Below are 72,089 nucleotides of genomic sequence, written 5' to 3' on the forward strand. Positions count from 1 at the left end.
CACTTAGCTCGAAGTGTCTTCTGCATCCTCTCAGTTGAGTAGCACCATCGATTTTGAACGGGCCCCCCATTCTTGCCTCGGTCGGGAGATGCAAAATCAAATGTTGCATTGGATTAAAGAAGCCCGGTGGAAAGATCTTTTCTAATTTGCAGATCAACTCCGGTGCCAACTCTTCCATTTCATCTAGCACGCCAGGCGATAGTTCTTTCGCACAAAGAGAACGGAAGAAATAGCTCAGCTCTGCCAGTACTAGCCATTCATCCTCAGGGATAAAGCCACACAACATCACCGACATTACCCGCTCAATCCATACGTGACAATCATGATTCTGGAGCCCAAATATTTTCAATTTCTCAAGACTCGCTCCCCTCTTTAGATTCGCAGCATACCCATCGGGGAACATCAACCGCATTTTCACCCACAATAGTATTTCCCTCATAGCTGGCCTTTCAAGATTGAACCATGCCTTTGGCTTCGCTATGCTTTGCTTTCCTTTCCGTTGTCGCAAGTTTTGCAATTGTCTATCACATAGAGCCTCCAGGTCGATTCTAGCCTTAGGATTATCTTTTGACTTCCCCTCTATGCCGAACAATGTACCAAAAATGGCCTCCGCAATATTCTTTTCAGTGTGCATCATGTCAATGTTGTGTGGGCAAAGGAGGTCTCTGAAGTAAGGCAGATCCCATAAGCATGACTTGTGAGTCCAGGCGTGTTCCGTATTATACCATTTGAAGTATACTGGACGCAAAGGATCAGGCTCGAGAGCGTTTAACTAATCAAGGGTCTGTTGGCCTGTCAACGCAGCTGGTGCAGTGTTTTTGACAACTCTACCTTTGATGAAATTCTTCTTGTCTTTTCTGAACTTATGGTCAGGATCCAGGAATTGTCTATGCATGTCGAAGCAAGAATACTTGCGACCAGCCTGCAGCCAACGGAACTGAAGAGCTGCCTTGCATGTGGTGCACGGGAACCTTCCATGCACACACCAGCCAGGGAATAGCGCAAACGCCGGATAATCATGCGTCGAGTAGATGCGCGTCGTAGGTCTTGATCCCATTATCCCAGGCTTCTTGCTACTCATCCTTAAGCGGCTGCATGTACACATTCATATTCTTCCCCGGATAGTTCGGCCCTGGAATTATCAACGTCAGGAAAATGTTCTTTCTTTTCATAGTCTCTCCGGGTGGCAAATTTAGTGGAATGACAAATACAGGCCAACAACTGTATTGTGATGCCGTCATACCATACACATTGAACCCATCCGTGCTGATGGCAACTCTAGGTTGCCTTGGATCTTCCGATTTATCCTTATGTAATGCATCAAAGTGCCTCCACGTAAAACCATCTGAAGTGTGTACCAGCATCTTGTTCCCATCCGCATCTAGTTCGGTTCTTTTGCCCAATTTGTGCCATGTCATCTGTCTGGCCGTCTCTTCGACCACGAAAAGACGTTGAAGTCTTGGTACGATTGGCAGATACCGAAGAACACTAATGGGGATTTTGGTCTGATTCTTCTCACCCATGCCGTTGTCTACCACAATATACCTGGAAGAATTGCAAATGGGGCAATAGTTCAAGGACGCATACTCAAGCCTAAATAAGGCACATCCATTCTCACAGGCATGTATCTTCTCATAGGGCATCTTAAGTACACGGAGGATTTTCTCTGACTGGTACAGGTTTGCAGGCAGTACATGGCCTTTGGATAGAAAGCGTCCAAATATCGTCATCATCGCGTTGTAGCATTCTCTGTCTAGGTTGAATTGAGCCTTCAGAGCCATTACTTGCGCGATGGCATCTAGCTGACAAAGCTCAGTCTGCTCGTGGAGAGGACGTTTTGAAGACTCCAACATTTCATAGAAGGCCTTTGCAGATTCCTCCATCTCATCGTCCGAATCCCGAGCATCATCAAAGTCTTGCACCATGTCTTCAATCCCGGTACCATGCTCGTCGGTGCGACGAAGAATCACCTCAGCTCTGGCACGTTGGTCAGACTCACCATGAAAATTCCACACCGTATAATTAGGGATAAAACCCCACTTCTGCAGGTGTTTACCCATTTCAAACTCCGTCTGCTTTTTCCAGTTGTCGCAGTTGGGACAGGGGCACCATGTTTTTTGCTGGCCATTTGCAAATGCGGCTCTCACAAACCCCCTGGTTTTTGTTAACCATTCATGGGTCATGTCTTTCTGACTAGGGTGACCAGTGTACATCCAAGCACGATCAGTCATGTTGCCTAGCTACCTATGGGGGCACAAGAAATAAATATATAATTCATCATCTATATTCATACGCTAATCAAGTTTGTCAGTTCTATTACGTCCGTGCAACCTACACGCTAATAGGTAAAGATAGTCCTAATCCCACCCAAGTATGTGTAGATTGGGTTCGATTTCCCATGCTCTGCTCCAGATGCGACGCAGAATTTCGGCAGCACCTCCCCGCTGTTCTCCTGATACACGTCTCGGCAATAAGCAGAGAGGATGTGTACCCGGAGAACAACAGGGGAGGCATTGACGAAATTCCGCATCGGATCCGGAGCACAGCATACGGGAAAACAAACCCAATCTACACATACTCGGGCTATCCATGGATAATGTTGGACAATTAGAAAGGATGGCGGTTATAAATATGCAAAGAAATGCATATTTATATATGTCGCCCTTTCGAACGGGAGACGCATACTGGTCACGCATACTCATGATTGAAGAAACCTATAGCTAGCAAGTTTCATCGGCACGAAGACCGGAACATAGCAAATTAAGGGGTAGGAGGAGAAGTCATTTGTGCTCACCAACAAACGCAGGGGCGGAGCTCGTCCAACGCACGTGGAGGTCGTCGAACAACTACACATTGAAATTCACACGATCAACACAAATATGATGTTTTTATAATTAACATAATCAGAAAATATGTGGCCTAACTCATAATTTACAAGGTCGGTGGTGTCGGGTGTCGGTGGCGTCGGGGGTCGGGGTTAGTTGCGTCGATGGTCGGGGGTCAATGTCGTCGGGGGTGGAGGGTCACTGGCGTCGGGGGTTGGGGTCTTTTCAGTCAACAAGAAGCCGAACAGGTGTCGGGGGTCGAGGGTCGAGGGTCAGTGGCGTCGGGCGTCGGGGGTCGAGGGTCGGGGGTCGATGGTCAGTGGCATTTTGGGGGTCAAGGGACGAGGGTGAGTGGCGTCGGGCGTCAGGGGTCGGGGGTCGAGGGTGAGTGCCGGGGTGCCGGGGTTCCTTCTTCCTCTTCTTTCTTCTTCTCCTCTCTCTTCTTTTTCTTCTTCTTCTTCTTATTATTATTATTATTATTATTATTATTTTATTTTATTTTCTCCTCCTCCTCCTCTTCTTCTTCTATTTCTTCTTTCTTTTCTCTTTCTCCTCCTCTCCTCTTTCTTCTTCTTCTTCTTCTTCTTCTTCTTTCTTCTAAGTTTTTTCTTTTCTATCTATTTTTTTCTATTATTTATTTTCTATCTACTTTATACTAACTAATAAACTAACTATATAATTTAACATAAAAAAAGAAAAATCTAACTATCTAATTTAACAGGAAAAAACTAACTTTCTTCTATTATTTTCTTCTAAGTTTTTTCTTTTCTATCTATTTTTTCTATCTACTTTATTCTACCTAATAAACTAACTATATAATTTAACAGAAAAAATAAAAAAAACGTGCCAACGGGGCAGGGGGCGGGGCGGCGCAGGGAGGAGGGGCGGCGCAGGGAGGAGGGGCGGGTGATGCAGGGTGGTGGCGGAGCAGGGAGGGGCGGCGCAGGGTGGTGGCGGCGCCGGGTGGGGGCGCCGGGTGGGGACGGCGGGTGGGGGCGGCGCAGGGTGGTGGCGGCGGCGGGTGGGGGCGGCGCCGGGTGGTGGCGGCGCTGGGTGGGGGAGGGGCGGGCGTGCGGGAGCCGGGAGGAGGGCGAAGCCGTGCGGGAGGTAGTGGGGCCGGCAGCCGTTAGTGGGGTGGGGCCGCCGTCCCCTTTGCCGTCCGCCGTGCTCCCAGGCAAACGGCAAAGGAGTCCCAGGTAGACGGCAAAGGGGCGGGGTGGGTGGGGGTGGGTTTCGGCCGTTTGGGTGGGGGGCTTTTCCGTCTACCCAACATTTGTCGTCCGCATAGGGCTCCTTTGCCGTCCGCCAGCGGACGGCAAAGAGGTGGCCGACAGCAAATTAAAACTTTGCCATCACCCACCTCTTTGTCGTCAGCACTATGACAGCTGACGGCAAAGAGTACCTTTGCCATGCGTCAGCAGACGGCAAAGGCAAGGCAGACGGCAAAATTCTGAATTCCAGTAGTGGGGCAGTCCTGGATTGGAACCCAAAACCTCCTTTGTTGTCTAGCGTGTGTCACTAGTGGGCTAGCGGTGTCCTTGTGTTAGAGAGGTGCATTCGGCTTTTATCCATAACATTCATTGATGATGAATGACAACGCAAATTCGCTCGACCGGAAGAAGAAAGAAAACCTATGGGCCGAAAGCAAAGCTCTGGCAAGCCCAACACCAATCTGGGCCAAAATGTGCTAAGCGTGCGTATGCGCAAAAAAAACATGGCACAGAGCAAATTATTGGGGCAGCCCTGGATTGGAACCCAAGACCTCCTTGGTGTGTCTAGCGTGTGTCACCAGTGGGCTAGCGGTGTCCTTGTGTTACAGAGGTGCATTCGGCTTTTATCCATAACATTCAGTGTTGATGAATGACAACACAAATTCACTGAAAAATATATATTAGAGCCAATGGCACTCGATCCCTGGTCTACTGGGTGGATATACAACGCCGTGACCAGCTGGACTAAGATGGGTTCGTGGAAAGAAGGGCTTCCTATGCTACATGAACATATACACACTGAATCTGAACCTAAGCTAATCTGAATCTGCAACCGGGTTGTACTGAACCTGACTGGAATGGTTTGCCGTGGTTGTGCTCGGGGTGGCGCTAGGTGGCCGGGGATGGCGCGGGTAGAGGGAGTCAAGGTCCGGCAGGGCGATGGAGGCGCTGGGTCACGAATCCATCCGAGGGGAGCCAATTCCCGGCAATGGCGAGATGGACTCTGGCTCACACAGGCTTCCATGGCTATTGTTACTCGTGCAGAAAGAGAGGGAGATGAGTCAGAGAGAGAGCAGGGGAGAGAAAACGGGAGGAAGGAGAAGAGAGGGGCGCTAGCATGACCTGATCGCTGCTCCTGGCGACGTAGTAGCAAGGCCGCCCGACGCATGGTCGTAGCAAAGGACCTCGGGCGTCCATGGCGGTCCCTGTTCAGAGAGAAAACGAGAAAAGGATGAGGCACAGAGAGGAGGAAACAAAGGGAGCAGGAGGGCGTTGGTCAATGGGGACGCATCTTCACGGTGCTCCAGCAACGGCAGGTGCAACGAGGTCCGGCAAGCAGGCGAGCGCTCGTTCCCTCGATCCAGATCGGGGTCGAGGAGGTTGCGGGAGGATGCGGGAGGTTCTGTGGGATGTCTGATCTGGGATACAGCGGTGTGGAACGAATGGGCTTTGGTTGTGGTGGTTGGCTGGTTTGGCACAACGAGGAGATGGGTGGCGGTGCTGCTCGGGAATTGAGGCAGTTTGTCTCCCTGGACTAGGGTTGGGCTGATCTAGCTAGGGTTCATTTTCCATTTATAGCACGTAGCTAATAGGAGGGGGTTTGCATCATTGTTGGGCCGTCGGATCTCGATCAGACGGTCCAAAACGGAGAGGTAGGTTAAGTGGGTGGTCTTGGGTTGTGTAGAATAGGTTAGGCTGAAAAGAGAGGGAGATTTGCGGTCGACAACAAGATTTTTTTAAACACCAAAAAACGTCCGACGATAAACCGATGACGGTGCCGCTACGGTCGACCGTTTGGGTATCAAACGGACTCTGATTGCGACGAAATTTGGCAGGCGGCCTACCTATACTATATTAAGACTACACGTGACGTTTCAACCCAATCCGAGAAAGTTTTTTACACATTTTAAAAACAATATTTAAACGATGTCGCGGGCGCGTGTGTGTGTGGTTGGTCTCAAAACGGTCAACGACGAACATGGAGAGAACCAGCAACTAATAACGAATGCACGTTTTGAAAACCAGAGGCAACGAAGTGCCGATGCAATGCTGATGATGCGAATGATGCGATGATGAGTGCGACACACAAATAAGTCACACGACGAAAACGGAATAAAAGGGGAATCTTCTGGAGCGTCGGTCTCGGTCAGTCACATAGTCGCAGGAGGGACCGGTGTTGGACGGCCCGACACAGCCGTCGGCTGGGGAAACCGGGTCGGCTGTCGGCCACTTCGCATCGGCGCCGCCTGCAGCAAGGCTTGCGCGCGACGCTCGAAGGCGCGGGCATAGTACATGACCATCTGGAGGTCCTGGGGCCCCCGAAGCTCCACGTCCACGTAGATGTGATCCGGCAGACCACTGACGAAGAGCTCGGCCCACTGTTGAGCCTTCACGCCTGGAGCGTGGCACGCCAGGGCATGGAACCGGTCGGTGAAGTCCTATACCGTGGAGGTGAAGGGCAGTCGGCCGAGCTCCGCCAGCCGACTCCCTTGTATTGGAGGTCTAAAGCGAAGGAGGCATAGCTTGCGGAAGCGTTCCCATGAGGGCATGCCGCCCTCGTCCTGCTCGAGGGCGTAATACCACGTCTCTGCGGCGCCTCGGAGGTGATATGAGGCGAGCCAAATGCGGTCCGACGCGAGTGTGCATTGCCCCCGGAAGAACTGCTCACACTGATTGAGCCAGTTGAGGGGGTCTTCCGTACCGTCATAGGCGGCGAAGTCAATCTTGGCGAAGCGCAGCGATGTCTGAGTAAGACCGCCGTGTCCGTACGGCTCGGCGATGCGGAGCAAGGGTGACGGTGCCGGGTCGGTGGCCACCGGGGGTCCCCCGTTTAAAGACGGCCCGTCACGGCTGGCGTAGGGGCCCGCGGAGCTAGAGGGATCCCCGTACTACACAGCGGTCACTAGCTGCTCCGACGCCATCGTGTAGACCGGCGGCGGAACGGACCCGGCCAACCAGGCCGAAGTGGGGATGGTGAGGGCGGGAACTGGACCTGCTGGATCGGGACGCCTGCTGGTGTTGTGGTCGGCGGCCCAGAGCTGAACTGCGGTGGCCCCGACAGCTGCAGCGGCAAGGGGGCGGCCGGCAGAGTGGTGGTTGGTGAGGGCGACAGCTGCAGGGACTCGGTGATCGCGGGGCCCGACGGTGGTGGCTGCTGCCACGGAAGCAGCTACAACCCGGCGGCGGGAGCCGACAGCGCCGCCAGTGGCGGACCGTAGGGGCCGGCCAGATAAAGGCGGATCCCTTGGACCGTGGTGGCGAGGTCGCACAAGGCCCCCGTGACCTCCTCTGGGGTGTAGATGACATGGACCGGCGCGGCGGTGTCGGCCGCCGTACCCGGCGGCGCGGTGGAGGTGGCCTGCAGCGGGGTGGTGGTGGCGGGCAGGAGGGTGGTGGCGGCCGGTGAGAATGACATGATCGGCTTGGAGTCTCTAGATACCAAATTGGTAGGAACCGCTAGGGTTCTACCAAGTCTAGTGTAACACCCAATATTTTTAAATTTTGATTTCCTTGGATTTTAAAAATTTTGCCTTGACAAAAACTTTGAAGCTCTCTTGCTAACCTTCTTGAGAAAACCTTTTGGGGCTTCTTTTTCCACCAAACAAGTTTTAGAGATATTCTTTTGGCCCTTTCTCAAAATGAATTTGTTTGAAAGAATATTCTTTCTTTTGCAACTTTGGAAATTTTGTCATAAACCTTCTATTCTTTCTTTCAAAAATATTTACTCATCACCTTTCTGTTTTAAATCTTTTTTTCACATTCCCTAGCCTTAAGGTTTTACTTTGAATGCTTTCAAAAAAATTAGAAGGGATGGATCACCCTTAATTATTTTATTTGAATAAAAGGGATTTTCTGTAATCAGTTTGAACCCGTGCCATTTTACAAAGGAACTCCTCTATTCCTTTGGAGTCTTGACTCAAAACTCTTGCAGTTTGAAGCCCTTAGTGTCTTCTATCATTTCCACCAGAAACCTTGAGCTGCCAAGTTGAAAAAATTCAAATTCTATTTGAGTGAAGTTTGACCTTAGAAACTTATTTTCTCTGCAAACCTGTCCTAAACTTCTCCAAAAATTCTGTAATTTTTTGCAGTGCCTTTTATTCCAATCAGAGTGCTCCCCAAAAAATTTCAGCTCCAAATTCATCTAGCAGCCATCTTTTTCAAATCGTCGAGCACCTCACGTGCACTCTGAACTGTGCTTGTATGAATTTAATTCTTCAGAACAACTTTAGTCACAGCCACATCCCTCTCCCCCTCGTCAATCTCGCTAGTACCGTCGCCTTAGCCATCGATCCTATGCGTAGAGCTTATCCCCTGCGCCACGCATCGCCTTGGACTCTTCTCCTCATCGGTGGCTAGTTCACAGAGCCGGCCAAGCTGAGGCAGCGGCTCTGCAACAGCCGCAGCATCTCCCTGCTGCAACCCCACGCCGCCCGGCACCGTCCATCGCCTCTGCAGCCTCCGCGTGTCCCCCATCGCCAGTGCATGCTGCGAAAGCCGTCGCCACGCACCGAGCTGCTCAGAGCGCCGTTTCTGCTGCCACACAGCTCCGCAATGGTCGGGTCGTCGCCGCGTTGTCTCAATCGATGACCAGCTCCCCTTTGGTCAAAAATGAGACCCTCGTGGTGGTTATGTTCGAACCACGCCACCTAATCGCCTGCCCGAGCCTATGCTTCACCGGAATTGCTCGCCGGAATTAATGTTGAATCTCCTCCCGTGGCACCTATATGTAGAGCCCCTCACCCGAGCTTCGGAACCCATCTCGCACCTCTCCACACTCTACCTTCACTCCTCAGCACCAGTCGATCCAGGAGGAGGCCCTCGAGGGACCTTCTTTCCTAGCTCCGGTCGCCCCGATCCACTTCGGGATCCGGCCATTCTCGAGTCGTGTAAGCATTGGTAGGACCTCCACAGGCTTCCATTCGCGTCTAGGAGATCCTCCCCTTCTTACCCATCGCTCAATTTGATCGCACAAGCTCTCTGTCGTCGATCCCCGCAGCTCACCGGAGTTGTTATCCGCCGGAGACTTGCTGCCGTCGAAGTGGAGCTTCCCCCTTAGCCAAATCCTCTTCCATCAGATGGGCGGGTCATCGGTGAGTGCAGCCGCCCATTCAGCCATCTCTCTCCTCCCTCCTATCACCATCGGCGATCACCTTGTGCTTCTCGCACCGGTGAGGCCTTCGAACCTGACAGGGGGACCCCCTTTGTTAGTGTCTCCCTCTCCTCCGACGCGTTTCGCAGGAAGCGTATTCGGCTAAAAGATGTTTTCCTTGCGGGGAAACGCCTTTCCCCTCAGGGCGTTTTGACGTATCTCCAACTAGCCCGTGTTTTTAATAATTTTTATTACAGATTAGTCCTTGAAACTATTTTATTACAGATCCGTAACTTATTTTCCAGTGATTCATTTTGCAAAATGATCCTGGTAATGCCTAGTTTAGTTTAAGATTTCTCTAAAAATATTTTGGAACCAGTAGCTAGGCAGTACGACTTATGCCATTGTTTGCTTTATACCGTAGATCATGACACTGAGAACACCGACGTTAACTGCATCGAGCTTGATCCCGACTACGTGGAACCAGGCAAGCATGTTTGAACTCTTGATGTGTTATTGCTAACCTAACTCATATTTAATATTCATCACCTTGCATATTTCATACATGCTACATATATTTCAACAATGGTAAAATATGATGATGGCAAGTGGTAGTTATGAAAGGTCGTGGAATAGCCTAGTCACGTGGAACGTGATAGGTTATGGCCTGGTCATGAGATGTACACGATGGTGCTGGTAAAAACTTGGTTAAACTCCAGTATCGACCTAGATCGAGTCTTTTCCATGTCACATTTCTATATCCTGCTACCACAGTTTCCTCGATAATGGATTCGGTATAGTCAGTTGTAGACCTATTATCAGTCACACACCATTAGAGGGGGCGGCATGAAGGTATCCATGGCCCTGGACTAAAGCCGGGCTCCGCGGAGGCAAAATGGGTGCGTGCTGGTTCTGAGTGTCCATTTCTAAATTGTCGTACGCGGGATTAGTCATGATGACTATTGAAAACCGTGGGCTATGGGTAAAGAGTACACCCTCTGCACAGTCAAAACTATTCGAGTAGCCGTGTCCGTGGTCAAGGACGTTGTTTGATGAGTCAAGTGTCGGTCCTAGAGTCGGTCTTTGGAGTATAAGTAATGGTAAAAATAATGGTTGTGGAGTATCGTATTAAACTGTGGAACGTGATGAAATATTTTATTGGTTCAAGAATTATCCTCAAGGTTGGTTGTACCACCTGGATACTTCTTGGTATTTATTTATTATGGCCTTTCTGTGGTGTCGTTGAGACGCTCGACTGCGGCTTGTTATTTAATTATTATGCCCTTTCTGTGGTGTCGCTGAGACGCCCGACTACGGCTTGTTATTTAATTATTATGCCCTTTCTGTGGTGTCGCTGAGACGCCCGACTGTGGCTTGTTATTTATTTATTATGCCCTTTCTGTGGTGTCGCTGAGACGCCCGACTGCGGCTTGTTATTTACTTATTATGCCCTTTCTGTGGTGTCGATGAGACGCCCGACTGTGGCCCGTTATTTATTTTTGCCCTTACTGTGGTGTCGCAAAGATGCCCGTTTGTGGATTGTTATTTATTTCATTTATGTCATGCCCTGTATGTGGTGTCGCTCAGATGCCCGACGGTGGTTTTGCTAACCCCTGTTGTTTTGAGGCGTCGCTCTAGACACCCGATCGGTGTATTTTACTTTTCTCTTAAGGATATCTCGAGAGGACTACCGCCTGATTTATCCACTAACTTAAATTACCTTCAACACTTATATTTTGGATATAACCTGATTCTAATGATGCATATTAAAATCAACTGCATGCATCTCATCTTTTGTGCAAACTATTTGCGAGTACTTTTCGAAGTACTCACTCGCTTGTTGTTGTGGCCAGATATGGATGAAGGAGATCTCATGGATGAAGGGTTCGATAGCAAGGTCGATGCCTAGAGGAGTCCCAGTCAGTCTTGCGATCCTGGAGTCTGCAGCTGTTTTATTCCATCGCTTCCGCCCCCTCAAATAAATCATTGCGCTTCACTCTGATGCTTAACGCGTAGTAGTACTTGTGATGTCACATTACTCTGATGTGACGTGCCCCTTTTATTTTCATGAGCAATAGAGTCACCCTAAGACCACTATAACATTCCATTTTCCTAAGACTTGGATATGTTGTAATAACTGTAGAGCAAGCCTTGCTCTACTTGTATGATATTAAGTACTACTGGTTTTCTGTATCAAGATGAGTTTGTGAGTGACAAATATTTTTTTCACTGAGGACGCACATGGATGATTTCCAATTAATTCATTTATTTGGAAACTGGTCGTGACATCTAGGGCGGAGGTTGTAGGGGATGGAGTGGACTTGGCGAGGGCTGGCCCGCGACGCCCGGCGTCGGGACGCCGTTGCGCGCGAGAGGGAGGCGGTGGCGCAGCTAAGGTTCCGGCTCCTCTGGGAGCCGGGAAATAGAGTATTGACTATATTGCTTAATTTCAAAAGAGTTGTTTACATCGGTTTATATAATCTCGATAACTTGGACTCTAAGATAACTAAGACAACATGGACTCTAAGATAAGTAAGACACTAAGATAACTTGAACTAAGCCAGTAACTAATCCTGCCCATTGGGCCTCCTCCGTTGGTACGTGGTACCGGTCATAACAAAACTAGTATGGATGATCACTATTCATTGAGGGATGGGCTAATCCGTTACAAAAGACGCTTGTGGATTCCACTAAGTGCTGAACTCATAACCAAATTGTTGGATGCATTTCATGCTAGTCCTATTGGGGGCCACTCAGGTATACCAGTAACTTTGTGCAAATTATTCTATTGGAAAGTCATGTGAGTACAAGTACGATAATACGTGCACGAGTGTGTTGTCTGTCGGCAAAATCGACAAATTTTCCCTTGGGTGCAAAAAAAATACAAACTAGACTACGCTCGAAAAAAAAATCGCCCGACTAACCCTTTTATGTGGCGTCCGACGCTTAGGCGCCACACTACATTGTGTGACGCCTTAACCGTAGACGCCACACCCCCTACCACGCTGGTGCTGCATGACCCACCCCCAGCAGTGTGACGCCTTGATTACCCACAAGTATAGGGGATCGCAACAGTTTTCGAGGGTAGAGTATTCAACCCAAATTTGTTGATTCGACACAAGGGGAAGCAAAAGAATATTATCGAGTATTAGCAGTTGAGTTGTCAATTCAACCACGCCTGAAAGACTTAGTATCTGCAGCAAAGTATCAGTAGCAAAGTAGTGTGATAGCAACTGTAGCAATGGTAACAGTAGCAGTAGTGACAGCAGTAGCAGCAAAGTAACATAGCAAGGACCAGTAGGAAAAGACTCGTAGGCATTTGATCGGTGATGGATAATTATGCCGGATGACATTCATCATGCAACAGTTATAACATGGGGAGATATGTAACTAGCTCCAGTTCGCCAATGTAATGTAGGCATGTATTCCGTATATAGTCATACGTGCTTAAGGAAAAGAACTTGCATGACATCTATTGTCCATCCCTCCCGTGGCAGCGGGGTCCTAATGGAAACTATGGGATATTAAGGTTCTCCTTTTAATAGAGAACCGGAACAAAGCATTAGCACTTAGTGAATACATGAAATCCTCATACTATGGTCATCTACGGGAGTGGTTCTAGCTATTGTCACTCCGGGGTTGCCGGGTCATAACACATAGTAGGTGACTACAACTTGCAAGATAGGATCAAGAACACACATATATTGACGAGAACATAATAGGTTCAGATCTGAAATCATGGCACTCGGGCCCTATTGACAAGCAGTAAGCATGGCAAAGTAGTAGCAACATCAATCTCAGAACATAGTGGATACTAGGGATCAATCCCCATCAAAACTAACTCGATTACATGATAGATCACATCCAACCCATCACCGTCCAGCAAGCCTACGATGAGATTACTCACGAACGATGAAGAGCATCATGGAATTGGCGATGAAGGAAGGTTGGTGACAACAATGACGATGATCTCCCCTCTCCGGAGCCCAGAACGGACTCCAGATCCGCCCTCAAGAGGAAGAATAGGTGGTGGCGGCGCCTCCGTATCGTAAAACGCGATGAACTCTCCTCCTTGATTTTTTTTCCGGACGAAATGGACTAAATAGAGCTGGAGTTGGAGGCGGCGGAGCCCCGAGGGCCCCACAAGCCTGCTAGGCGCGGCCAGGGGGCCCGCGCCTCCTAGGCTTGTGGGCTCCTCGCTCCACATCTCCGGTTGATTCTTCCGCCAGTATTTTTTATAGATTCCACAAAAAATCTTCGGAAATTTCCAGGTCATTTCGAGAACTTTTATTTCTGCGTAAAAAAAACACCATGGCAATTCTGCTGAAAACAGCAGTAGTCCGGGTTAGCTCCATGCAATTCACGCAAATTAGAGTCCAAAACAAGGGCAAAAGAGTTTGGAAAAGTAGATACGTTGGAGACGTATCAACTCCCCCGAGCTTAAATCCTTGCTTGTCCTCAAGCAATTCAGTTGACAAACTGAAATAGACAAAGAAAAACTTTTACGAACTCTGTTTGATCTTGTTGTTGCAATTATGTCTAACTCATATTCATATTTTCAGCAAGATCATAAGCTAACCACATAAGCAATGACATTTAGGTCTCAAGAGGAACTCATATCAATGGCATAATGAACTAGCGAGCAATAATAATGAGTTTCAAACGTCAACACTTCTATCAAAACAATCATGAAGCAATATGAACAGATGATATCTCGCTAGTTCTTTCTGAGACCGCAAAACATAAATGCACAGCACCTTCAAAGACCAAGGGCTGACTGAACAGTGTAATTCATGGTAAAGAAGATCCAGTCAAAGTGATACTCAATATCAATTAAAAAGCAACGCATAAAAATGACGGAGGTGCTCTCTAATTGGTGCTTTTTGAAAGAAGAGGATGACTCAACAGAAACATAAATAGATAGGCCCTTCGCAGAGGGAAGCATTGATTTGCAGAGGTGCCAGAGCTCAAGCTTTGAAGACAGAGATAAATAATTTTGGGTGGCATGCTTTCATTGTCAACGAAATGACCAAGAGTTTTCACCATCTTCCATGCTACACATACTATAGGCGGTTCCCAAACAGAAAAGTAAAGTTTTGACTCCCCCACCACCGATCAATCACACTCCACGACTAGCCGAATACGCGGGTGCCGTCCATACCAACATCAATCCAGGGGGAGTTTGTTTGCAATTATCTTTTTTATTTGAGCATGGAACTGGGCATTCCAATTATCGGCCCCTTTCTCGTGAATGATAGTGAATAACCACATATCGAGGATAACACGCCTAGCATGGAAGATACTGACAGCCCCTTGTCACCACATGAGCGGTTCGGGCATGCAAAACAGATTATTACTTGAAGGTTTAGAGAGTGTCACATGCAAATTTACTTGGAATGGCAGGTAGATACCGCATATAGGTAGGTATGGTGGACTCATATGGAACAACTTTGGGTTTATGGAAGTGGATGCACAAGCAGTATTCCCGCTTAGTACAAGTGAAGGCTAGCAAAAGACTAGGAAGCGACCAACTAGAGAGCGACAAGAGTCATCAAAATGCATTGAAATTAACTAACATTGAGTGCAAGCATGAGTAGGACATAAATCACCATGAACATGAATATCATAGAGGCTATGTTGATTTTGTTTCAACTACATGTGTGAACATGTGCCAAGTCAAGCCACTTGAATCATTAAAAGGAGGATACTACATCATAATCATCATGAAATTCATGTTGGCATCCAAGACAAACCATTATAAGCTCCTAGCTAATTAAGCATGGCATCAGAAACTATGATCTCTAAGTTGTCATTGCAAACACGTTTCTCTCATAACAAAGCTGAATCAGGAACGATGAGCTAGTCATATTTACAAAAACAAAATAGATCGAGTTCATACCAGCTTTTCCAAGCTCAGTCACTTCATCATATATCGTCATTATTGCCTTTCACTTGCACGACCGAATGATGTGAACAATAATAAGAGTGTTCGTGCATTGGACTAAGCTGGAATCTGCAAGCAAACACAAAGGAGAAGACAAAGTAATATGGCTCTTTGACAGATAAACAGATATGCATGCGAGAGCCACTAAACATTGTAACCATGGTCTTCTACCTTGATCCAAAGAAAAAGAAAAGTATTTACACGGTAAAGCTCCCAACAAGCAAAAGAAGAACACGAAATCTTTTTGGGTTTTCTCAAACTAGACAAACACACGAGAAGAAAGCGAGAAAAATAAACAAACTAGCATGGATGATACAGTGGCAAAGTGTGAACACCAACTAACAAAGTGAAAGCATGAGCAAGAATATAAAGTTAGTGAGAAACTCGTACTCCCCCAAGCTTAGGCTTTTGGCCTAAGTTGGTATACTCAAATGGTTGGTCCGGGCGATATCCAAAATCATAATGGGGTTGTACGGGAGCGCTGCAGCTACCGCCTGAATAGCTGCCTCATGGAGGCGAGCAGCCTTTGCCTCCCTCTCATACTCCTCTGCCTCTTCTCTAGTTATGTAATATCCCCGTTTTACCTGAAAGTCAAAGAAGGCACGAGCAGGAAGGGTAATATGGAAAACACGCTGACGGTTAAATATTAACCGGTATAGGAGGGATTCATTATCCCTCTCAAGGAATTGATAACGTGTCATCGCGGCGCGATCAAGGAAAGCTGTATGGAGCGGGGGATCTCCTTCGCGGATGGGTACTCCAAGAAAATTTGCTATGCGAGTGGCATAGATCCCACCAAAGAAATCCCCTTCATTAGCATTATTATTTAGCCTCCTCACAATTATAGCTCCCATGTTGAAACTTCTATCACTTGTTACTGCGCTATTAAGAATACTAAGGTCGGGTGCGCAGAGGTGACAATGCTCAATCTTGTCGTTAATGCATCTACCTATGAAGAGGGCAAAGTAATGCAAGGCAGGAAAATGAATGCTCCCCATGGTAGCGTGCGTAATATCTCTTGTTTCTCCGACAGTTATACTAGAGATAAAATCTCTAACCAAAGACTTAGGAGGATCATTGAGACTACCCCAATCAGGTATCTTGCAAATTCTATTGAAATCCTCTAAATCCATGGTATACAATTTGTCATACAGATCAAACACTATGGATGTGTCACGGCCAGCTGAAAATTTGAATCTATGAACAAAAGAGGCAGCGAGAGTAGCATATTGTTTGCATTTATCGGAGATGAATTCTTCGAGCCCGGCGTTGTGAACAAATGTATCAAACTCGTCTTTGAAGCCTGCATCAATCATGAATTCATCAGAAGGCCATTCACATGGTTGTACATGTACGTTCCTCTGTTGGTAAGGATCGGGCTCCCGAATCGCGAGACGGGGACCCTTCTTGCTTGAGGAACCACCATGATAGTTTCTCCTGAACATCTTCCTTTTCTGAATTTTTTAGTGACTCGAAGCAAAAGTGAACAAGGCTCAATGAAACTCATAGCAACTACTCCTACAAGTGCCTAGAGGCCATATCATGCATCAAAACTACTTGGGACCAGCTAAAATTAGCATGCAAAGCTCAAGAACAGGGTCACAAAGGCAGAAAAAATACGCAATGAATAAGGAACTAAAGCAAAAACTAATTGGATCAATGGAGGAGTCACATACCAAGGAGCAATTTCCCCAAAACAGTTTGGTGAATAGGGCTTTGCACAAGGAGATCGAAAATCGCAGCAAGAAGAGCAAGAACACAGGTTTGAGGTGTAGAATGATTTTTTCTAGAGGTAGGAGAAGGAGATAGGAGCTGGAATAAGTGGAGGGGGGACACATGGGCCCCACAAGCCTGGTAGGCGCGGCCAGGGGGTGCCCGTGCCTCCTAGGCTTGTGGCCCACTGGTGCATCCCCCTGACTAGCTCTCTGTCTCAGAATTTTTCAAAAATTCCAGAAAAAATCATACTTGATTTTCAGGGCATTTGAAGAACTTCTATTTTTGGGACACTTTTCTACGGGACGCAAAAAGCAGAAAACAGGAAAAACTAAAGCTAAAGCTATCATTTTTCTTCTAAGCAACGGAAAATAAAAGTTTGGAACAAAGGGTTGTGACTCTCAGATTCATCCATCTCATGGTCATCAAGAGAAATCCGTCAATGAGGTTGATCAAGTCTCCTTGACAAACTTTTTCGGATCGCGTAAAACGGGAATTTTCGAATAGTCACTAGGTTACCTCAATGGAGATGTGCATATCCCCAACAAGCAAATCATACTTCATCTTAACAGTAGGTATAGGGCATTCAAAGCTCCCAATAAGAATCGATAAAGTTTTTCCAATAGCATTGATGCAATGTACTCGATATTGTTTCTTCAGAAAGTGCACCGTATACTCATTACCATTAACATGGAAAGTGACATTGCCTTTGTTGCAATCTATAACAGCCCCTGTAGTGTTTAAAAAGGGTCTTCCAAGGATGACCGCCATGGCATCATCCTCGGGAATATCCAGAATAACAAAGTGTGTTAAGATAGTAATGTTAGCAACCACAACAGGCACATCCTTGCAAATACCGATAGGGAAAGCAGTTGATTTGTCGGCCATTTGCAAGGAGATTTCAGTGGGTGTCAACTTATCCAATTCAAGTCTACGATAAAGAGAGATAGGCATAACACTAACACCGGCTCCAAGATCGCATAAAGCAGTTCTAACATAGTTGCCTTTAATGGAGCAAGGTATAGTGGGCACTCCGGGATCACCTAGTTTCTTAGGAGTTCCACCCTTGAAGGTGTAATTGGCAAGCATGATGGAAATCTCAACCTCAGGTATCCTCTTCTTATTAGTCACAATATCCTTCATGTACTTAGCATACAGAGACATTTTGAGCATATCTGTCAAACGCATTTGCAGAAAGACAGGTCTAATCATTTCAACAAATCGTTCAAAATCCTAATCACCTTTTTCTTGGATGGTTTGGGAGGAAAGGGCATGGGTTTCTGAACCCATGGTTCCCTTTCTTTACCATGCTTCCTAGCAATGAAGTCATTCTTATCGTATCTCCTATTCTTAGGGTGTGGGTTATCAAGATCAACTGGTTCAATCTCCACATCCTTATCATTACTAGGTTGAGCATTATCATGAACACCACTATCGATATTATCATTAGGCTCGTGTTCATCACCAGGTAGTGTTTCAGCATCAGAAACAGAGATATCGTTTGGATTCTCGGGTGTAACAGCAACAGGGTTGCTAGCATGCAAGTTCCTATCATCTTTATTTTTCTTCCTAGGATGATTAGGTGCATCAGTGCTAACTCCTTGAGAATCTTGTTCAATTCTCTTAGGATGACCCTCAGGATACAAAGGTTCCTGGGTCATTCTACCGCCTCTAGTGACGACTCTAACAGAATTGTCATTCAACTCATTGAGCAAGTCATTTTGAGCTTTAAGTACTTGTTCTACCTGAGTGGTGACCATAGATGCATGTTTACTCAAAACCTTAAGGTCATTACCATTTCTATCCACACAAGCACTTAAATGACTAAGCATACGAGCATTTTGTTCCAATTGGCTGCTAACATAATCATTGAAACTTTGTTGTTTGGCAGCAAAGTTATCAAATTCATCCAGGCATAAGCTAGCAGGTTTATCAAAAGGAATATCACTCTCATTGAATCTACGAAGAGAATTTACCTCTACTACCTGTGTCGGGCTATCAAGACCATGGATCTCTTCAATAGGTGGTAGATTTTTGACATCTTAAGATTTAATGCCTTTCTCTCGCATAGATTTCTTTGCTTCTTGCATATCTTCAGGACTGAGGAATAGGATACCTCTTTTCTTCGGAGTTGGCTTAGGAGGTGGTTCGAGAATAGTCCAAGCATTCTCATTGCACAAGATATTGTTCAATAGAATCTCAGCTTGTTCCACAGTTCGTTCCCTGAAAACACAACCAGCACAACTATCTAGGTGGTCTCTAGAAGCATCGGTTAGTCCACTATAGAAGATATCAAGTATTTCATTCTTTTCAAGAGGGTGATCAGGCAAAGCATTCAGTAGCTGGACGAGCCTCCCCCAAGCTTGTGGGAGACTCTCTTCTTCAACTTGCGCAAAGTTATATATTTCCTCCAAGGCAGATTGTTTCTTATGGGCAAGAAAATATTTCTCATATCCTGGGGACTACGCACACAACCAGGAGCAAGAGAAGTGAACCAAGTCTTAGCATCATCCTTTAGCGAGAAAGGAAACAGCTTAAGGATATAGTAGTGGCGGATCTTTTCCTCACTCGTGAATAGAGTGGCTATATCGTGCAGCTTAGTAAGATGTGCTACAACCGTTTCAGACTCATAACCGTGAAAAGGATCAGATTTGACCAAAGTGATTAACTCAGGGTCGACAGAGAATTCATAATCCTTATCGGTCACAAGGATAGGTGAAGCAGCGAACTTCGGGTCGTATTTCATCCTACCGTTCAGAGATTTTTCTTTCCACTTGCGTAGTAAATTCTCAACATCATAGCTATCCTTGCAAGCAAGAAAGTCCTCAGCTATCTCTCCCTCCATAACATAACCCTCAGGTATATCAGGCAATTTATATCTAGGAGAGCTAGTTCTAACAGGTGAAATAGCAGGTTCTACTTCAATAATTTCAGCAGTCTCAGAAGTATCATCACATTCAGCAGCAACTCTAGCAATTTGTGCATCAAGGAATGCACCTAGTGGCAAAGCAGTATCAAGCAAAGCATCATCACAAGCATCATGGATAGCATAGGTAGCATCATCAAGCACAGGCGACACATCAAAATTTCTAGCACGAGGTGGTGTCGCAAACTTACTCATAACTAAAGGTGAATCAAGTGCAGAGCTAGATGGCAGTTCCTTACCTGTCCTCGTAGTTGAGAGCAAGACTTTAGTTTTTGGATCTCTCGGATTCCTCATAGTGCTCAGCAGACATAAATCCCAAGTGACTCAGAGAATAGTGCTAGGCCTCCCCGGCAACGGCGCCACAAAATAGTCTTGATAACCCACAAGTATAGGGGATCGCAACAGTTTCCGAGGGTAGAGTATTCAACCCAAATTTGTTGATTCGACACAAGGGGAAGCAAAAGAATATTCTCGAGTATTAGCAGTTGAGTTGTCAATTCAACCACGCCTGAAAGACTTAGTATCTGCAGCAAAGTATCAGTAGCAAAGTAGTGTGATAGCAACTGTAGCAATGGTAACAGTAGCAGTAGTGACAGCAGTAGCAGCAAAGTAACATAGCAAGGACCAGTAGGAAAAGACTCGTAGGCATTTGATCGGTGATGGATAATTATGCCGGATGACATTCATCATGCAACAGTTATAACATGGGGAGATATGTAACTAGCTCCAGTTCGCCAATGTAATGTAGGCATGTATTCCGTATATAGTCATACGTGCTTAAGGAAAAGAACTTGCATGACATCTATTGTCCATCCCTCCCGTGGCAGCGGGGTCCTAATGGAAACTAAGGGATATTAAGGTTCTCCTTTTAATAGAGAACCGGAACAAAGCATTAGCACTTAGTGAATACATGAACTCCTCATACTATGGTCATCTCCGGGAGTGGTTCTAGCTATTGTCACTCCGGGGTTGCCGGGTCGTAACACATAGTAGGTGACTACAACTTGCAAGATAGGATCAAGAACACACATATATTGACGAGAACATAATAGGTTCAGATCTGAAATCATGGCACTCGGGCCCTATTGACAAGCAGTAAGCATGGCAAAGTAGTAGCAACATCAATCTCAGAACATAGTGGATACTAGGGATCAATCCCCATCAAAACTAACTCGATTACATGATAGATCACATCCAACCCATCACCGTCCAGCAAGCCTACGATGAGATTACTCACGAACGATGAAGAGCATCATGGAATTGGCCATGAAGGAAGGTTGGTGATGACGATGACGATGATCTCCCCTCTCCGGAGCCCAGAACGGACTCCAGATCCGCCCTCAAGAGGAAGAATAGGTGGTGGCGGCGCCTCCGTATCGTAAAACGCGATGAACTCTCCTCCTTGATTTTTTTTCCGGACGAAAGGGACTAAATAGAGCCGGAGTTGGAGGCGGCGGAGCCCCGAGGGCCCCACAAGCCTGCTAGGCGCGGCCAGGGGGGCCGCGCCTCCTGGGCTTGTGGGCTCCTCGCTCCACGTCTCCGGTTGATTCTTGCGCCAGTATTTTTTATATATTCCACAAAAAATCCTCGTAAATTTACAGGTCATTCCGAAAACTTTTATTTCTGCGCAAAAACAACATCATGGCAATTCTGCTAAAAACAGCGTTAGTTCGGGTTAGTTCCATTCAAATAATGTAAATTATAGTCCAAAACAAGGGCAAAAGAGTTTGGAAAAGTAGATACGATGGAGACATATCACGCCTAAGCATCGGGCGTTGCACTTACGGAAGTGTGGCGCCGAGCGCTCTCAGACGCTACACCCCCGCTGTAACGCTCGAATGCGTGCAGCCAGCCAGAGAGCGAGCGAGCCCACGCGCAGCTACAAGCTACAGCTTACTACTGGCATGGTAGTACTGCTGGTACAAGTAGCTTTGCCATTGTGGATGGATTGGGTGGGTGGCAACCCGAGAGGGAGTGTCAAGTCATGGTCGTGCATGCAGCAAAGCTTGGTTTCATGCGAATGCACAGTATCTATCAAGAATAAAGTTGTGCCATGTGATCAGGGTACTACTCCTACTAAGTTGCTGCTGCATCTAAAGTTGTGTCATGGATGGATGGAACTGTAAGAACTGGACGACCCACTGCAAGTATTTCAAAAGGTGGTGGAAGCTCGCTCACGGATCCATCCAGATTGAACCATCAATCAACTATCTAGCTCACAAAGAAAACAGAAGCACACACATCTAGTAAGTACTCTGGTACGACGACACAACATGCTCTCTGTCCTCCCGAAAAAAAAAGCATGCTCTCTGTCCATGAGATTAAGAGATGGCAATGATCAAAGCTTGCGTTTCAAGAAAGCAAAGCAGCCCAGTCTATAGACACAACACCACACCTAAAATGCTATTTGTAGATGTTTTAGGATGATTGGATATAGGAAAGAAACATGGAAACCTTAGTTTCAGGGATGAAATTGACAAAAATTGAAATGCTATCAACAGGTTCTTCTAAGGCATTATTCAACAGCAACAGTTTCAGTAAGAGTGGCGCAGCGCGCCAAACAAAGGAGGAGGGGGTCGTTCTCGCACTGATGATACTTGTACGTTGCACGCCAAACAGAGCTACCTGATATAGCCTGTTACCCAAGTTTGTTGGAACCTGTGCCTGTTCCAAAATGATATTGACACATGTTGACCATGAATTTTGTCGAAGGTCTTCCTCGCTCTGGGCGTTACAATTGCATTTTGGTGGTGGTGGTGGATAAGTTGTCCCGTTATGCTCACTTCCTCGGCCTACAACATCTTTTCACTGTGTCAGCTATCATTTATGTGTTCATAGATAATATTCACAAGTTGCATGGGATACCAGAGTTAATTGTGACCGATCGTGATAGAATTTTCACAAGTCGTTTCTAGAGGGAAATGGCCCTTACTCGTACTAAATTGCACATGAGCTCATTGCATCACCCTCAAACCGATGGACCATCTGAGCGAGTGAATCAGTGCCTCGAAGCTTTCTTGCGTTGTTTCACGCATGCTTGTCCAGTTAAGTGGGCTCAATGGCTTCCTTTGGCTAATTATTGGTATAACACGAGTCCCCACTCTTCTCTTGATGGGAACACGCCTTTTAAAGTGCTTTATGGGCAGTCTCCTCGCACATTTGGTATTTCAGCAGATGACACTTGCGTTATGCATGATCTGGATACATGGTTGCATGATCGAGAGTTCGAGACTTGATGTTGTGTCTCTTACAACAACATCTGGAACGTGTAAGTGCTAGAATGAAGCATCAGGCAGATAGACGCCGCTCTGACACGGTGTTTGTAGTGGAGACTCGGTGTTCCTCAAGCTACAGCCTTATATACAGTCATCGGTCGCCCCTCGTGCACATCACAAGTTGTTATTCAAGTATTATGGACCATATAAAATCCTTGAGTGAATTGGTGCATCAGCTTATCACTTGGCACTTCCGGAAGGCAATCGTATACACCCTGTTCTGCATGTTTCTCAATTAAAGCTTGCTGTCGGATCAAATTGTCAGGTGCAGTCTACACTTCCACCTGTCGATTCTCAGTTTGTTATTCTTGTACGTGTCATGCAGAGGCGTTTGCGTCGTCACGGCCACGAAACTGTTCTTGAGGGGCTTATCCAGTGGTCCGATCGGCCTGATACATTGGCTACGTGGGAGGATCTCGAAGAACTCAAACAAAGGTTCCCAAGAGCTTCAGCTTGGGGACAAGCTGCGTCGGCGGAAGCAACGCGTCGGTCGCTCGCTGCCCACGCGCTTCGCGTTCGACCCGTGCGTATGGCCATGCAACATTTTCCCCTGTGGTAATCGTTTAAATTTGCTACAACCGGTGTCCTATATGTGTCCACTAAAAAGTTGCATATACGTTTGGTTGCAACCTCAGTTCGTTGGATTTTTGTTACAACCGGTGTTTTTTTTCTACAACCGTGTTAATTTTTGCTACAGCCGGTATCATTTTTTGCTTCAACCGTTCATTAAAAAAGTTGCATACACGTTCGTCAGAGTTGCAACCCGAGTTCATCGGATTGTTTTGCTACAACCCTTATTTTGTTTTGCTACCACGCATCATCAGCTTCGTTTTTTTGTTACGACCACGTTAATATTTTTTTTGCTACAACTATATTTTTATTACAACCATGGACGAAAATTGTTGCATCGTAGACGAAATTTGTTGCATCAAGAAATTTTGTTGCATGGAGATTTAACGGTGTGGCCCACGTGCAGCTCGCGAATCGGGCGGCCCACCCGCGGCCGGCCGAAAGTTTTGACCGGTGCGCCGGCGCAGAGCACTGCCTATTGTGCAATTGATTCGGTAGTGAATTGGTAAACGACTGAGGTCGTCGGCTTGTAAACTGTCAATGGAGTTCGCTCATATAATTATACACACCTTGTAGAGTGCAATTCAAATCTCGCCATGGCTTCCTTCCCAGATCCCTTAGTCTGAAACTAACACAATCCATCTCTATTGCTTCTACATGAAGGAAGAAAACTAGTAGTGTACAAACTCAAGCAAAATAACATTGTACTAGTTTCGAGCACTGTACTAAAGAAGCGAACAAAGTAGCACATGAGCTTGCTAGATTAGTAAAGAGTTCACGAGTGAGTGGATTGAGAAGCCTTTGGAAAATATTGTATCTCTTTTAATAGACGATGTAATAATTATCTCTAATTAATAAAGTTGAGGCTGTTTAGAAAAACACTGTACTAGGATCTGTAGTATACAAACTCAAGCAAGTAGGCAACACAATAGTTTTTTTCTGAAACAGAGGCATAAGATCTACCTCATCAATTAAATAAGAAGAGAATAGAGCTTGATAGTTTTATAGCAACCCCAAAAGCACGGCATGCCAATTACTAATGCCTAATGATATTCCCTAGTCGCTTAGAAAAGGCGAGAGTTTCTTTCATTCCATATGGTCCATGACAAAAGCATGTTTATGGATGCCATGGCACTCCTATCCGGGTTTTTTATTTAAAGATCCAGCTTTGAATGCTGGCATATATTAAAACATAGCAGGTAGAAATGCGGTTACAAAAGGGGCGGGGGATACGATCGAAAGATCAAGGAGAAAATTGTCAAAGAAATGAAAAAAATGGGAGAGGAAAAGAACAGAGTCGATCCTTCACGGTGGTTCCCAGAAAGGGTGCTCTAAGAAAGATGCTCCAGCTTGTCTCCATAGCTCGACGGTTCTCGTGATTGCGCTCTTTATATCTTGCATGTGCGCCTGCTTGTTTGTGAAGGTGCAATCGTTTCTGTGCTTCCAAATCTCCCATAGAATCAGGACGATCATCGTCCTGGTAGCCTTGCGGTATTGTGACCTGGTCATTGTGTCCCACCAAGTCATGACAGAGTCTTGCATATGCCAGTCCGACGTGTCGACGTGGACACCGAAATGATCAATTACCAGATGCCAGAGCATGTGGGCGTACCGGCACTTGAAGAATAGGTGTGTGCCTGTTTCCTGTTTCCTCTTACATAAAGGGCATAGTCAGCAGTTCTCCCAACCGCGCTTCTCAAGCCGGACGGTTGTTCAAATTCGGTCTTACAAGGCCAGCCAAGAGAAGAATTTCACTTTCGGCGGTCCTCAAGCCTTCCACGCCATGAGGCAACACAATAGTTGCGCAATTGCAGTGAATATGAAAGCATCGTTGCAGGATTTGAAGCAATGGAGCCATGAACGAATTTTTAAATTTAAAGGTTATACAATGATGGAGATTGGAAGGACTAAACGTGAGCATGGGCAGCCCAGCCCGACAACCTGGCCTGAAAAAACGGGGCCAGGCTGGGTCATGGCCTGTCCAGTAGTCACTCAGCTCCCGATTCCACCAACTCCGGGTCCGGAGATAGCGTGAACAGTCCAACTCAAGGATTTTAGAGCTAATTCGGGACTGCTCTGCTTCTTAAAATTCAGCTTCGCTCTAGGAAAAAAAAAGTACGGCCTTAGTCCAGACCTTGTAGAGTTACACTTGTATAGCATAAAGTCCAGATTTAGCACCAAAGCATAAATCCTGTTATTGCGCTGGACATCTCCGTCCAAGCTTCTAATCCAAATCAGGAGCTGCCCTACATTTTCCGGCGCATCATGCAACACACACAAGTATATCACGCAGTGGAAAACTAGAACAGAAAAAGGCATTTGCGGTTTGTATCATTCTGTGTTGAGAAAGCAAATATATACTACCTCCGAATTATTTGTCATAAAAATGGATACATCTAGACATATTTTTAGTTCAAGATGCATCCATTTCAGCAACAAGTAATATGCATCCATTTCAGCAACAAGTAATTTGAAACGTAGTAGTAGTTGATATTAATATAATGTCATTTGCATTACCACAAGTATGTACTCTTCAAACCAACTCAACAAGAATACTCATCTTCACAATAAAAAAAAAGTGTGCTAGGAAACAAGCTTCCCAAAATTTTAATGATAACATGTGCACTAAGGCCACGCTTGGAATTGGTGTAATTGAATATGGGTGTATTTTTTTTACAGGTGTAACTTACATACAAAGAGCTATTTTCAGCTGAAAATCAAAACAACAGGTGGCAGTCTGTAAGTTTTACGGGTGTAATTGGAATGGAAGCGCTAATCCAAACAGGACCTAACTCTACTACTGTACTGAAATTCACCCCTCTTGTATTAACTACCTGAGTTCCTTCCGAAAGAAAACAAACATTTTATCAACCAGTGCATGCCAATAGCTTGATAGTCCTAAAGACATGCATCAGAACAGCAACTTAAATAAGCCGATAAAATTACTACGTACAAAACAAATACAGATCATGTGTACTTAAATACATAAGATCGACAAGTTTTTACTGGCAATCGGTACATCCTACTATCCCATACATCTACCCCTTGCCGCCCTTCTCCCCAGATCCAACCTCGGATGCACAAGCATCCCTCTCACAAGCTGGTGGCAACTGGCATGCAACTCAACCAGCAAAAGAATTCACCCCGTATGTGCCCTCCGCACAGCCATCAGAACCTCTGGCTGCAGTTAAGCACTGAAGCTTCAGGCAGCCGTTAAAGTATTACATGGTGTACACCTGAAGCCTAATGTTCCATCAAAGCTGCATCAGTTTCTGATAATGGTGCTGCAAAACAGACAAGTTATAAGTTGGTGTCAAACAGGAAGTAAAACAGACAAGTGACTTGAAACAGAAAAGGGTGCGGCAAACCCTATCCTTTTCTAGATCAATTCAGACAACACAACTACTCATAAAGTAGCACCGGTATAGAAAAGACATACCAAGCAAGTCCTCGTATGCGTCATGGAACAAGGAAGACTCCAGCAGAAGTGGCGGGGAGAATACTTGATCAAGAGCATCATCTGTCATAAACGACTGACCACTGACTGGATAAAAAAAGTTTTCAGCGCTGCTTGGATCGTCATGGCCATTCAGTTTACTTGACACAGCTGGGGTCGTATGCATTGGGCTGTCAGGATTGAAGTAAAGATCGCTTGTGCTCTTGGGTAACTTCGACTGTGACGACGGACCTATCTTTTGTTTTCTTCGGTTTGACACGGTACCCACATCCTTCCTTGCAGCACTTGACGATAGGGGAATGAAGAAGTGCTCTGAACCATCGTCGCAACTCTTGTCCTGTGGACTCTCCATGTTGCTCAATGGCTTTGATAGAGCAGCTTCACGAACAGAACGCCTGATGTCATGAGCAAAATAACCATCATTTTCTGCAAAGAGAATATAGAGTAGTAAATAATTAAATGAAACAAGACCCATGAAAAGCGGATTATAATCAGCAAAATAACAAAGAACATAAAGAAGAGGAAGCATATTTTTATAGTTGGGCATTCCCTACAGTTTTCAGTTAAGAAGCTGATCTAGCCTATGTATTAAGATATGGATACCATGCAATGAACCATTTGCTTGATCTTTGGTTGAGGGGTGGACAACTGCTTTCTCTTCAGGCATAATTTCTTGGCTAGGATGGTGTGCTAGGGCATTCCGCCTTTGTATCTGTGTTCCTTTTCCAGAAGAACTTGGAGTCAGACTAAATAAAGGAGGTAGCTTTAGAGCAGGACTACTCCCAGCCTTGCTGATCTGTGTTGAACAGAGCTTGGAAGTCATCTCTGAAACTCCGCCGCTGCTTTCCTGCTTGAAAGTAAATAAGTAGTTAGAAATTATGTGAAGAAATAAATAGAGAAAGGAGCAAAAAATGTTTTGCACACTGGGACTCTGTAACGTAGAGATTCAATAAGAATTAAATGTACATACCCCCCTAAACTTTCAGGTTGGGCCACATCATCCCCCTGAACTCCAAAATAACTTACTAATCCCCACAACTTCCAAAAACCGAAAAAATCACCCGCTGGCACCCCCGTGAGTGGTTTCTAGAGTGGCTTTGCCTATGCGGAGGTTGTTTTGTTTTGTCAGCAAGGCTTGACCGAGTCATGTAAAGAAGACGGGAAACGGCTGAGAGGTTCCTCCCTCCATGCTTTCTTACTGGTCCTCCACTTCCTTGATGCGGTGCAGGGATTTGGACTGGCGCCGTCATCTCTCTCGGCTCAGGTGAGCGCTGCCGCAACACCCCCTCGCCATCGTCCTCCCTGAGCACTTCTGGTGGGCCTATAGAAGCTCCTGGTGCCTCGGTGAATCCTCCTGACCAACGCCCAAAAGCCCCTCTTTCCTCCTCCCAGACGCTGGCAGCTGCAGCCCCATCACCTCGGTTATTCGTGAACTCGTCTGAACACGAATTCAAACTCAGGGTGAGCTCCCGGTTCCTTCACTGACTCATCCTCCCTCTCCCTCCCCCCTCTCCCCCTCGCCGTCGTCCTCCCTGAGCACTTCTGGTGGGCCTACAGAAGCTCCTGGTGCCTCGGTGAATCCTCCTGACCAACGCCCAAAAGCCCCTCTTTCCTCCTCCCAGACGCTGGCAGCTGCAGCCCCATCACCTCGGTTATTCGTGAACTCGTCTGAACACGAATTCAAACTCAGGGTGAGCTCCCGGTTCCTTCACTGACTCATCCTCCCTCTCCCTCCCGCTGTCTCTCTAGCGCCTGCTCCATCCCATTCCAGACATCACCGGCAAAGATCATGGCGCCATCTCCGGTGGCCTTCTGACCCCAGACCGACACGGGCGCGCTCGTAGCTTTAGCCGCTCCCGTTTGGTGCATGTGACGCATCCACAGGCCCATGCAGCGCATGTTCCGGCGTAGAGCCGCCGCTGCCACACATGGCGACGGCGTCCTGCAGGCTGGGACAAAGAGTAGATAACGTAGGAGAAGCCGTCAAGAACGCCATGCCGGATTGCAAGACAAAGATAGCGTTGAAGCAGGCAGCCTCTGCTGGAGTGAGCTGTGCGGCTAGGAAGAATGCCGTGGAAACGCAGAAGCACATGACTGCTGCTGCGCGCATGCGCCGTGATGATGAGAACTCGCAGCTCCGTGTGTGAGTCCTCCATTTTATCTGGCAGCATGACACGGGCATTGGCGCCAAACACAGAGGCGTGGACTTTTTTGGCTGAGGTGGCTGCCATATCACGCCCCAAAGAGGCAAAAACACTAAAAAAAACACACATACGAGGGAACACATACAAGGGGGCTACGGGGTGATTTGTCTGGTTTTTGGAAGTTGGGGGGATTAAGTAAGCCATTTTGAAGTTCAAGGGAGGTGATGTGGCTGAAACCTTTAGGAGGTCTATAATGTCACTGAAAAAGTGCCATGTGATGATCTGTGAGAAAACAATGGTCCATTTGGTTTGACCAAGGCCCCTATGCTAGAATATCTCCTCACTCATTGAGAGGATTGGGGCCATAGTCATGTGACAGCCTCTTGCTGTCAACACTTCTGCCTTCACGAATAGTCAATGCTAGCATGAGTTCACTCCATTGCACCAACCAAAACGCAAACCTCTTGGATCATAGGATTCAACGGTAACCACCCAAAATTTTCACCTTTCAACAATAATTATATTATTACCAGGATGGAAGTGTTCCTCATAGCAAATAACCCTAATGATATGAAAGAAAACTAAATATTCTGGCATGAACACGAGGAATGACAGTAGTACAAATGAAAATATACGATCAGAACAAGAGTTGCATCCTCTTCCATATTGAACAAGTTAAACAGGAAATACGATAAATCATCAAACAGTAGAATCAAGCAAATGAGTGATTTCGTACTTCTGGTCTTCCAAGCACGGTATTTTGGACAGACAACAATTGTCTGGAATTTGTTTGACCCATCGAATTACTAGGTACACTATTCACTTCTTCAGAAAGTTCTGTTATTGACTGCTGCATTGCTGGAATAGCTTCCTTGAGTTGATTAATTAGGCCCTAGAAAAGGAAAAATAATGGCAAATGATTAGACAATCAGTCAAATGTCACATAAAGTCATCCTCGGTAAAATCTGTAAACGAGATGCATCTTGGCAAGCCATGCTTACAACAGATGAATGAGACATCAGCATAGCTTCTCAAGGATGTTGTTATTACCTGTATACTGACTAAATGCTGGCGATGTTCGGCCAATGTTGCAGTTAATGAGTCGGCATGGCTACTAGTTTCGCTGTCAAACGCACTGCGGAGTAATTCGGGCCCCTCCCCATCATTTGCTTTGGCCTACACCATTAGTTGGTTGTATGTTACAAGGTAACCAAATACATTGGTTCAGAACATGTGATGTACCTTTACTTCAGGATCTGACCATACCACTATGTAATACCGATTTGTCATCAATACACCACCAATACAGAAATATGCACGGGTGGTACGTAAAGTTATTTTCATCTTTATAAGAAAAGAAAAACAAATGGGATTAAATGTCCCTGTTGTTAAGAGTTATATTCCAGCATGTATATTTTCCCCATTGTATGAGGGGTTTCCTGCATATTTACCACCTGTACATGTAATATATATATTGGCCATTGGCCCTCATGCAATACAAGTTACATATTCCTAACATGGTATTAAAGCCCTAGGGTTTTTTTTTCTCACACACGCAACTCGTGCTCTTCCGATCCAATTCTTGCGTCGGCCACCGCTGCTACTTTCTCCAGCCAACTGCCGCTTCCAATCCTGCGTCGGTGCTCCGACTGCTGCTACTGCTCTGCTCACGCACATCTGCAGGAATCCTTGCCTGCTCCTCCTGCGGATGGTCTCCTTCATCCGTGCAGGAACGCAGCCATCAGCCGGCGTCCCCAGATTCGGAGGTCCATTGCCCGCTGCCTGTTGGATTCAGCCCCGCTAGTCAACTCCCCGTGGCTGCTCTCGTGAATGCTGATGCCTTCCGTGACATCCCATGCTGGTGTACTGCTGCTGGATCCCGTCTAAGTACCTGCTGCTGTTTAGGCCAATGCCCCTGCTGCTATCCCGTCCAAGTCGCCCCCTGGTGCAGCTTCTCCAGTGCTGCGTTCGATCAGGATTCACCTCCTCCCGTCCAGCTCGGGTCCGCTGGAGTCTCTGCTCACGCACATCTGCAGGAATCCTTGCCTGCTCCTCCTGCGGATGGTCTCCTTCATCCGTGCAGGAACGCAGCCATCAGCCGGCGTCCCCAGATTCGGAGGTCCATTGCCTGCTGCCTGTTGGATTCAGCCCCGCTAGTCAACTCCCCGTGGCTGCTCTGGTGAATGCTGATGCCTTCCGTGACATCCCATGCTGGTGTACTGCTGCTGGATCCCTAAGTACCTGCTGCTGTTTAGGCCAATGCCCCTGCTGTCCAAGTCGCCCCCTGGTGCAGCTTCTCCAGTGCTGCGTTCGATCAGGATTCACCTCCTCCCGTCCAGCTCGGGTCCGCTGGAGTCTCTGCCCGTGTGGTCTTCGCCTGTTCAGTTGAGCCGGCGGCTGTCTCGCCCGCTGGGGCCGCCGCAGATCGAGTCGCCCTGGTTTCCAGCTGCGAATTGATCTGCCATCGTCTGTTTTGGTTGATCAGCTAAATAGTCTCTGGTAAAAAAAAAGATTTTTTCAGCGGGTCCGCATGTCCCTCGCTACCCGCTGACTCCTAACGGTGTTTTCTTCAATACTCCCGTCTCGCACATGCGCCGTTCCTTGGTGCTTGATGCTCATTCGTCTGTGACGTCATCCCCTTCGGCATCTTTCGCAGGTTGTGCTGGTCACACTCTTCTACGGCTCCATTGATAGGTTCTGCTGGTTCTACTACTGACTCTTCTAGCATTGTAAGATCACCTTCTACACAAGCAGGCACATCTCCATGGATTCTTGATACTGGAGCATCTTTTCATATGACTCATGATTCATCCACTGTCCTCTACTCGACCTCTTCATTCCCCTTTTCGTGTTCTTACTGTTGATGGTACCTCTCCCGATTACTGGCCGAGGCACTCTTAGCACTTTGTCTTTCATGTACCCAATGTTGCTCATGTTCCTCGACTTACCATGTAGCTCATTTCTAGTGGTCAGATTGTTGACTCTCGTCGCAAGGTCATTCTCAACTTTGACTCATGTTCCGTTCTGGACAGTCACACGGGTGCTCTTCTTGGTACTGGCCCCCGACGCCGTGACTCTGAGGATCTCTGGGAGCTTGACTGGCTTCATCTTCCATCTGCTGCCACCATCGCAAGTCTCTCGACCTCTGTCGCCTTGTCTACCGGCTCTTTTCAGTGGCATCGTCGCCTTGGTCACTTATGTGGCTCTTGTTTCTCATCCTTAGTTCGACGTGGTCTTCTTGGATCCGTCTTCGGCGAAGTGTCTTTAGACTGTCAGGGTTGTCGGCTTGGTAAACTGGACCAGTTACCTTATCCTCATAGCGAGACTGTGTCTCAATGTCCTTTCGACCTTGTTTACTCATGTTTGGGGTCCAGCTCCCTTTGTCTCTAAGGGAAGTAATCGCTGCTATATTATCTTTATAGATGATTTCTCTCGACACACGTGGATATATTTTATGTCTTCTCGTAGTGAGGTCTTATCTATCTATAAGTGTTCCGCTGCCATGGTTCACACTCGGTTCTCTACGCCTATTCGTGTGTTTCGTGCTGACTCTGCTGGAAAGTATATCTCCAAGATGTTGCGTGGAGTTCTTGCTGAGCAGGATACTCTTGCTGAGTTCTCTTGTCTTGGTGCTCATGCTCAAAATGGCATGGCTGAGCACAAGCATCGTCATCTTCTGGAGGCGACTCTGCATTGATGATTGCCGCCTCTCTTCCGCCTCACTTTTGGGCCGATGTTGTCTCCACTTCCACCTATCTCATCAACCTTCGGCTGTTTACTGCTCTGCAGGGTGGCGTTCCTTTCGAGCGTCTTTTTGATCATTTTGTTGATTACTCGGCACTTCGTTGTTTGGTTGTGTTTGCTATGTTCTTTTTGCCCCTCGTAATGCGCCAAATTGTCCGCTCAGTCTGTTGACTGTGTCATCTTAGGTTATAGTTATGAGCATAAGGATTATCGTTGTTGGGATCCTATTGGTCGTCGGATGTGTATTTCTCGGGATGTGACTTTTAACGAGTCCCGTCCCTTCAACCCACATCCATCTTCCTCGGTTTTCTTGATACACCTATCACTCCCATTAAGCCCTTGTCCGCCCATCCTACTGCCCCTAATTCTTCGACTGTCGCAGATCTGGCACCACCATCTCCCATGATTTCCTCACCTCACTTGTCACATGATTCTGCACCTTCATCTTCGGAATCTTCTCCGTCACCTTCGCCTATCTTGCCTATCACGGTGATTCCTCATGGTATTCTTCCATCTTTTTCTCAGTATTATGGTATTCTTCCATCTTTTTCTCAGTATTATACTCGTCGTCGTCGTCCGCGTAAAGTGGATACATCTACTGATGTGCCATCTTCCACGTCACAACCTACTTATGGCTTGCGTCCTCGTCTGCTTCCGCCTGTTGATCGCCCTAGTTTTCCACGCGTTGGCGCTGCTGTTCTTGAGCCGACTTCTTATCGTAAAGCTGTTGTTCATCCTGAATGGCAGTTTGCGATGGCAAAGGAGCTTGCATATTGGCCATTGGCCCTCATGGAATACAAGTTGCATATTCCTAACACATGTTCCTTAATATTGTCTAGTCCACGAACCATTTAATCATATGTCGTGTGTCCTGTGATCTATTAAAAATTTAATCATATAATTCTTCATAGGTGGTTATACTTGACCCAAAATAATGACTTAGAGGAAATGATGCATCATCACTAGATCGGCATTGATGGCTAGATTTCACCAACCAAAATGAAATTAAGTCAGAAGGTACAGAACGACCACACAAAACATGAGAGAAAGAACGGTCTGAAAGATTGAAACAATTAAGAACTGGAAGAATATTGCAGAAAAATTTGAGCTAAATATGGCTATTAACATTTTGCAGAAGTTAATAGTCCTTGAAGCATGAAAAACAGGGACGTGGCAGGAGCTCTCAATGCTAAATTTTGGTTACCAAAGAATGCTGCTATTTTGTATAAAATGGCCATCAAGTGAAATGGACTAAGACAATTCATGAGTTATCTCATTAATAGGTGTGTCGCTTCGCGTAAAAATGCTACTGCTGCACAAGGGCACGAGCCATAGTGAAACACGGAAACTGAAAAAAAACACTAAAGATAAAGAGGCCAACATATTACTAGGGACAAAGCAGTTCTTTGCCAGCTCTAGCACTATAAAATATATTGATAGTTCTGGAGGCTCAAGCCCTTTTGACTATTTGCAGGTTGTGCCATAGATGATGTTGTTTGTCTTATAATTCCACAGCTTATTGTTGTGCAATAATCCTATATTACTTTGTAACAGATCTAATGGGAGGTTGAACTCTCTCCGAGTCGAATAAATTGAAATGTTTGAACCCATTTAGAAAAAGAACATTTGAGCTAAAAAAAAGTGTGGAACATATTCAAATTACTGATGACTACAAACCAATGTTAGCACATAATCTGTGATACTAAACTTTGTATAGGTGCCAAAATTCGTTCACCGGAGTCACCAGGAGAATTAACAACACATTTTACCCAATATTACACGAAAAGTACATGAGCTATAACTTTGTACCGCTTGATGGAGAATTACAAGAGCATCTCCAACAGCGGCGGTAAATATCGCGCGCGAGCAGGAAACCTGTGTTTTAGCCCTTCTGGCATGTTCTACGCAGAGATCCACTCCGGCGACATGCGTCTCGGTCTCAGGACGTTCAAGACCGCATACGAGGCCGCCCGCGTGTACGACGCCTCTTGAGGCCACGCTCGCAGATCAACTTCAACGACGGGCGGACGGCCAGCATGCGCAGGAACTTGCGCCTCCGCTGTGTCTAGTAACCGACGAGGGCTGTCAGGAACACCGTAGGCGGCAGCGCCGCCTCCTCATCGCCGAGGCGGACGAGCAAGCCATGGCGGAGTGGCGCCGGCGCTACCCGCAGGACATCGCCAACGAGAACGCCTTCTGGGCGGAGAGGAGGGCAAATCGGCGCTCGTTGCGGAACGAGCGGACAAACGCCAGTGGAAGGCACTAGCAATATCGCAGTGTCACCTGGGACAGGCGTCGTCCTTTGACGAAGACGATCCTCGGTGGGAAGACATGTTTCTGTCGACGTCAAACGACACCACCGAGGACGACACGGAGTAGTTCTAGTTTATTTGCACCGTAGTATCTTATATATTTTTATTTGTACCGTAGACTAGTTTGTGGTGTTTGGTTCAACGAAACCACCGAGGACGACACGAAGGAAGGTGAAAGGGGCATCTATAAGATGGTCAAGATTCGAGAGAGGACGACGAGGGGATGTTAACCAAATCAAATGCATCAAGGACGGAGCAAACCAGCTCCTGGCGTAAGACGAGGATATTAAGCATTGATGGCGGGAGTACTTCGACAAGTTGTTCAATGGGGAGAATGAGAGCTCTACCATTGAACTAGACGACTCCTTTGATGATACTAGCAGGCGTTTTGCGCGGCGAATCCAGGAGTCAGAGATCAAGGAGACCTTAAAAAGGATGAAAGGAGCCAAGGCGATGGGCCCTGATTGTATCCCAATTGAGGTGTGGAGAGACCTCGAGGACAGCGATAGTATGGCTAACCAAGCTTTTCAGCCTCATTTTTCGAGCAAACAAGATGCCAGAAGAATGGAGACAGAGTACATTTAGTATCGATCTTCAAGAACAAGGGGGATGTTCAGAGTTGTACTAATTACCGTGGAATTAAGTTGATGAGCCATACAATGAAGCTATGGGAGAGAGTCATTGAGCACCGCACCGCTTAAGAAGAATGACAAGCGTGACCAAAAATCAGTTTGGTTTCATGCCTAGGAGGTCGGCCATGGAAGCCATTTTCTTGGTACGACAACTTATGGAGAGATACAGGGAGCAAAAGAAGGACCTGCATATGGTGTTCATTGACTTGGAGAAGGCCTATGATAAGATACCATGGAATGTCATGTGGTGGGACTTGGAGAAACACAAAGTCCCAGCAAAGTACATTACTCTCATCAAGGACATGTATGATAATGTTGTGACAAGTGTCCGAACAAGTGATGGTGACACTGATGACTTCCCGATTAAAATAGGACTGCATCAGGGGTTCGCTTTGAGCCCTTATCTTTTTGCTTTGGTGATGGATGAGGTCACGAGGGATATACAAGGAGATATCCCGTGGTGTATGCTCTTTGCGGATGATGTGGCGCTACTTGATGATAGTCGGACCGGGGTCAATAGGAAGTTAGAGCTATGGAGACAAACCTTGGAATCAAAGAGTTTTAGACTTAGTAGGACCGGGGTCAACACTAAAATTGAGTACATGAGGTGCGGTTTTAGTACTACTAGACACGAGGAGGAGGAGGTTAGCCTTGATGGGCAGGTGGTGCCTCAGAAGGACACCTTTCAATACTTGGGGTCAATGCTGTAAAAAGATGAGGATATTGATGAAGATGTGAACCATCGAATCAAAGCCGGATGGATGAAGTGGCGCCAAGCTTCTAGCATTCTTTGTGACAAGGGAGCGCCACAAAAGCTAAAAGGTAAGTTCTATAGGACGGCAGCTCGATCTGCAATGTTGTATGGCGCTGAGTGTTGGCCGACTAAAAGGCGACATGTGCAACGGTTAGGTGTGGCGAAGATGCGCATGTTGAGATGGATGTGTGGTCACACAAGGAAGAACCGAGTCCGGAATGATGATATACAAGATAGAGTTGGCATAGCACCGGTTGAAGAGAAGCTTGTCCAACATCGTCTGAGATGCAGGCCTCCAGAAGCTCCGGTGCATAGCAGACGGCTAAAGCGTGATGATAATGTGACATGGGAAGAGTCCGTAAAGAGAGATTTGAAGGACTGGAGTATCACCAGAGAACTAGCCATGGACAGGGGTGCGTGGAAACTTGCTATACATGTGCCAGAACCATGAGTTGGTCGCGAGATCTTATGGGTTTCACCTCTAGCCTACCCCAACTTGTTTGGGACTAAAAGGCTTTGTTGTTGTTGTTTTGTTGTTGATGACTGCAGCATATTAGACTGCAGAGAGAATATCACATGGAAACCAAGTTCCGAAGAAAACTTTATGGAAACCACATTTGAAAGTTTCGAAAAAATCTGGAAAAAAATTACAGGATGTTAAGAGAATGATATTCTATTCCCATGCGAAATTTTAAGTTAATTACCATTTACGAGTTATAAAAAGAACAAATTTAACAATGAATAGCGATGTTGCTGTTTGACAGTATTAAACGCTGATTTTGTTTTTATTTTCATACCTCGTAAATGGCAATGTGTTTGAATTGGGAATTTCACATGCTAAAAGAACATCACGCTCTTAACATCCCTTATTTTTTTACGCTTTTTTCGAAACTACAAAACATCAATTCCACATGGTTTTCACCGGTTTCCACTAAAACTTGGTTTCCATGTGATATTCTCTCTAGAATGCAAGTTCTGGTAGAACTGGTAGTTTGATCATGCTCCGAGATCAAATAAATTCATGGTTTAAGAAAAGGTGTGCCTACACAATTGCAGAACACCTAGCTGCTAGACTGCTAGGCATGTGCTTAAGCATGCCTAGGTGTGTGCTTAGGCAATGCTAGGCAGATACAAGATTAGGAATTTAACCTGGTGCTTTTTTTAACCCTGCACAAATTAAACAATTGCTTACCAAATGAAGAGATTGTTTATGAATACGCTGCAAAGCATGAGTCCAACGTCGAAGAATTTCAGCTACGTCAACAGTTTGTTGGACACGCCCATTCCTATCATCTAATCTTGGAAGAGCTTCTTCCTTTCCCTGGAATAAAGAAATCTGCTCCTGTTTGTCCAAAATTTGAGACGTTTCACCAGCTCGAGCTGATAGTAATTCGGAAGGTGGAACGCTTGAACTCGTATCCATTGCTGCTAGCAATTGCGATCCAGATATACGGTACCTAAAAAGAACGTAATTTGTGAAGCAAGGTGAATAGTGAAGATTAAGGATATTTGGATCAAAATTTAAAGTTTAACAGAAAGTGAATCATACCTATGCTCACGGTGCGCTATAAGATCTTCAATTGGCCCGGAAGCTAAAACCTCATGCTGGCCTGCAAGGGTATTTCCATTACTATCTAGAAGAAGCTAAAACATTATGCTGTCGTGCATGATATGGATAGTTTGAGCATGCTGGGCACACAGATTCTGGAAATGATACTTCATTGACTGTACCTTTGCGAGCCAATATCGATTCCCACAAACGTGTTGCCTTAGATACAAAATGTGAATTCTGTCCGGATGAGCTTGAGATACGTTCGTCCCACAGTTCCCCCTCTAGCTTGGCTTTGTTCCTCGTATCTTGGAGCTTCTCTAACTCCTGTTGCAGATATGCCTGAAAGCTCCATGCAAACATCATAAGAAATGAAAACAGGACCCAACATAACCATCTGAATGGAATGTATAGAAGTTATTGTGTACCTCTTCAGCACATAGACTTCGGAATTCAGCTGTCATTTCATGGGCTAAATTTGACCAGGTTGTCTGCCTTTGAACAGCAATGTTTGCATTTTTCAGAAATCTACGCCTCTCAAGAGCAATCCTTGCCTGTTAGGAATATCACACATGAACTCGAAGATAAACTCACAAAGAGAAATAAGCCCTCAGATAACAGGGTATTTTTACTACAAGGACAAAAACACCAGAGACCAATTTTCCTCAATGGTGGCAAAGGTGGTCCATGTGTTGGATAAATTAAGCTATCAGGCTCAGTTTGTTGTTGCTGAACTGTGTTGTGATGTGCGTATTTGTTAAGCTACTGCATATAAGAACTCAAAAAGGATACACTGCTCTTCTTTAGAAGTCAAGTAAAATGTACATAAATCAGGTTGACTAATGGTTGTCCTCTCAGATTTCATCTTGCATCTTCCGCAACGAAAAGAAGAGTGCATTTGCAAAATGACTAAGTAAGCGAGCAGCCAAACAATCAAAATCCAACAGCAGTTCAACGCATCATGATTATTAATTGTTGTCCGCCTCAATGCATCAGTTATTATACAAGCTCACTAGCTTCATAAGCTTCATTTGGTTTGCATCTTGTACAAGATTCAAATTATTCTGTTGTTTGTTTCCTAGGTAAGGATATACTTACTGAAGTGGAATCATTCTCAATTCCTACAGGCAAGTGAAGTCATCAGGTTCAACAAAGAAGTTAGCTTGCTAAGGGGGTATATTATCTTGTCATGCTCAAGAAAGGAAGAGATAAATCTTGCTTCACTACACTGAATTACTATGCATAAGACATAACTAAGACTGAAGTAGTGAAGTCTGTTGTATCCACGTTATTGGTCTCACATCAAAAAAAAAAAACTGTACATCATGTGAGGTGCCCGAAGTCCCGAGCATTAAAGTATACCAAACAAAATACTCGCCAGTCTAGAACGTTTCGTACTGATAAGAACTTTTAGGACTTCATGTTCTCTTTATAAATGATTTGCATTTTAGGGTAGAAGGTAACCTTAAAGAGGGTCACTGTACGATATAACATAAATTAACAGTTCAGAAAATTTAAGAGCAAGCTATCCTTGCCTTCGTTACAGGAAGTAATGCAGCTGCATGAAGATAAGAAACGTCTGTGAGTGCTGCCGGCAGTGGATTTGATGCTACATCAGCCGCAAATGTTCTCCTATGGACTTCCCTCAAGGCATGTACAGAGAGTTGCCACAAAAGCTCAACAAATCTGCATCAGTGTAGGGAGTATAAGCTATTACAAGGACAATTCTGAAAATATGCCAAGTAGCTGATTTACAAGCAGTTGTTTACATCAATGACTATTGGACTTTGTTTTCTAAGAGTGAGAACCGAGTGGCTACATATTGTAGTCACATTTTCGATATCTTAAAGATCGGTATGGAGTTCTGGCCTTCAGTATGGCACTTGAAACAATACTTGACAAGTTGACAAATGCAATAAAACTGATTAACACATGTTCCAAATCTATGAAGGAACAATATGGCATCATCAACAGGCACATAAAGTTAAACGCAGTCTAAACTGTGTGCCTACAGGGTATGGTGACATGAGGTGAGGTGCCTCAAGCAGTTCACATCGCAATGTGTTAGGCCCAAACATTCCTGTTTTGGTGTGTCAGTGTTCCTCTACTACTCGCTTTTCATGTGCTTTGTACTTCAGGTGACTTAAGGATCTAGCACATTGAGCGGTGATGCAACCTTGATTGCATTGCACAATTCTCATAATGCATTGTTTGCTATCTCAGGTGAATAATCAAAGTCAGAGAAGCATGTAGAGAAGAGAACTCATTTCTAGCACAGTAAATAGTACAATCGACCCCCCTTTAAATTTTATTTTAAAGGAGCATTATGCACTAGCATTCACTACTACCTATCTTCACCTTAGCTGACATGACATTTGAGAGAAACCATGAACTTGGATAGAAACAATCAAAGTCGCATGATTGCATCCAGGTTCAGCAGACAATGAACTTAGTAACAACGTTTCAATGTATGCAGTTAAGCTACATTTCACATTTGCGCAGCAACACAAGCAGCACAAACAGGACTGGCAGATTTCTGACCGACCAAACGACAGGCATCCATGTGTACTGACCTCGGCCCGCAGCAGGTGGCGAGAGACGAAACCCTGGAGTTGCTCCGTGGCAGCGCTCCCTGCTGCTCCAGCTCGCTGATGATACATTGTACGATCTAACCAACCAACGAAACCAAAAGTCAAAACAAGGCTGCTTCCGCATGCACCCGATTATCAGAAAAGCTAAGCAAATCTGCAAAACCCAACCTTGCGAAACTCCCTGGACTGCGCGGAATCAAAGATCGGCCACACTTTGTCGAAGTCCTGCGCAACGGAGAATCACACTCAGAAATAGTATATCTCAAAAGAACCGGAAAAGGAATACCGAATGGGGATAAAATAGCAAGCTGCCGTAGAGGCCGAGGACGAGTTGAGCGCGCGTGCGTGCCTTGGCGGACTGCGCGGGGCCGCGGAGTGAGGATAGGAGGAAGTAGAGGAGCTGTTCGCCGAGGCGAGGGTTGGAGTGGCGGAAGAGGCCGACGCGAGGAGAGGCCGCGCCCGCGGGGGAGCCGAAGACGACTGGATCGAGACCGAGGAGGAGGCAGTTGGTGTACATGGCGCCCTCCAGCTCCGCCTCCCGCTCCTTCTCCCTATCGGTCGACATGGTCGCCGGTTTCTACTGGGTGGCTGGGCTGGGGCTAGGTTTAGAAGGAGGCGGGCGCCATTGGAGTTGAAGATCTCGCGAGGCGGAGGTGGAGATGAGAGACAAACAAAAATGGTACGTAGAATCAGCCGCAAAAAAAAAAAAAAGTACGTACTGTAGAATACATGCCCGGTCCTAATTCTTTCAACGAACTTTCAAGTGAGTCCCTATTTATTAAAAAATGCATCAAGTTGTAAATCTATTTAAATGATTTAGACCATCTCAGATCCCTTAAAAATGATTGAGGTCCGTAAATCGCCCTTGATCCTCGCATATATATACCACAAGGACATTGTTTTAGGGTTCGCCTCCTTCATTTCCCGGGTCTGTTGTAAATATGCGCTAGAGGCTATAATAAATCGATTATTACCATATTTATGTGTTTATGATAATCGGTTATCATCCATGTTAGAATTATATTGACCGAAAACTTATATACATATATGGATATATAAACAACACCATGTCCTTAGTGAATCTTTACTAGACTAGCTCGTTGATCAAAGATGGTTAAGGTTTTTTAACCATAGACATGAGTTATCATTTGATAACGGGATCATATCATTAGGAGAATGGTGTGATGGACAAGACCCAAACAATAAGCATAGCATTTGATAGTATCACTTAGTTTATTGCTATTGCTTTCTTCATGTCAAGCATTTTGTTCCTAAGATCATGAGATCGTGCAACTCCCTCGCACGAGAGTAATGTCTTGTATATATCAAACGTCACTTCGTAACTCGGTGATCATAAAGATACTCTACATGTATCTCTGAAGGTGTGTGTTGGGTTGGCATGGATTGAGACTCGGATTTGTCACTTTGTATGACATAGATGTATCTCTCGACCCTCTCGTTAGTACAACATCATAAGAAGCTTGTAAGCAACATAACTAAATAGTTAGTCACGGGATCTTTTATTACGGAACGAGTAAAGAGACTTGTCGGTAACGAGATTGAACTAGATATGAGATACCGACGATCAAATCTTGGGCAGGTAACATATAAATTGACAAAGGAAAATGCATACGGTATTGATTGAATCCATGACAATGTCGTTCAACCGATAATTATCTTCATGGAATATGTGAGAACCAATATGAACATCCAAAACCAGTTATTGGTTATTGACTCAAAGGTGTCTTGTGTTGGGAAACGTTGCATGGGAAACAAAAAATTTCATATGCACATGAAGACCTATCATGGTGATGTCCATCTACGAGAGGAGATTTGGATCTACGTACCCTTGTAGATCGCACAACACGAAGCGTTAAGAAACGTGGTTGATGTAGTGGAACGTCTTCACATCCCTCGATCAGCCCCACGAACCGTCACACGAACCGTCCCGCGATCCGTCTCATGATCCATTCCGATCTAGTGCGAACGGACGGCACCTTCGCGTTCAGCACACGTACAACTCGACGATGATCTCGGCCTTTTTGATCCGGCAAGCAAGACGGAGAAGTAGATGAGTTCTCCGGCAGCGTGACGGCGCTCCGGTGGTGGTGAGGATCTATTCCTGCAGGGCTCCGCCCGAGCTCCGCAGAAATACGATCTAGAGGTAAAACTATGGTGTCTAGATATGAGTTGCACGTGGCAAAAGTTGTCTCAAATCAGCCCTAAATCACCACTATATATAGGAGGGAGGGGGAGGAGGCTTGCCTCGAGGGCCAAGCCCTCAAGGGTGTGCCGGCCAAGGGAGAGGAGGAGCCGTGCTCCAATCCTAGTCCAACTAGGATTGGAAAGTGGAGTCCTTCTCTTCCTTCCCACCTCCCCTTTTTTCTTTGGTTTTCTTCTTATGGCGCATAGGCCCTCTTGGGCTGTACCACCAGCCCACTAAGGGCTAGTGCGCCACCCCTAGGGCCATTGGGCTTCCCCCGGGTGGGTTGCCCCCTTCCCGGTGAACTTCTGAAACCCATTCATCACTCCTCGTACATTCTCGGTAATGCTCGAAAACCTTCCGGTAACCAAATGAAGCCATCCTATATATCAATCTTCGTTTCCGGGCCATTCCGGAAACCCTTATGTCATCCCAGATCTCATCCGGGACTCCGAACAACATTCGGTAACCACACATATAACTCAATTATACTAAAACATCGTCGAACCTTAAGTGTGCACACCCTGCGGGTTCGAGAACTATGTAGGCATGCCCCGAGGTACTCCTCGGTCAATATCCAATACAGGGACCTGGATGCCCATATTGAATCCTACATATTCTCCGAAGATCTTATCGGTTGAACTTCAGTGTCAAGGATTCATATAATCACGTATGTCATTCCCTTTGTCCTTCGTATGTTACTTGCCCGAGATTTGATCGTCGGTATCCGCATACCTATTTCAACCTCGTTACCGGCAAGTATCTTTACTCGTTCTGTAATACAAGATCCCATGACTTACACTTAGTCACATTGCTTGCAAGGCTTGTGTGTGATGTTGTATTACCGAGTGTGCCCCGAGATACCTCTCCGTCACACTGAGTGACAAATCTCAGTCTTGATCCATACTAACTCAACGGACACCTTCGGAGATACCTCTAGAGCACCTTTATAGGCACCGAGTTACGTTGTGACGTTTGATACACACAAGGTATCCCTCCGGTGCCAGTGAGTTATATGATCTCATGGTCATGGGAATAAATATTTGACACGCAGAAAACAATAGCAATAAAATGACACAATCAATATGCTACGTATATAATCTGGGTCTTGTCCATCACATGATTCTCCTAATGATGTGATACCGTTATCAAGTGACAACACTTGCCTATGGCCAGAAAACCTTGACCATCTTTGATCAACGAACTAGTCAACTAGAGGCTCACTAGGGGTAGTGTGTTGTCTATGTATCCACACATGTATTTGAGTTTCCAATCAATAAAATTCTAGCATGGATAATAAACGATTATTACGAACAAGGAAATATAATAATAACTAATTAATTATTGCCTCTAGGGCATATTTCCAACATCTTAGTCATGTGTACATAATTTTCGAACCCGTAGGGTCGACACGCTTAATGTTTGATGACGATATACTATTATTGGGATATGTATGTTGGTGACCGAATGCTGTTCGGATTACCACATTATATCCCGGATGTGACGAAGAGCTCCGGAATGGTCCGAAAGTAAATATTCATATATGGGAAGTTGGTATTCGGGTTTCGGACTAGTTTCGAGACTTGTCGATTTTGGTTGGAAATGCCAGAAGGGGTTCCAGGGGTCCACTGGGGAGATCCACTTGCCCCGGAGGACCCCATGGCTGAAAAGGGGTGGCGCATTAGCCCCTGGTGGGCTAGGCACCCAACCTCCATAAGGCCCATGCGACCAAGGGCCAAGGTTTCCCTAGGGTGGCCGTTGAACCCTTAGGGAAACCCTAAGGCAGTTCCCTAGGGCGTCGCCGAACCCCTAGGGAAACCCCGAGGCAGTACCCTAGGGCGCCGCCCTACCCCTAGGGAAACCGCGGCCAGCCGCCCCTATATATATGAGAGGAGAGGGAGGTCAGCCGCACCATAAGCCTTGGTGCATCCCTCCCTCTCTCCCTAGATCGTTTTCTCCTTCGTTCTTATTTTAGGATCGAAAGTATGTCTAGAGTGGGGGTGATTAGACTACTTGACAAGATAAAAACTTAGCCTTTTCCCAATTTTTATTGTGGGCCAGTTTTAGCAATTATGACTAGTCAAGTACACCCTACACATGCACATCTAAGAGTATATAGCGGCGAAAAGTAAAACATGCAAATGTAAAGTAAGGAAGGGTAGGGACATCAAACGCATGAGGTTGACACGACGATTTTTGGCATGGTTCCGATAGATGGCGCTATTGTACGTCCATGTTAGTGTAGACTTCAACCCACGGAGGGTAACGGTTGCGAGAGTCCATGGAGGGCTCCACCCACAAGGGATCCATGAAGAAGAGGCCTTGTCTATTCCACCACGGCTTCCGTCCATACAGGACTAGCCTCACTCACGGTAGATCTTCACAAAGTAGGCGATCTCCTTGCCCTTACAAACATCTTGGTTCAACTCCACAACATGAAGTAGAAGGCTTCCAAGTGACACCTAACCAATCTAGGAGGCACCACCCTCCAAAATTTAATAGATGTGGTAGAACAATGAACTCCTTGCTCTTGTGCTTCAAAGATAGTATCCTCAACACTAAATCACTATCTCATAGATTTGACATGGGTAGGGGAGATTGATTTGGTGGAAAGCAACTTGGGGAGGCTAGAAATCAAGGTTCAAATGGTTGGAATGGAATCTCTTGATCTCAACACATGAGTAGGTGTCGCTCTCTCAGAAAAATGAATCTGGCAATTAAGTGTGTGTTCTGAGTGCTTCCTCTATGAATGAGAGGTAGTGGAGGTGTATATATAGGCAGCACCCAAAATCCAACTGTTACACCTAAAGTGACCAACTAGTGACACCGAAGTTACAAACTCAGTGGTACAGACTTGCTCAAAAGGGACAACTTTTGAATCTCGATGGAACCGATATACACAGCTCGGTAGAACCAAAAAGGTGGCTAACGGTCAGATGACCCAACTCGGTGACACCCATACTCAAACTCGAAAATTCTGATTTTGTGTATCGAGGCAACAGAAGGTTGGTCACCTAAACTCGGTAGCACCGATGCAGACTCGGTTGTACCGAAATGGTAGGTCTAGCTAGGGTTCTGTTTGAGATGAAAATCGGTAGGGACGAATATGAAAACTTAGTGGCACCGATTTTGGACATTTGGCTTGGGACAGAAGTGTTATGTGGGAGAATGGCTCAGTATTTTTGGTGGCTATCTCTGAGCACTTGAGCAACCAATTCATTTTAACACCTCATCCCCTTTTAATATTATTGGATTTCCTATAGACTCAAATGTGATTTCTCACAAAGTGTAAAATGAAGAGTCTTCTTGCTTGAAGCTTGAGCCAACCTTATTCGTTCCTTGCATCAAGCGGCATCTCCACATAAACCTTTAGCCAATGCATCTTTTGAACTTTTCTGAAATATACTTGGATAAGATCATTGGTCCAATGATGCATATGTTATGATTAATTACCAAAACCACCTTAGGGAGCAATTGTGCTTTCACTTCCTCGAGGTTGCGCTCGGTGAAGCCTTGTCGGGGCAGCACCAACACCACTACCGCCACGTTGTCGTGCTGCTGGAGATCCCATCTACTATGCCACACTCGCTCGCTGGATCAAGGAGGCAAAAACATCATCAAGTTGCACGTATACTGAACGTGGAGGTGTCGTCCGTTTGGCGCTTGATCGGACGGATCGTGATTGAATCGTAAAGACGCATGACTACTTCAACCGCATTTTAACACTTCCGCTTAGCGATCTACAAGGGTATGTAGACACACTCCCCATCTTGTAGCTCATAGATCTTGCATGTGCGCGGGGCTTTTTTTTTGCTTCCCATGCAACGTTCCCCAACAGTGGCATCATGAGCCAGGTCTATGCGTAGATGACATGCATGAGTAGAACACAAAGTGTTTGTGGGTGTTGATGTTCAGATTGCTTACCTCCTTAGTCTTGTTTTGATTCAGCAGTCACTACTCGGAAAAGGGTTTATAGGTGACCTCATGTAAGACCCTGTGTTTAACTCTCCTGACTGAATTAACTTATCTCAAAATTAGGACCAATTAAATTTTTTGTGAATGCTTGTGATGCTTGATGTGATGTTTGCTTGCTTGCCTATTGCTTGTGTTTGAATCCAATGCTCCTGCTACTCTCCAAACTCAGCTCCTTGACCCAAACCCTTGCATAATGATCATGCCATGTGTGTAGGACCAAAAACTATTTTTACCAAACCTTATTTTCACAAAAAGCATTTCCTTGATTTAAGCTTTAAAAAATCCCTGAGTTGGGATTTGTACTACAAGCCCTCAAATTAGGGAAGTTATTTTGCACCAATTATTTTATTTAGAACCCATTATCAAAATGTATTCCCAAAACCACAATATTATTATTTTAATAGTTATTTTACTATTTTCTTTAAATGCCTTTCTGAGAGGCCAGAAATGGTCCCTCGTGAAGGAAAGTTATTTTATTGTTTTCAAAATATTTGAGAAAATTTAGAGAAACTCAGTAGACACATGGTCATGTTCAAAATAATGGGCAAAACCCTTCCTGCCTATTTCATGCTTTTGGAATATTTCTATCAGAAATATTCTCAATAAATTCGTGTAAATTTCTAGCATGTCATATATGATATATGTGATGATCTTGCCAAGTTTCATATCAATCCAAGTTGTTTTGATTCACTTAATTATTCTAAAATCCTACCTGTCCAGATACAAATTTGAGCAACTCTACATTGCCAAGTGTCTCCAACTGTGCTCATATTTGGTGGACATGTTCTCATGGTCCAATAATGCATCCACACCGAGTGGTGCATGAAGGAGAATAGAAGAACTTGTCCCAACCCCCTCAAAAACCTCTTTGCTGATTTCTGACTTGGGAAACTTTACATTATAAAGTTTCTCCAATTGATCCCAAACTTTTTAGGCATGCTTTAATGCTCAAATAATGCCCCCATGCCAAGTTGTGGATTTGTGGGATTTTTTTGCATGGTTTTGTAGGCAAAAAGTCATTTTTGCCCATTTCATGGGTTTTTCAAGTCTACATTGAAAACCTTCTCCACCAAATCCCAAATTTGGTGTCCAAGCTTATATTCATCTATTATGTGATCCCGTTAAGTTCCATATCAACTGGAATCCATCCGGTAGCCCTAACATCCATCAAACACCTTGTGTACATATACCAAAGTTGCTGCTTTGGTCCTTACACTATTTCCATTGAGCTTAGATTTTTACCACAACTCTCTATAGTTACCCTTTACCTTGGAGGGTGACTCCATGTAGCTACCTCTCAATTTCTACCTTGGCAACATTGTTTGACCACTCTTGTCATACTTCTGCTTAATCCAAAGCCCCAACTTTCTTCGAGGGCATCTCTAGCATGCTAATGCATTATTTCAAACCAAGATATGGCATGCTCATGTGGGAAAAATGACCAACACATCTGAAACTTGATTTCTCGCTCAAATAAAGCTTTGAACTACAACTTCTAGCTAGACACCTCCTCTTGATCTGAAACTTTGCAGAACTGTAGTCCTTCCATTACTGAGACTACTAGACATGGTTTCACCCCATTATCCCTCTAGTAAGTGCCCTCATTGTTAGCCTTAAGTTTGCTGCTACAAACTAAAATGTAGTTAAAGCCAATTCAAATCATCTCCATTCGAGGTTAAACTCCACCATCAGCTTCCTACACACATGCCCCGCATGTTTGACACCTTGGCCTGGCCAACGGACGCCTATGGACACGTAGTGGAGTGGTGACTACCTTCCTGGCGTGCACAAACGACGCTCTGCGCCTTGTCCTCTTCCTTGCGGCCCGTCTCAAGCAGCAACAACACGTCCCAGTGCGCCACTAGACCCCCTTTGACCAGTCCACCCCTCCCCGACGCAAGCTCGCCTCCAGAACGCAAGAGGGACGCGTGCCCTCCCATGCCAAAGCGCGTCCGCCACGCAGCCGAGCTCCTCCTCATCGGCCCCTCTCCTTTTGGCTCTCCCCCGAGCCATTTCTGCCTCCTACATCTCTCCCACTCTCCCTGGAATACCTCGGAACTCCCCTGCGCCCTCTCCTTCTCTGCATACACGGCAATGGCCGAAACCATGCCGTCGGCCTCGGTCAAAAATTGCGCCTTCCGGGCCTCCTCCCTCTCTAGTGAGCAACTCCGATGCGCCCTGGTCCCTCCAAAGTCCTCCCCGCTCTCCTTGTTTTCCCCCAAGTGTCCGGAACACCGCTCCCATGGCCACCGTCGCCACCCTCTGCCTCGTCCACAGGCACACTTGTGCTCGGCCTCCCCAGCGTCGTGGACTCACCTAGGTGGGTGCGAGGGATCTCCCCGAGCCGCAGGTGGACGGAGCACTCCAGGAGGTGGCCGAAGCCACCAGAGCAGGCGCATGCAGCGGCTCAGTCGGCCACCCCTTCCTCCCGTGCGTGTGAGCAAGAGGTTAGAGAAGGACCCTACCGGTGGCCCCTCCTGTCAATGAAACGGCGGTCGGGCCCGGCTCCATAAGTGGAGGCGCCCACGCGTGGTTCCCGTCTCTCTGTGGGGAAAACGCCCCCCAGCAGGGCGTCTTTGACGTGGCCTCCTGCACGTCAGGCTAAGCCACTGGGCCGGCCCAGCTCCTCCCCAGCACTAGTGGGCGCAAGATAGCCCCTGGTATTGACCCCCTTTTTCAATTATTTTTCTTTTTTAGTAAACTTCAAAAACCCATTGAAAAATCATTTGAAGTCCAAATCAGATGATTCAAATTTCTACAAGTTCCTAAATTCAAGGTTTATCCAAATATGTGCATGACACATTTTTCTAGAGCAACTCTCTATGGTAGTAATATTCAAATGCAGATTTGAATATATTTAGCCCCACCTTGCAAAAATCCTATGGGGTTCAAATCAACTCCAAATGGAGTGATTGTTGGGTAACGTAGCATAAATTCAAAATTTTCCTACGCCATATTCAAATCTTCCTATGGAGAGACCAGCAACGAGAGAGGGGTGAGTGCATCTTCATACCTTTGAAGATCGCTAAGCGGAAGCGTTGCTAGAACGCGGTTGATGGAGTCGTACTCGTGGCGATTCAGATTGCGGTGTGATTCCGATCTAGTGCCGAACCACGACACCTCCGTGTTCAACACACGTGCAGCCCGACGACGTCTCTCGCACCTTGATCCAGCAAGGAGGAGGGAGAGGTTGGGGATGATCTCCGGTAGCACGACGGCGTGGTGTCGATGGAGAGATGAGGTCTGCCGGCAGGGCTTCGCCAAGCACCGTGGGAGAGGAGGAAGGAGGGAAGCTGGGCTGCGTCGAGAGAGATGGAAAACCGTGTGTCAAACAGCCCCAAACCCTCTCTACCTATAGGAGAGGGGGAGGGGGTGCACCACCCTTAGGGTTCCCCCCTAGGTGGTGCGGCAGATGGGAGGTGTTGTGGCCAGGGCAGGGAGAGGGGGCGACGCCCTAGGTGGGCCTTGGGCCTCTCCCGCGCCTAGGGTTTGCCCCCTCTCCTCTTAGGACACGCCTTGGGCTGGGTGTGGAGGTGCACCCACCCACCTAGGGGCTGGTTCCCTCCCACACTTGGCCCATGTAGCCTCCCAGGGCTTGTGGCCCCTCCCGGCGGGCCTCCGGTACCCTTCTGGTGGTCCCGACACTTTGCTGGTGGTGCCCGAAACATTTCCGGCGTCCAAACCCATCCATCCTATATATCAATCTTTACCTCCGACCATTCCGAAGCTCCTCGTGACGTCCGGGATCTCATACGGGACTCGGAACATCCTTCGGTAACCTCGTATAACAATTCCCTATAACCCTAGCGTCATCGAACCTTAAATGTGTAGACCCTACGGGTTCGGGAGGCATGCAGACATGACCGAGACACTCTCCGGCCAATAACCATCAGCGGGATCTGGATACCCATGGTGTCTCCCACATGTTCCATGATGATGTCATCGGATGAACCACGATGTCAAGTATTCAATCAATCCCATATACAATTCCCTTTGTCTGTCGGTATAGAACTTGCCCGAGATTCAATCATCGGTATGCCTATACCTTGTTCAATCTCGTTACCGGTAAGTCTCTTTACTCGTTCCGTAGCACGTCATCCTATGACTAACTCCTTAGTTACATTGAGCTCATGATGATGTTCTACTGAGTGGGCCCACAGATACCTCTCCGTCACACGGAGTGACAAATCCCGATCTCGATTCGTACCAACCCAACAGACACTTTCGGAGGTACCCGTAGTGCACCTTTATAGTCACCCAGTTACATTGTGACGTTTGATACACCCAAAGCACTCCTACGGTATCCGAGAGTTGCACAATATCGCGGTCGAAGGAAAAGACACTTGACATTAGAAAAGCTTTAGCATACGAACAATACGATCTAGTGCTATGCTTAGGATTGAGTCTTGTCCATCACATCATTCTTCCAATGATGTGATCCCGTTATCAATAACGTCTAATGTCCATGATCAGGAAACCATGATCATCTATTGATTAACGAGCTAGCCAACTAGAGGCTTGCTAGGGACACATTGTGATCTATTTATTCACACATGTATTACCGTTTCCTGTTAATACAATTATAGCATGAACAATAGACGATTATCATGAACAAGGAAATATGATAGTAACCATTTTATTATTGCCTATAGGGCATATTTCAACAATCTCACACTTGCACTAGAGTCAATAATCTAGTTACATTGTGATGTATCGAACACCCATAGCATTATGGTGTTGATCATGTTTTGCTTGAGGAAGATGTTTAGTCAACGGGTCTGCAACATTCAGATCTGTGTGTACTTTACAAATATCTATTACTCCACTCTTGACATGGTCTTGGATGGAGTTGTAGCGGCGTTTGATGTGCTTGGTCTTCCGGTGAAACCTGGGATCCTTGGCTATGGCAATGGCCCCAGTGTTATCACAGAAGAGTGTCATCGGACCCGACGCGCTTGGGACCACTCCAAGGTCGGTGATGAGCTCCTTCATCCAAATCCCTTCATGAGCTGCTTCTGAAGCAACTATGTACTCCGGTTCACATGTAGATGCTGCCACGACTTCTTGCTTGCTGCTGCACTAATTCACTGCCCCGCCATTCAAAACATACACGTATCCTGTCTGTGACTTAGAGTCATCCGGATCTGTGTAAAAGCTAGCATCAACGTAACCCTTTACGACGAGCTCTTCGTCACCTCCATAAACGAGAAACATCTCCTTAGTCCTCTTCAGGTACTTAAGGATATTCTTGACCGTTGTCCACTGTTCCATACCGGGATCACTTTGGTACCTCCTGACCAAACTTATGGCAAGGTTTATATCAGGTCTTGTAGACAGCATGGCATACATTAGAGAGCCTACGGCTGAAGAGTAGGGGACAATACTCATCTTCTCTCTGTCTGCTGCCGTGGTCGATGACTGAGTCTTACTCAATCTCATACCTTGCAAAACTGGCAAGAACCCCTTCTTTGAGTTTTCCATATTGAACTTCTTCAATATCTTGTCAAGGTATGTACTTTGTGAAAGACCTATGAGGCGTCTCGATCTATCTCTATAGATCTTGATGCCTAATATGTATGCAGCTTCTCCAAGGTCCTTCATCGAAGAACTCTTGTTCAAATAGGCCTTTATGCTCTCCAACAACTCTATATTATTCCCCATCAATAATATGTCATCCACATATAGTATGAGGAAAGCTACAGAGCTCCCACTCACTTTCTTGTACAGACAGGCTTCTCCATAAACCTGTATGAACCCAAACGCTTTGATCACCTCATTAAAGCGAATGTTCCAACTCCGGGATGCTTGCACCAGCCCATAGATGGAGCGTTGGAGCTTGCACACTTTGTTAGCACCCTTAGGGTTGACAAAGCCTTCTGGTTGCATCATATACAACTCTTCCTTAAGATTCCCGTTAAGGAACGTTGTTTTGACGTCCATTTGCCAAATTTCATAATCATAAAAAGCGGCAATTGCTAACATGATTCGGACTGACTTCAGCTTCGCTATGGGAGAGAAAGTCTCTTCATAGTCAACTCCTTGAATTTGTTGAAAACCCTTTGTGACAAGTCGAGCTTTATAAACGGTCACATTACCGTTAGCATCAGTCTTCTTCTTGAAGATCCATTTATTTTCTATGGCTCGCCGATCATCGGGCAATTCCACAAAAGTCCAGACTTTGTTCTCATACATGGATCCTATTTCGGATTTCATAGCCTCAAGCCATTTGTTGGAATCCGGGCCCGCCATTGCTTCTTCATAGTTCGAAGGTTCACCGTTGTCTAACAACATGATTTCCATCACAGGGTTGTCGTACCACTGTGGTGCGGAGCGTACCCTTGTGGACCTTCGCGGTTCAGTAGCAACTTGATCCGAAGCTTCATGATCATCATCATTAACTTCCTCTTCAGTTGACGTAGGTGCCACGGGATCAATTTCCCACGCTGCGCTACTTTCCGGTTCGAGAGGGGGTGTAATTACCTCATCAAGTTCTACTTTCCTCCCACTTACTTCTTTCGAGAGATACTCTTTCTCTAGAAAGGATCCGTTCTTGGCAACAAAGGTTTTACCTTCGGATCTAAGATAGAAGGTATACCCAATAGTTTCCTTAGGGTATCCTATGAATACGCATTTCTCTACTTTGGGTTCGAGCTTCTCTGGTTGAATTTTCTTCACATAAGCATCACAACCCCAAACTTTAAGAAACGACAACTTAGGTTTCTTGCCAAACCATAGTTCATACGGTGTCGTCTCAACGGATTTAGACGGTGCCCTATTTAAAGTGAATCCTGCAGTTTCTAATGCGTATCCCCAAAATGATAGCGGTAAGTCGGTAAGAGACATCATAGATCGTACCATATCTAATAAAGTGCGATTACGACGTTCAGACACTCCGTTGCGTTGCGGTGTGCTAGGCGGCGTCAGTTGTGAAAGGATTCCACACTTCCTTAGGTGTGTGCCAAACTCGTGACTCGAATATTCTCCTCCACGATCAGATCGTAGACACTTAATTTTTCTGTCACGTTGATTCTCAACCTCACTCTGAGATTCCTTGAACTTTTCAAACGTCTCAGATTTGTGCTTCATCAAGTAGATATACCCATACCTACTCAAATCACCGGTGAGAGTGAGAACATAACGGTAGCCACCGCGAGCTTCAACGTTCATTGGACCACACACATCAGTATGTATTATTTCCAATAAGTTGGTCGCTCTCTCCATTATTCTTGAGAATGGAGTCTTATTCATCTTGCCCATGAGGCACGGTTCGCATGTGTCAAATGATTCAAAGTCAAGAGACTCTAATAGTCCATCAGTATGGAGCTTCTTCATGCGCTTAACACCGATATGACAAAGGCGGCAGTGCCACAAGTATGTGGGACTATCATTATCAACTTTACATATTTTGGTACTGACACTATGAGTATGTGTAACATCACGATCGAGATTCATCAAGAATAAACCATTCACCAACGGAGCATGACCATAAAACATATCACTCATATAAACAGAACAACCATTATTCTCTGACTTAAATGAGTAGCCGTCTCGCATTAAGCAAGACCCTGATACAATATTCATGCTCAAAGCTGGTACTAAATAACAATTATTAAGGTTTAAAACTAATCCCGACGGTAGACGTAGAGGGAGCATGCCGACGGCGATCACATCGACCTTGGAGCCATTCCCGACGTGCATCGTCACCTCGTCCTTGGCCAGTCTCTGCTTATTCCACAGTTCCTGCTTTGAGTTGTAAATGTGAGCAACATCACCGGTATCAAATACCCAGGAGCTACTACGAGCGCTGGTAAGGTACACATCAATAACATGTATATCATATATACCTTTAACGTTCCCGGCCTTCTTGTCCGCTAAGTACTTGGGGCATTTCCGCTTCCAGTGACCTTTTCCCTTTCAATAGAAGCACTCAGTCTCAGGCTTGGGTCCATTCTTTTTCTTCTTCCCGGTATCTGGCTTACCGGGCGCGGCAACGTCTTTGACGTCTTTCTTGAAGTTCTTCTTACCCTTGCTCTTCTTGAAACTGGTGGTCTTATTGACCATCAACACTTGATGCTCTTTCTTGATTTCTACTTCTGCAGACTTCGGCATCGAGTACAACTCAGGAATATTCTTCTCCATCCCTTGCATGTTGTACTTCAGCATAAAACCTTTGTGGCTTGGTGGGAGAGACTGGAGGATTCTGTCAATTATAACGTCATCCGGAAGTTCGACTCCAAGTGAAGTCAGACGATCGTGTAACCCAGACAGTTTGAGTATGTGCTCACTGACAGAACTGTTCTCCTCCATCTTATAGCTAAAGAACTTGTCGGAGACTTCATATCTCTCGACACGAGCATGAGCTTGAAAAACTAGTTTTAGCTCTTGGAACATCTCATATGCACCGTGTTGCTCAAAACGCCTTTGGAGCCCCGTTTCCAAACTGTATAACATGCCACACCTAACCAGAGAGTAGTCATCACTCCGCGTTTGCCAGACGTTCAGAATGTCCTGGGCTGCTGCAGGAGCAGGAGGGTCACCTAGCGGCGCATCAAGGACATAAGCCTTTTTAGCTTCTTCAAAGATGAGCTTCAAGTTGCAGACCCAGTCCGCATAGTTGCTACCATCATCTTTCAGCTTGTTTTTCTCTAGGAATGCATTGAAATTGAGGTTGACGTTGGCCATCTACAATATTTATAAAGACAACTTTTAGACTAAGTTCATGACAATTAAGTTCATTTAATCAAATTAAGTATGAACTCCCACTTAAATCGACATCCCTCTAGTCATCTAAGTGATACATGATCCATGTTGACTAACCCGTGTCCGATCATCACGTGAGACGAACTAGTCGTCATGGTGAGCAACTTCATGCTGATCGTATTCAACCATATGGCTCATGTTCGACCTTTAGGTGTCTTGTATTCGAGGTCATGACTGTACATGCTAAGCTCGTCGAGTCAACCTAAGTGTTTCGCGTGTGTAAATCTGGCTTACACCCGTTGTATGCGAACGTTAGAATCTATTACACCCGATCATCATGTGGTGCTTCGAGACAACGATCCTTCGCAACGGTGCACACTTAGGGGAATACGTTCTCGAATTTTTTAAGAGGGATCATCTTATTATGCTACCGTCGTTCTAAGCAATAAGATGAAAAACATGATAAACATCACATGCAATCATATAGTAACATGATATGGCCATTATCATCTTTGCTCTTTCGATCTGCATCTTCAGGCATCATGTAACGCCCCAAGTGTAGAACCTACCCTATCTGGAACCTGTTGCATGTGGGTCCACATTGTCAGAGATTATGATGTTAAGTTGGTACCATGATTGCATGTGTGTTCCTTGCTATTTCCTTCTCATGCATGAATGCATAGCATATCATTGCATGCCCCTTTTCTTGTGTTGTGCACTATGATTTCATGTGGTATTTGTGGTCATGATGTTGGATGTGATCTTGTGATAACATGTGATGTTGGATGTGATCTTGTGATAACATGTGATGTTGGTGTGTAGAAATAGTGGTGGCTTGGGTTTTCAAAGCTCATTGCATGTTCAAAACCTTTTCCTCTCCTTTTATCAATTTAAAAATGTCTTGAGCCTAAAGGTTATTGTGGAGATCTTGGTGTGATGAGTTGGGATTTTATTCTTGGTCTTGGGGGTGGATACATAGCACAAAACAGATTAAATATATGTTGTTTTGGATTTATGTAAGTAGCCCCATAAATGCTGGAAGTATTTTTAGTAAATATCTGGTGCATTTTCGGGTCGAGGGCATTTTTCCTTTTATTTTATCTTTGTTATTTTGTCCTATGACTTTTCTTTTCTTTCTCTGGTTAAATTTTAAAGGAAAAGGTCCAGGGGGCCTATTTTCCTATCTGGCGCGCTAAGTGGGCCTCCTCCCACCTAGCGGCCCACTTCTCCTCCCTCCTTTGCAGCCCGTCGCGCGACGTCGTCGTCCTCCCGCTTTCCAGCGAGGCAGTGGGGCCCTGCGGTCAGCCTCTCTCTTCCTTTCCCCTCTGTTTCACTAGAGAGAGCACGCGCACATGGCCACCGCGCGCCCCTCGCTTCCCCCTCTCGCCCCATAAAGCCCTTTAGAGTCCGTGCCTCGGCTAGGGTTTCCCCTTCCACCGCCGCTCCACCCAGATCCCTTCTTCCTCCTCTCTCTCTTGTCGCTGCAAGGTAAGAAGCGATCGGCTCCGCCATGGCCGATCCGTGAAGCTCGACGTCGCTGTCGTCGTGGGGCATCTTCTTCCTCGCCGAAGGTTCCCACAGCTCGAGGGCTTCTCCAGGAGTCCATTCCCACCGCTGGATCGTCTTCATCACCCCCCTGCTACCTCTTCTTCCCGGCGGAGCGACTTCCTCGATGAGCTCCTCCACTCCGAGCGATTCTTCCACTACTTCCTCTACAGGCTTCTTCCTCCTCGACCCGTACATGAGGTAGTGCTCCTCCTCCCTCCTCCCTGTCCCAGATCGAGCGCAGTAGCAGGAGAATCGACGCGTGCTTCGCCTCTGTCGCCGGAGCCGCCGCTCGCCGTGGATCCGTCGTAGTAGGGCTCCTCGGGCCGTAGTAACGCTAGAAATGGAACCCTGGTTGCCCCAGCAACCTTCCATCTAGGACCCACAAGTTGATTTGCAGCACAACGCCGGTGAGACCCCTCCCCTGTTCCGGTCAGTCGCCGGTGGCAGATGAGCAGGGGGTTGTCCTCTTCTGTTTTGCAGCGCATAGTAGTTCAGACGCCGATTCGTAGCGTAGTGGTAGCGTGTTGTTGTGCCTGATAAGAGGGCGCGGGTTCGATCCCCCCTCGACACTCTTTTGTTTTGTTGAATTAACTGCACAGTGACCATAGGAACGGGTTACCCTGTTACTTCCCCTACCCTGTCGACAAAGTGGCAGTAGTGTAGTGGCTTGGTGATGTTGCTGGTCACCAGAGGCTCTGGGTTCGATTCCCAGGAGCCCATGTTGCATTTTTTTGTCTTTTCTTTTACTTCCTATTTCTGTTTTTCTAACTCTTAGACAAAGTGGCCTTTTAGTTCTTTTTCCTGCTAGTGTAGCTAGGTACAAATTGCTTTGTGTGTGTTTTGCACACTAGTAAAGTGATAGATGGGGTTTTTCTAGCCTTGTGAAAACCTATTATGATTGCACTTTTGTGGTGTGTAGATACACTTGGTAGGAGATTGTGTAATTTGTTTTGTTACTTGTAAGTTGGTGTGCTTTAAGGTGTGTGAGTTTGCACTAGGGCAGCATGTGTAGCCACATGTTATGAGCTTTAGTGTGGGCTATGTAGTGCTTGTAGTTTTATTTGCATGTATAGATTTAGTGGGGTGTGGTTATGGGTGTGGATGTCTCCCCCTCACCACATGTATTTGGTGTGTATGTGATGCACTAGGTTGCTAGCTATGATTAGCATGTGTAGGTGGAGTTTGCTAGTTAAGCATGGATAGATTCTTATGAGGGGGTTGCATCTTAAGGGTGACATGACTCCAAGGGTGTCCCTTGTGGTGCAGGTGAGAGTGTGTACCATCACATGCCCATATGTGAGGGAGCGCATACTCTCTTGTTAGCATAGGAGTTATATTAATGGTTGTGCTTGTTGTTGGGGAACGTCGCATGGGAAACTAAAATTTTCCTACGCGCACGAAGACCTATCATGGTGATGTCCATCTACGAGAGGGGATGAGTGATCTACGTACCCTTGTAGATCGTACAGCAGAAGCGTTTAGAGAACGCGGTTGATGTAGTGGAACGTCCTCACGTCCCTCGATCCGCCCCGCGAACAATCCCGCGATCAGTCCCACGATCTAGTACCGAACGGACGGCACCTCCGCGTTCAGCACACGTACAGCTCGACGATGATCTCGGCCTTCTTGATCCAGCAAGAGAGACGGAGAGGTAGAAGAGTTCTCCTGCAGCGTGACGGCGCTCCGGAGGTTGGTGATGATCTTGTCTCAGCAGGGCTCCGCCCGAGCTCCGCAGAAACACGATCTAGAGGAAAAACTATGGAGGTATGTGTCGGGCAGCCGTGAGAAAGTCGTCTCAAATCTGCCCTAAAAGCCCCATATATATAGGAGGAGGGAGGGGGACCTTGCCTTGGGGTCCAAGGGATCCCCAAGGGGTCGGCCGAGCCAGGGGGGAGGACTCTCCCCCCCAAACCGAGTCCTACTTGGTTTGGTGGGAGGGAGTCCTTCCCCCTTCCCACTTCTTCCCTTTTTTTTCTTTCCTTTGATTTTCTCTCTCTTGGCGCATAGGGGATTGGTGGGCTGTCCCACCAGCCCACTAAGGGCTGGTGTGACCCCCCCAAATGCCTATGGGCTTCCCCGGAGTGGGTTGCCCTCCTCCGGTGAACTCCCGGAACCCATTCGTCATTCCCGGTACATTCCCGGTAACTCCGAAAACCTTCCGGTAATCAAATGAGGTCATCCTATATATCAATCTTCGTTTCCGGACTATTCCGGAAACCCTCGTGACGTCCGTGATCTCATCCGGGACTCCGAACAACATTCGGTAACCAACCATATAACTCAAATACGCATAAAACAACGTCGAACCTTAAGTGTGCAGACCCTGCGGGTTCGAGAACTATGTAGACATGACCCGAGAGACTCCTCGGTCAATATCCAACAGCGGGACCTGGATGCCCATATTGGATCCTACATATTCTACGAAGATCTTATCGTTTGAACCTCAGTGCCAAGGATTCGTATAATCCCGTATGTCATTCCCTTTGTCCTTCGGTATGTTACTTGCCCGAGATTCGATCGTCAGTATCCGTATACCTATTTCAACCTCGTTTACCGGCAAGTCTCTTTACTCGTTCCGTAATACAAGATCCCGCAACTTACACTAAGTTACATTGCTTGCAAGGCTTGTGTGTGATGTTGTATTACCGAGTGGGCCCCGAGATACCTCTCCGTCACACGGAGTGACAAATCCCAGTCTTGATCCATACTAACTCAACTACCACCTTCGGAGATACCTGTAGAGCATCTTTATAGTCACCCAGTTACGTTGCGACGTTTGATACACACAAAGCATTCCTCCGGTGTCAGTGAGTTATATGATCTCATGGTCATAGGAATAAATACTTGACACGCAGAAAACAGTAGCAACAAAATGACACGATCAACATGCTACATCTATTAGTTTGGGTCTAGTCCATCACGTGATTCTCCTAATGACGTGATCCAGTTATCAAGCAACAACACCTTGTTCATAATCAGAAGACACTGACTATCATCGATCAACTGGCTAGCCAACTAGAGGCATGCTAGGGACGGTGTTTTGTCTATGTATCCACACATGTAAATGAGTCTTCATTCAATACAATTATAGCATGGATAATAAACTATTATCTTGATACAGGAATTATAATAATAACTATACATTTATTATTGCCTCTAGGGCATAATTCCAACAGTCCCCCACTTGCACTAGAGTCAATAATCTAGCCCTCACATCACCATGTGAATTACATTGTAATAAATCTAACACCCATACAGTTCTGGTGTCGATCATGTTTTGGCCGTGGAAGAGGCTTAGTCAGCGGGTGTGCTACATTCAGATCCGTGTGCACTTTGCATATATTTACGTCCTCCTCCTCGATGTAGTCGCGGATGAGGTTGAAGCGTCGTTTGATGTGTCTGGTCTTCTTGTGAAACCTTGGTTCCTTTGCTAAGGCAATGGCACCAGTGTTGTCACAGAACAAGGTTATTGGATCCAGTGCACTTGGCACCACTCCAAGATCCGTCATGAACTGCTTCATCCAGACACCCTCCTTAGCCGCCTCCGAGGCAGCCATGTACTCTGCTTCACATGTAGAATCTGCTACGACGCTTTGCTTGGAACTGCACCAGCTTACTGCACCCCCATTAAGAATAAATACGTATCCGGTTTGCGACTTAGAGTCGTCTGGATCTGTGTCAAAGCTTGCATCGACGTAACCTTTTACGGCGAGCTCTTCGTCACCTCCATACACGAGAAACATCTCCTTAGTCCTTTTCAGGTACTTCAGGATATTCTTGACCGCCGTCCAGTGATCCACTCCTGGATTACTCTGGAACCTACCTGCCATACTTATGGCCAGGCTAACATCCGGTCTAGTGCACAGCATTGCATACATGATAGAGCCTATGGCTGAAGCATAGGGGACGGAGCGCATATGCTCTCTATCTTCATCAGTTGCTGGGCACTGAGTCTTACTCAATCTCGTACCTTGTAACACTGGCAAGAACCCTTTCTTGGACTGTTCCATTTTGAACCTCTTCAAAACTTTATCAAGGTACGTGCTTTGTGAAAGTCCTATCAGGCGTTTTGATCTATCCCTATAGATCTTAATGCCTAGAATGTAAGCAGCTTCTCCTAGGTCCTTCATAGAGAAACTTTTATTCAAGTAACCTTTTATGCTCTCCAAAAGCTCTACGTTGTTTCCAATCAGTAATATGTCATCCACATATAATATTAGAAACGCCACAGAGCTCCCACTCACTTTCTTGTAAATACAAGATTCTCCAACCACTTGTATAAACCCAAATGTTTTGATCACCTCATCAAAGCGTTTGTTCCAACTCCGAGATGCTTGCACCAGTCCATAAATGGATCGCTGGAGCTTGCACACCTTGTCAGCATTTTTAGGATCGACAAAACCTTCGGGTTGCATCATATACAACTCTTCCTTAAGGAAACCGTTGAGGAACGCCGTTTTGACATCCATCTGCCAGATTTCATAATCGAAAAATGCAGCTATTGCTAACATGATTCTGACGGACTTAAGCATCGCTACGGGAGAGAAAGTCTCATCGTAGTCAATTCCTGGAACTTGTGAAAAACCCTTTGCTACAAGTCGAGCTTTATAAACGGTCACATTACCGTCAGCGTCCGTCTTCTTCTTAAAGATCCATTTGTTCTGAATAGCCTTGCAGCCCTCAGGCAGCATCTCCAAAGTCCACACTTTGTTCTCATACATGGATCCTATCTCGGATTTCATGGCTTCTAGCCATTTGTTGGAATCTGGGCCCACCATTGCTTCTTCATAATTTGCAGGTTCATTGTTGTCTAACAACATGATTGATAAGACGGGATTACCGTACCACTCTGGAGCAGCGCATGATCTCGTCGACCTGCGTGGTTCAACAGAAACTTGAACTGGAGTTTCATGATCATCATCATTAACTTCCTCCTCAACCGGCGTCGCAATGACAGAGGTTTTCCCCTTGCCCTGCGCCACCATCCAGAGGGATGAGAGGTTCGACAACCTCGTCAAGTTCTATCTTCCTCCCACTCAATTCTCTCGAGAGAAACTCCTTCTCGAGAGAAGTTCCGTTCTTAGCAACAAACACTTTGCCCTCGGATTTGAGATAGAAGGTGTACCCAACTGTCTCTTTTGGGTAACCTATGAAGACACACCTTTCCGCTTTGGGTTCCAGCTTTTCAGGCTGAAGCTTTTTGACATAAGCATCACATCCCCAAACTTTAAGAAACGACAATTTTGGCCTTTTGCCATACCACAGTTCGTATGGTGTCGTCTCAACGGATTTCGATGGTGCCCTATTTAAAGTGAATGCAGTTGTTTCTAATGCATAACCCCAAAACGATAACGGCAAATCAGTAAGAGACATCATAGATCGCACCATTTCTAACAAAGTACGATTACGACGTTCGGACACACCATTACGCTGTGGTGTTCCAGGCGGTGTTAACTGCGAAACAATTCCACATTGTCTTAAGTGAGTACCAAACTCGAAACTCAGATATTCACCCCCACGATCAGACCGTAGGAACTTGATCTTCTTGTTACGATGATTTTCCACTTCACTCTGAAATTGCTTGAACTTTTCAAATGTTTCAGACTTGTGCTTCATCAAGTAGACATAACCATATCTACTTAAATCGTCAGTGAAGGTGAGAAAATAACGATATCCGCCACGTGCCTCCACGCTCATTGGACCACACACATCGGTATGTATGATTTCCAACAAGTCACTTGCACGCTCCATTGTTCCGGAGAACGGAGTCTTAGTCATCTTGCCCATGAGGCATGGTTCGCACGTGTCAAGTGAATCAAAGTCAAGTGACTCCAAAAGTCCATCAGCATGGAGTTTTTTCATGCGCTTTACACCAATATGACCCAAGCGGCAGTGCCACAAAAATATGGCGCTATCATTGTTTACTCTAACTCTTTTGGTCTCAATGTTATGTATATGCGTATCTCTATCAAGATTCAATATGAACAATCCTCTCACATTCGGTGCATGACCATAAAAGATGTTACTCATAGAAATAGAACAACCATTATTCTCAGACTTAAAAGAGTAACCGTCTCGCAATAAACAAGATCCAGATATAATGTTCATGCTCAACGCACGCACTAAATAACAATGATTTAAGTTCATCACTAATCCCGATGGTAGTTGAAGTGATACTGTGCCGACGGCGATTGCATCAACCTTGGAACCGTTTCCTACGCGCATCGTCACTTCGTCTTTCGCCAGCCTTCGTCTATTCCGCAGTTCCTGCTTCGAGTTGCAAATGTGAGCAACAGAACCGGTATCGAATACCCAGACACTACTACGAGAGCCGGTTAAGTACACATCAATAACATGTATATCAAATATACCTGATTTTTCTTTGCCCGCCTTCTTATCTGCCAGATACTTGGGGCAATTGCGCTTCCAGTGACCCATACCCTTGCAATAGAAGCACTCTGTTTCAGGCTTAGGTCCAGCCTTGGGTTTCTTCGGCGGATTGGCAACAGGCTTGCCGCTCTTCTTCGAATTGCCCTTCTTGCCTTTGCCATTTCTCTTGAAACTAGTGGTCTTGCTCACCATCAACACTTGATGCTCTTTACGGAGTTCAGACTCTGCGACTTTCAGCATCGCAAACAACTCGCCGGGAGACTTGTTCATCCCTTGCATGTTGTAGTTCAACACAAAGCCTTTATAGCTTGGCGGCAGTGATTGAAGGATTCTGTCAGTGATAGCTTCTTGCGGGAGTTCAATCCCCAGTTCAGCTAGACGGTTTGAGTACCCAGACATTTTGAGCACATGTTCACTGACAGACGAGTTTTCCTCCATCTTGCAAGCATAGAATTTATCGGAGGTCTCATACCTCTCGATCCGGGCGTTCTTCTGAAAGATAAACTTCAACTCCTGGAACATCTCAAATGCTCCATGACGCTCAAAGCGACGTTGAAGTCCCGGTTCTAAGCCATACAAGACTGCACATTGAACTATTGAGTAGTCCTCCTTACGTGCTAACCAAGCGTTCTTAACATCCTGATCAGCCGTAGCGGGTGGTTCATCTCCTAGCGCAGCATTAAGGACATAATCCTTCTTTCCAGCTTGTAAGATTAGCTTAAGATTACGAGCCCAGTCTACAAAGTTGCTTCCATCATCTTTCAACTTAGCTTTCTCTAGGAACGTATTAAAATTCAGGATGACACTTGCGTGAGCCATGATCTACAACACAAATATATTCAAAGTGGACTTAGACTATGTTCAAGATAATTAGAGTTCAACTTAATCAAATTATATGCTAAACTCCCACTCAAAAAGTACATCTCTCTAGTCATTTGAGTGGTTCATGATCCACTTACACTATCCCAAGTCCGATCATCACGTGAGTTGAGTATAGTTTCAGTGGTAAGCATCCCTATGCTAATCATATCAACTATATGATTCATGATCGACCTTTCGGTCTCATGTGTTCCGAGGCCATGTCTGCACATGCTAGGCTCGTCAAGCTTAACCCGAGTGTTCCGCGTGCGCAACTGTTTTGCACCAGTTGTATGTGAACGTTGAGTCTATCACACCCGATCATCACGTGGTGTCTCGAAACGACGAACTGTAGCAACGGTGCACAGTCGGGGAGAACACAATTTCGTCTTGAAATTTTGGTGAGAGATCACCTCATAATGCTACCGTCGTTCTAAGCAAAATAAGGTGCAAAAAAGGATTAACATCACATGCAATTCATAAGTGACATGATATGGCCATCATCACGTGCTTCTTGATCTCCATCACGAAAGCACCGGCACGATCTTCTTGTCACCGGCACCACACCATGATCATCCATCAACGTGTTGCCATCGGGGTTGTCGTGCTACTTATGCTATTACTACTAAAGCTACATCCTAGCAAAATAGTAAACGCATCTGCAAGCACAAACGTTAGTGTAAAGACAACCCTATGGCTCCTGCCGGTTGTCGTACCATCGACATGCAAGTCGATATTTCTATTACAACATGATCATCTCATACATCCAATATATCACATCACATCGTTGGCCATATCACATCACAATCATACCCTGCAAAAACAAGTTAGACGTCCTCTAATTTTGTTGTTGCATGTTTTACGTGGTGACCAAGGGTATCTAGTAGGATCGCATCTTACTTACGCAAACACCACAACGGAGATATATGAGTTGCTATTTAACCTCATCCAAGGACCTCCTCGGTCAAATCCGATTCAACTAAAGTTGGAGAAACCGTCACTTGCCAGTCATCTTTGAGCAAAAGTGGGTTACTCGTAACGATGAAACCAGTCTCTCGTAAGCGTACGAGTAATGTCGGTCCAAGCCGCTTCAATCCAACAATACCGCGGAATCAAGAAAAAACTAAGGAGGGCAGCAAAACGCACATCACCGCCCACAAAACCTTTTGTGTTCTACTCGAGAAGACATCTACGCATGAACCTAGCTCATGATGCCACTGTTGGGGAACGTCGCATGGGAAACAAAAATTTTCCTACGCGCACGAAGACCTATCATGGTGATGTCCATCTACGAGAGGGGATGAGTGATCTACGTACCCTTGTAGATCGTACAACAGAAGCGTTTAGAGAACGCGGTTGATGTAGTGGAACGTCCTCACGTCCCTCGATCCGCCCCGCGAACAATCCCGCGATCAGTCCCACGATCTAGTACCGAACGGACGGCACCTCCGCGTTCAGCACACGTACAGCTCGACGATGATCTCGGCCTTCTTGATCCAGCAAGAGAGACGGAGAGGTAGAAGAGTTCTCCGGCAGCGTGACGGCGCTCCGGAGGTTGGTGATGATCTTGTCTCAGCAGGGCTCCGCCCGAGCTCCGCAGAAACACGATCTAGAGGAAAAACTATGGAGGTATGTGTCGGGCAGCCGTGAGAAAGTCGTCTCAAATCTGCCCTAAAAGCCCCATATATATAGGAGGAGGGAGGGGGACCTTGCCTTGGGGTCCAAGGGATCCCCAAGGGGTCGGCCGAGCCAGGGGGGAGGACTCTCCCCCCCAAACCGAGTCCTACTTGGTTTGGTGGGAGGGAGTCCTTCCCCCTTCCCACTTCTTCCCTTTTTTTTCTTTCCTTTGATTTTCTCTCTCTTGGCGCATAGGGGATTGGTGGGCTGTCCCACCAGCCCACTAAGGGCTGGTGTGACCCCCCCAAATGCCTATGGGCTTCCCCGGAGTGGGTTGCCCTCCTCCGGTGAACTCCCGGAACCCATTCGTCATTCCCGGTACATTCCCGGTAACTCCGAAAACCTTCCGGTAATCAAATGAGGTCATCCTATATATCAATCTTCGTTTCCGGACTATTCCGGAAACCCTCGTGACGTCCGTGATCTCATCCGGGACTCCGAACAACATTCGGTAACCAACCATATAACTCAAATACGCATAAAACAACGTCGAACCTTAAGTGTGCAGACCCTGCGGGTTCGAGAACTATGTAGACATGACCCGAGAGACTCCTCGGTCAATATCCAACAGCGGGACCTGGATGCCCATATTGGATCCTACATATTCTACGAAGATCTTATCGTTTGAACCTCAGTGCCAAGGATTCGTATAATCCCGTATGTCATTCCCTTTGTCCTTCGGTATGTTACTTGCCCGAGATTCGATCGTCAGTATCCGTATACCTATTTCAACCTCGTTTACCGGCAAGTCTCTTTACTCGTTCCGTAATACAAGATCCCGCAACTTACACTAAGTTACATTGCTTGCAAGGCTTGTGTGTGATGTTGTATTACCGAGTGGGCCCCGAGATACCTCTCCGTCACACAGAGTGACAAATCCCAGTCTTGATCCATACTAACTCAACTACCACCTTCGGAGATACCTGTAGAGCATCTTTATAGTCACCCAGTTACGTTGCGACGTTTGATACACACAAAGCATTCCTCCGGTGTCAGTGAGTTATATGATCTCATGGTCATAGGAATAAATACTTGACACGCAGAAAACAGTAGCAACAAAATGACACGATCAACATGCTACGTCTATTAGTTTGGGTCTAGTCCATCACGTGATTCTCCTAATGACGTGATCCAGTTATCAAGCAACAACACCTTGTTCATAATCAGAAGACACTGACTATCATCGATCAACTGGCTAGCCAACTAGAGGCATGCTAGGGACGGTGTTTTGTCTATGTATCCACACATGTAAATGAGTCTTCATTCAATACAACTATAGCATGGATAATAAACTATTATCTTGATACAGGAATTATAATAATAACTATATATTTATTATTGCCTCTAGGGCATAATTCCAACACTTGTTGCTAGTGGTAGTGTGGTAGATGTGAGGGTGTTGTTGATGTGCATGACACAAACATGGGGTTCAAACCCCCATGTCACTTTGTCATTGTGCACATGAACTCAACCTATGTATTTGTTATCTTAGTAGGGTACTTTATGGGGTGCATGTTCAGTTTTGTTGAAAGTTTGATCCTTGATTCCATGGTATAGGTGGAGCCCAAGGGCATGAGTTTTAGTGTGATAGAAGTAGGGGTTTTGCTCTACACTATAGTGGTGTCAACCATCACTTGGTGTAATGTGTGTGCAAACTATGCCTAGACAAAGTGGGCATGTGGCTGAAAAATTCCAGATTAGTGAACCCTGAAATTTCACTAAGTGTGGGATTCTGGAAACATTTTCTTCCCCTTAGATGAGGATGTGCTGGTCATTCTGTTGAGAACTGGCGTTAGATCACTGCTAGGATTTTGAACCTGATGTGTTTGTGAAACTCCCTGTCAAATTTCAAGTCATTTGAAGTCCAGTAGGTTGTGTTTTGATTGCTATCAAAAAGCTTCAGAACAGAGGCAGAAACTCAGGTGCAGGAATTTTCACCAAGTCCCTGAGATCTGATGGTTTTGGGAAAGTTTGTGGCCTTGTATCTTCTAGAGTTTAATTCCCTTTGTTGTGATTCTTGTTGGTGCTTGTAGTGTTCTTGGTTGGCAACAACCACATATATTATTTGTCATGTTTGAAGACCTGTAGCTATGTTGCATGCAGCTCCCAAAGAGCTAAGATGCAGATTATGGCAGATCATGTAGTTTTGCCATTTTGGTGAAAGTATGTGCTTAATTGATGTTGTGGTGTTCTACCTTGCTCCATTTCATTCATGTTGGGTTGTTACATGTCTTGGCAACCTGGGAATACCAGATTTGTGCCAATTGAGAGTGTGGTGTGGAATCTTTCACGTAGAGCTTCATATCTTGTTCCGTTGTTTCCCGTTGATCCGTAGCTCCGTTTGCTATGTTCTTTATATGGTTTTGCACCGTTTTCACGAGCCACATCTGTTCATGTCATTCTCATACATGTCAAAATAGCTTAGTGTTCAGTTCTGTCCAGAAACTTGCAGTAGTTTATTTTGCTTGTGCTAGTCATAGAATAGTGGTGCATGTTCAAATTTCATCTCATGCATCATGTGATTGTTGCATATTGTGGTGCTGCTGTTCATTGGCTGTTATTCTTATGTTTGGTAGCACCGGGATCGGAGAACGAATACGTGGAATCAGGAGAGTACATGCAGGACGATCCAGAACCATTCCAAGCTGAGGATATCACAAGCAAGATGATATGACCTTGATTCCATCTCTAGACTTGTTATGCTAGTTTCGTTTTCCATGTCATATTGCTCGCTGCCTACCACTGAAATTAAATTGCCTCTTCATATGCCATGAGCCCCAAACACCGTACTCCTTCCTAGCAAACTTGTGTGGCTAAGTAGGCTTGCTCAGCTACTAATGTTAGCTTTGTTAGTTGCAGGTGCTTTGCCTCATGTGATAACATGAGTTTGATATCATTATATTAAATTCTGTTATTTAATTAATGCACCTATATACTTGGTAAATGACAGGAGGCCTAGCCTTTTGCCGGGTGCTTTGTTCCGTTATTGCCGCCTTAGTTACCGGTTACCGGTGTTTGATTCCATAATGATCGCTCCTAACACGTTCGGGGTTGTTATGGGGACCCCCTTGATAAATCGCGTAGTGCTAAGGCTTGTCCGGCAGGACCCAACATTGGTGTTAATTTGCTAATCACTTAATAATAAACTGCATAGGAATAGCTACCCTAAGGATTCCAATCAACAACCCGGGCCAGTGCTCCTCATGAGTGTTGGTCCAAACTAGAGTCGTGTGCGGGGCCAACCCGGGGCAACTCGGGAGATGTCTATCAGGCCACTGTACGCTGTGCTCATCTGGCGTGTCCTGAGACTGAGATACACGGCTCTTCAGGGTTGTCGACACGTCGGGAGGTCCTGCTAGCCTTGTCTTACCTTAGCGGTATATCTTGCGTATAGGAATCCCAGTGAAGCTTTGGGTTCCCCTAGAGTTGAGGTTTTCCTCTAAGGAATCCGACGAGATCACGAGATTCATGATTGAGGATGCCTTTGCGGCCTATGTTCGTTTGTGATGGACTAGTTGGAGCATCCCTGCAGGGTTTAATCTTTCGGAAAGCCGTGCCCGCGGTTATGTGGCAACTTGGAATATTTTGTTAACATCCGGTATTAGAGAACTTAAACATAAACTAATAAATTGCCAACCGTGTGCGTAACCGTGACTGTCCCTTCGAAGATCTCTCTTCGGTCGGGAACACGGTGGGGTTATGAATGCCGTAGGTAGGTGTTCAGGATCACTTAGTGATCAAGTAAATCCGACCGTTAGTGTAGACCACCTTCCCTTCTACTTTGCGTAAGTTAGCCACTTGTTCAAACATAGGTAACTGCAGCCTGATACACTTCACCCATACCTTACCCAATAACATAACTAGTTCTGGCACCAAGGTCTTAGATTGCTGAGTCCCCGTGGCTCACGGATTCCTCCGAAACTCCGAGCAGGTACAGGTACCCTAGAGACAGATGATCCCGACGGCACCCAGCTGGCGTGGCAGTACGACGAGGAGACAGACCGCCTTTACGTGAACTATCCAGAGGACTGAGCCGTGGTCGTGATCGTGGGCCTGCAGCAGGGTAGCATAGCAATTTCCATGTTTTGTAGTCCGTACCGGAACTACCTTGTTTGTATCTGTGTTGTACTCTGAGTTATTAATAAGAAGACAGTTGAATCCCGAATTGTCTACTTGTATTATTATTTTGTGCTATGTTACTTGCTTGCGAAACGCTTAGATGTGCTTCTCTCCTATTCGGGGGCCTCGACCCCCAGATCGGAAAGGACCGCATCTTGGTCGTTACAAGTTGGTATCAGAGCCTTACGACCATAGGAGCCTTTGTGTGATCGTATCTGGCCGAGTCGAGTCTAGAAAATGTTTTGAGTCTTAGTTATATCGGAGAGTAGGTTTCTTTTTCCTCCTCTTCTATGCTCTGGTGAGGTTCCCGTCTTAGGATATCTTTAACTCTACTCCTTTTCTCGCTCAAATTTTTTTAGGATCACGCGGGTATTTGTGAAATCTATATGATTTCGATGTGACGGAATCATGTCCTGGTGCCTCCTATCTGCTCTAAGTATCAGGGGAGTTTAGCTCCAGGGATTATCGCGCACATCGCCATCATTCAGATTTCTGAGTATCTAAGAACGGAGGGTGTTCGTTATTGCTTCAATACGGGTAGTGGTGAGATAACCCCGATGTCCCCAGTACTGGTGTAGATTGTTCGGGGGTATTACCACACTTTATATCGTTGTGATCACGAGGATCTGTTGTAGATGAAGGTCCGAGATACTGGTCGTGTGTTGAAGGATGTGATACAGGTGACGGGTTAGTTTAGGAGTTGTGTGAAATACTCCTTGTATCCGTGTGCGTGATTGCATGACCAGTTATTTCGGGAATTCATAGGTGGGAATTCAAGTAGTTACTTATAGGACAATCTTGCAACAAATGCTTGATGTTAGGTTGGGGTTCGACATCTAGTGGATTCGTTTGTTCACGGTCGACTTACAGCGGTACACGTTGTGTCTTAAAGAGTCCTTGTAGCTTGCTACGACTCGGGGACGCTTCGTATGTCGGGTGCACTGCCTTGCACTTGATGGCTACTATAAAATCGAGCCCGTGCGATCCTGTCCATGAAAATATCGGACGAAATCTTTCTCATGAGTTTGTTCTGGCTAATTGCAAGCCGCACCCTTTGTTTTGTTGAACTAGGTGGGATATCTAGTGGTATCTTATAGGACTATCTTCCTACAGACGCTTGATTGAGGTTTGGGAAATCTCGATCATATGTTTGTTCCGAGCAGCTCTAGCTCACACTTGGTTACAGTGGTCCTTATCGGAATTTTGTCGTCTGTTACTTTGAGGATGCACTCTTGCTATGTTGTTCGAGTGCAATGCTAAATTCTATTCAGATATCCTGTCTTTTGATTCAGCAATATCTTCAATTATTCTGTGGACTAATATGCTGTCCGTCTTCAGGATGGCTCCACCAACTCGTCAGACCCCAGCGCGTGAGGATATGCCGCCTCCACTTCCTCCTCCTCCGCCGCCGCCTCCTCCTGCAGAGGCCTGGCAGGCGATGATGGCAGCTACTAATGCAAACACTCAGATGCTGTTGCAGTTGATCCAGGAGAGAGCCAATCATCAGCACGACAATTTCCAGCAGGGTGGCAATCACTTCGCCAGTCTGAGTCAGTTCCTGTCAAACCAGCCTAAGACGTTCACTTCTTGCGACCAGCCGTTTGATGCGGAAGATTGGATCTGTGATATGAACAAGCATTTCGAGTGTAGCAATGTGCGTCCGGAGGACTATGTCAAGTTTGCAACGTTTCAGTTGAAGGGGCAGGCTTCTATTTGGTGGCAGCAGCTTAAGGACTCCAGAGGTGGCAGGGTGATGACTTGGGACGAGTTTTGTCGTGACTTCAGGTCCCACTACATCCCTTCCAGCTTTGTTGAGGAGATGCGTGAGAAGTTCAGGCGTTTGAAGCAGGGCAGCAATTCTGTGTACAAGTACAATGTCGAGT

The 72,089-nt window shown here is 46.0% G+C and overlaps 1 protein-coding gene across 3 annotated transcripts; it reads right to left on the reverse strand.

Annotated features, from left to right (window-relative positions):
• Nucleotides 1-26,477: 26,477 nt before the first annotated feature.
• On the reverse strand, nucleotides 26,478-41,433 carry LOC123399268 (AUGMIN subunit 6). Of its 3 annotated transcripts, none has more exons than XM_045093686.1 (13): nucleotides 41,086-41,433; nucleotides 40,905-40,961; nucleotides 40,719-40,813; nucleotides 39,681-39,831; nucleotides 38,574-38,699; nucleotides 38,328-38,487; nucleotides 38,146-38,206; nucleotides 37,789-38,053; nucleotides 30,205-30,330; nucleotides 29,891-30,046; nucleotides 27,614-27,857; nucleotides 26,993-27,436; nucleotides 26,478-26,837 (listed from the first exon to the last, which is right to left on the reverse strand). In XM_045093686.1, the coding sequence occupies exons 1-13, from the start codon at nucleotides 41,299-41,301 to the stop codon at nucleotides 26,797-26,799; spliced, it is 2,142 nt and encodes a 713-aa protein (XP_044949621.1). In that variant the 5' UTR covers nucleotides 41,302-41,433; the 3' UTR covers nucleotides 26,478-26,796. The 3 variants fall into 3 exon arrangements, with proteins under 3 accessions (XP_044949621.1, XP_044949622.1, XP_044949623.1); XM_045093687.1 differs by having other exon boundaries at nucleotides 27,626-27,857; nucleotides 41,086-41,388; XM_045093688.1 differs by lacking the exon at nucleotides 30,205-30,330 and having other exon boundaries at nucleotides 41,086-41,388.
• Nucleotides 41,434-72,089: the final 30,656 nt, after the last annotated feature.

This window comes from Hordeum vulgare, chromosome 5H, assembly GCF_904849725.1.
Source record: "Hordeum vulgare subsp. vulgare chromosome 5H, MorexV3_pseudomolecules_assembly, whole genome shotgun sequence".
NCBI lineage: Eukaryota > Viridiplantae > Streptophyta > Magnoliopsida > Poales > Poaceae > Hordeum > Hordeum vulgare.

What these genes read in the sequence shown, in the direction of transcription:
- LOC123399268 (XM_045093686.1), bottom strand. Translation starts at nt 41,301, where the DNA reads ATGTCGACCGATAGGGAGAAGGAGCGGGAGGCGGAGCTGGAGGGCGCC. An exon ending in AGCATTTAGTCAGTATACAG is followed by an intron (nt 30,047 to 30,204) that starts GTAATAACAACA and finishes TTCCTTTTCTAG; the next exon opens with GGCCTAATTAATCAACTCAA. An exon ending in CGCATACGAGGACTTGCTTG is followed by an intron (nt 26,838 to 26,992) that starts GTATGTCTTTTC and finishes TCTGTTTTGCAG; the next exon opens with CACCATTATCAGAAACTGAT.